A 72089-nucleotide genomic window follows, 5' to 3' on the forward strand; every position below is an offset into this window, starting at 1 on the left:
GAGAGGCACATTCTTCATGTTGACGCCGTAGTCCTTGAGAGTTCGCTTCATCCATAGCAATTGAGCACAACAAGAACCAGCGGCAATATACTCAGCTTCAGCAGTAGATAGTGATACGCAATTCTGTTTCTTCAAGGACCAACAGACCAAAGATCGTCCGAGGAAATGACATGTACCAGATGTTGACTTGCGGTCCACACGATCACCAGCATAGTCAGAGTCAGAATATCCAATGAGATTAAAAGCCAAGCCCTTGGGGTACCATAATCCAAGTGTTGGTGTGTGAGCTAGATATCGAAGAATATGCTTCACAGCCTTATGGTGTGATTCCTTCGGTGTAGCTTGAAATCGGGCACACATGCAAACACTAAGCATTATGTCTGGCCTAGATGCACATAAGTACAATAAAGAGCCAATCTTGGAGCGATATACCTTATGATCGAAGTCGATACCATTTTCATTAGTGCATAGATGGCCATTTGTGGGCATAGGAATTTTGACGCCTTTGCAATCTTGCATGCCAAATTTCCTCAGTACATCCTTGAGGTATTTCTCCTGAGATATGAATATGCCATTGCGTTGTTGACGAATTTGAAGACCTAAGAAGAATTTCAACTCTCCCATCATAGGCATTTTATATTCTTCACTCATCATATAGGCAAATTCATCACTATAACGTTGGTTAGTACAGCCAAATATAATATCATCAACATATATTTGGCACACAAACAATTCACCATCATAAGATTTAGTGAAAAGAGTAGGGTCGAGTGAACCGGGTTTGAAGCCTTTCTTCATGAAGAATTCCTTCAAGGTATCATACCACGCCCGTGGGGCCTGCTTGAGGCCATAGAGGGCCTTGTTGAGTCTGAAGACTTTGTCAGGATTCTTTGGATCTTCAAAACCTGGGGGTTGAGCAACATATACTTCTTCCTCAAGCTTACCATTGAGGAATGCACTTTTCACATCCATTTGATATAAAGTGATATCATGATGGTTAGCATAAGCAAGTAATATGCGAATAGCCTCAAGTCTAGCAACAGGTGCAAAAGTTTCATCAAAATCTATTCCTTCAACCTATGTGTAGCCTTGAGCTACGAGTCATGCCTTATTCCTCACCACAAGGCCATTTCCATCTTGCTTGTTGCGGTAGATCCACTTTGTGCCAATGATATTGTGCTTGCGAGGATCTGGACGTTTGACCAGTTCCCAGACATTGTTGAGCTCGAACTGATGTAATTCTTCTTGCATGGCCTGAATCCACTCAGGCTCCAGAAATGCTTCATCTACCTTAGTGGGCTCTGTGATAGAGACAAAAGCATAGTGCCCACAAAAGTTAGATAAATGTGAAGCTTTTGAGCGTGTGAGAGGACCTGGCGCTTTGATGTCATTGATGATCTTTTCAACTTGCACTTCTTTTGCAATGCGAGGATGAGCTGGTTGTCGTTGATGAATTTGATCAGCATTCTATTCAGCACCATTTTCTTCAGTATTTTCTTCAGGTGCATTAGCTCGACGTTCTTCATGTTCTGGAATGAATTCTTTAGAAGATTCTTCAGTAGGAATGACATCCTCAGTAGCTTTGAACTTGATAGTTTCCTCAGGTGCTGGTTCATCTATCACAGTAGGTAGGTGCTCTCTTTGCGAGCCATTAGTTTCATCGAACCGCACATCTACAGTTTCAACAACCTTGTGAAGAACGTTGTTGAAGACTCTCTGTGCGAGTCCTTTCCGTAACCAAGCATAAAACCTTCATGTGCTTTCGGTGCAAATTTTGAGTTGTGATGAGGATCTCTAATCCAACATTTAGCACCGAAGACTTTGAAATAACTTACATTGGGTTTCTTATCAGTGAGGAGTTCATAGGCAGTCTTCTTGAAGAATTTGTGAATATATACTCTGTTGATGATGTGGCATGCAGTATCAATTGCCTCAGTCCAGAAACGACGATGCGTTTTGTATTCATCAAGCATTGTGCAAGCCATCTCAGCAAGAGTCCTGTTCTTGCGCTCCACTACGTCGTTCTGTTGGGGAGTATAAGGAGCAGATAACTCATGAGTAATACCAAGTTCATCAAGATAGTCATCGAGACTAGAATTCTTGAACTCAGTGCCATTGTCACTTCTCATGTGCTTGATCTTCACACCAAAGTTGGTTGAAGCCCTCGAGGAAAATAGTTTGAAGACTTCCTGCACTTCATGTTTGTAAGGAACAAGGTGTACCCATGTGTAACGAGAGTAATCATCAACAATAACAAAGCCATATTGAGATGCTTCATTTGAAACAGCAGAATAATGATTAGGACCGAAGAGATCCATGTGAAGAAATTCAAATGGGCGAGTAGGGGTCATGATAGTCTTCGCTGGATGCTTGGCCTCTGTCATCTTCCCAGCTTCATAGGCTCCGCATAGGTGATCCTTGAGGAATTTGACATTCTCGATGCCAATGACATGCTTCTTCTTCGCAAGCATGTGCAAATTCCTCATGCCTGCATGACCAAGTCGTCGATGCCAGAGCCAGCCTTCTGAAGCTTTTGCAAGTAGACACACGACTCGTTGTGGTCCTGTAGAGAAATCAACAATATAAAGGTCTCCTCTCCTAAAGCATTCGAAGACTTTGGAATTGTCAGCTTCCATAACCACAGCACAACGGTACTTGCCAAAGACAACAACCATATCAAGATCACAAAGCATTGAGACAGACATAAGGTTGTATCCTAAGCACTCAACAAGCATGACTTTGTCCATGTGTCGATCCTTTGTGATCGCAACCTTACCTAGACCCAATACCTGACTTTTGCCTTTGTCAGCAAAGATGATATGCTTCAGATGCGATGGAGATAATGGAGTATCCATCAATAGATTCTTGTCACCAGTCATGTGATTTGTACATCCACTACTGAGGAACCACTCAGTGGCTTTGGGTTCATCATCCTGCAGATGAATTAGTGCAACTTACAAACTCATATACTTCATCAGTGAAGAATATGACATCCATTCATCAGATCAATTTCATCAAGCAACAGAACAGATAAAGCAGTATGAGGACGTGAGAAATGAAAGTTCATTTCTTCATGATTAGCCCGTGTCCTTTCAGGCATGCTCAGGTCTCCAGCAAATTCTTTAGACGATTTCGTACGTCTGGAGACCTGACCCTGCAGAAGAGATTAGTTATTTTTCTTCACCACCCACATCTGAAGGGGCGGCAAAGAGTTCATCATTCTGCGAGCTCCATACGAGAAGGATGGCATAGAAGCCAGTCCATTTCGTTTCACATAAGAGGGGTTAGAGTAAGCATAAGAGTAAGCAAAGAAATTCTTCGAGGACTTATGGACATAATGATTTGAAGAATAATGCACATATCCATAATCCTTAGATCTTCCCTGCGAAACAGACAGGTTAGCACGATGATGTTCATATGAGGACTTTGATCCTTTTGAGGAATATGATCCATGTGAAGGGTTTGGTCCGTATGAGGACTTGGATCCATATGAAGAATTTGGTCCATATGAAGAATTTGATCTGGGGTTCCTATTCTTCACAGGTGGCGTCATGATGACATTCACCTGAAGATTTTCAAGGCATCTTTTGGGAACCCAGATTTTCTTCATTGGGGAACCATTCCTGCAGTTAGTGCCAACATATCTAGCAAATACTTCACCATTCTGATTTTTGAACAGTTTATAGTTGGAGTCAAATGACTCATCATCAGAATGAGGAGATTCACAGGCAAATCCAGATAAGTTAGATGGATCAACTGGAGGTCCCTTTACCGCAACCCATGTAGTTTTGGGGTACTGCTCAGGCTTCCAATATGTACCATCAGCATTGAGTTTCCTCTCAAAAGCAATACCCTCTTTCCTAGGGTTCATGTTGAGGATCTGCTTTTTAAGCACATCACAAAGAGTCTGATGCCCTTTGAGGCTTTTGTACAAGCCTGTCATGTACAATTCCTTCAGCCCTGCATTGTCAGTGATACTAGCCATGTCCTCAGATGAGGAATTAATGATAGCAGAGGCATGTGAAGAATTTGAAACATTAGCATCATTTGAACATTCAGGTGAAGAATTAGCAGATTCACGCTCAATGCATTTCAAACAAGGAGGAACAAATTCTTCCTGAGAAGCGCTAATTTGTTGAGCAAGTAATGAATCACGCTCCTTCTGAAGATCTTCATAACTCACTCTTAGCTTCTCAAGATCTTGCTTTCTTTGAAGAAATTCATAAGAAAGCTTCTCACGATCGGATAAAAGAGTGTTACATTGATCTTGAAGGGTGTCATACTTAGTATGAAGTCTCTGAAGACTTTCAGCCAAAGCTTTTGACTGATCCATTTCTTCACCCAACATATCATCGCTCTTATTTAGCATGTAGTGAACTTTTTCCAAAGCTCTTTGTTGTTTAGTGGCAAGAGAAGCAAGTTTGACATAGCTGTGTCCAAATTCATCACCGGATTCATCATCACTAGACTCGGATAGGTAGCATTCAGTTACCTCGGCATCTTTTGCCATAAGGCATGATGCAGAAGATGATGATTCTAGTTCGAATGTCATCGCTTTGAGAGATTCCTTGAAGTCCTCAAACCAAGGATCATGATAGGTTCGATGACCTTCATAGACCTCAGAGAGACGGTCCCACATGAGCTTCGCATGATCGAGATGCATGATATTCCTGAACTGATTTTGTGACAGACTGGAGCAGATGACATCCTTCTCCATGAGGTTGAGAAGAGTGTACTTGCAAATGCCATCAGCTTCCGCCATCTTGCACAGATCGGTCAGACCAATCTCAGTGACGGTCCACAGCTCGCTGTTCATCGTCATGAGGCATTTCTTCATCATGGCCTTCCACTTGGGATACTCATGACCGTCAAAGATGGGGTATGTCACTTTCTTCATACCTGCGGTCCACATAACTAAACTCCAGGCGGTTAAACCAAAATCACACAAAACAAGGGAGTACCTTGCTCTGATACCAATTGAAAGTGTGTTATATTGACTAGAGGGGGTGAATAAGCGATTTTTATGAATTCTTCACTGTGGAATTTGCCGGTGAGGAAATTCCTTAATGAAGAACTACTAGCGGCGGAATAAGTACTCGGAAGTAAACATAACTGAAGACAAGCATGGTCATCATGATGAAATGAAGACACGCACAGAGTACTGAAAGCGTAATCACAGGATAACATGGGATGAAGACAAACAGACTGAAGAAATTGAACTGAGGAAATTGAGAAAGTCATTAGTCAAAGTCTTCAAACACAGATATGAACAAGCACACAACACAGTTATGAGGAAATGAAAGAGTTGAGGAAATAGAACCAGTAAGCTTGGTGAAGACAATGATTTGGTAGACCAGTTCCAACTGATGTCTCAGTTGTACGTCTGGTTGGAGCGGCTGAGTATTTAAACTCGAGGACAACAGCCTCGGACACCCAGTCCTGAACATGCAGCTCAGGACACCAAGTCCTCACCGTATTCTCCTTGAGCTAAGGTCACACAGACCTCACCCAATCACTCATGGTAAGTCTTCATGCGACTTCCAAACCTTCACAAACTCGGTCACTCGGCAATCCACAATTCCTCTTGGATGCTCTAGACCATGACGCCTAACCGTCTGGAAGAAGCACAGTCTTCAAAGGTAACAAGCATCGGATCCACGCAGGATCAATCTCTTCAGTGATGCTCAATCACTTGGGGTTTGTAGGTGTTTGGGTTTGGGTTTTTCCTCACTTGATGATTTTCGCTCAAAGTCCTCGGAGGATGGGTTGCTCTCAAATGACAAGTGTCAGTTTCTCTCGGAGCAGCCAACTAGCTAGTGGTCGTAGGGGGCAGCTATTTATAGCCTAGGGAGCAGCCCGACATGATAAGACATAAATGCCCTTCAATGATATGACCATTAGGTGGATAGATATTTGGGGACTGCTGGCGCATAGCACAGCAATGGTCGGAATTTTGAGTAGCAAAATCCTCAAGGCTATCATGTTCCTCACTGTGTAGGCAATCCGCACTGGCGAATTCCTAACTCCTCTGTCAGAACAAATTCCTCAGAGACCAGAAGAACTTCGTCTCTGTCGCTGAAGAATATGACTAGACTGTATGAGATTTCCAATGGCTTCACTCGAAGGGATTGGTAGGTATAGGATTTTGAGTTGAGCATCACATGGAAATTTTTCCTTAGTATTTCCTCGACCCCCTTTAACAGTACGATGTTTCCTATGACTCAAGAAAGAGAAAAATGAAACTACGAAAACAAAAGTCTTCACGCTTCATGTTCCTCAAATGAATACCAAGTCTTCAAGGTCACACCAATTTCTTCACTTTCAAAGTCTTTAGAAAGTCTTCAGAGATCCAAAGTCTTCAGTCAAAGAACTTCATTTTTAGGGGTCGACTTTCTCTATAAATATCAAACTCCTCATAGACTTATAGACCTTTGTACACTCACAAACGCATTTGTCCCTTAACCTATAAGTCTTCAATACACCAAAATCACTAAGGGGCACTAGATGCACTTACATTCATAAAAAAGCATATATGCTTTTCCTGTAATATCTAGTAGAAGAACTAATTTGTATGTCTAACAGATGGATAGGACTTGGATAACTTCTGCTCAAAGATTCTCCGCTGCATATGTCGAGGGGGTTGAAAACTTCATGAACTTTATCAGAGCAGAGTACGGTGGTCCGAAATTAGATGTGCTCTGCCCGTGTAGCAGTTGTATGAATTCAGTTACAAGACCACAGTCAACTTTGCAAAATCAGCAACACTTGTATGGGATGTCGGTCACATATACTAGGTGGGTTCATCATGGTGAAGCTTTGAACGTCAATGTTATTGACTACGTGGAAGTAGCAGATCACCATCTTGATCTGCTTGATGCTCACGTGGAAGAGGAGGAGGAGGAGGTGGTGGTGGCGGAGCCAGTGAGTTTGACCAACATTGAAACAATGCTACGAAATGCTCGTGCATTCCGTGAACTTTCACCTGCATAAGAAAAACAGTGGGCCCGCATGTTGGAACAATGCAACGTGGTTGTCACCCCAGGAAATAAGCTGTCAGTATTCTTAGCTATCGTCACCTTTCTTCAGGTGAAGACATCTGAGCGGATGACCAACAAATCATTCGATGCGATGTTGGCTGCTTTCCGCAAAGCTTTCCCAGATGCGTCTGAGGCTCTGAGCTGCCACACACCTATAGTAAAATGAAGAATTTCCTTCATGCAGTTGGAATTGGATATGATATGATCCATGTTTGTAAGAACAATTGTGTCATGTTCCAGCAGGATTATGCCAACTTACGTGAATGCCCGAAATGCAAATCATCACGGTGGAAAGATGGTGATGTTGTGAAGAGGATTCCTCATAATGTTCTGAGACATTTTCCAATTACACCAAGATTGCATAGGTTGTTTCATGATGCTGAAACAAGAGAGGATGTACTGTGGCATTCTAGGAACCAGCAGTACAGATATCAGAATGTAATGAGCCATCCATCACATGGTAGTGAGTGGAAAAGCTTCAATCCGAAACACAAAAAGTTTGTTGTTGACCCAAGAAACATTAGACTTGGCTTAGCTTCAGATGGATTTAACCCATTTGGCCACCAGAGCGCCACATATAGCATTTGGCCAGTGCTTGTTATCCCTTACAACATGCCTCCAAATGTCTGCACCAAAGAATCAAACTACATGATGGCCTTGCTCATCCCAGGTCCAAAAATTCCTGGAAAGGATTTTGATTTGTTCATGGAGCCTCTTGTGGAGGAACTTCAATAGCTATGGAGAGGTGTTCTCACTCAAGACCTATATAGCAGCCCACCAGCTGATTTCTTTCTACGTGCTGTTATAATTTGGTGCATGCATGATTATTCGGATTTGGGCACTATGTCAGGGCGAAAGACACATGGTTACAATGCATGTGTTCGCTATGATAGGAATCCGCTGTCATATGCAATACTTAGCAATATCTGTTACATTGGACACCGCCGTTTCCTTGCCAAGGACAAGCCGCATACTAGAAGATATTGAAGACATGTGTTCAATGCAAAGCATGAAAACCGTGATGCGCCAAAGAGGCTCACCGCTGATGAGTTGCAAGTGGAATTAGAGAAGGTCAGGCATATTACACCAGGAAACCATCCTGGTAATGGTAGCGGGAAAAGGAAGCGTGGCAGGGCAGAAGAGAGATTATTGTTTACCCGCAGGTCCACTTTGTGGGACTTGGAGTATTGGAAAGATTTGGATCTGTGGCATAATCTTGATGTGATGCACATCGAGAAAAATATATGTGTCAGCATTATCAGCACACTTCTTAATATTGAAGGCAAGAGAAAAGATACCTTAAAATCTAGGATTGATTTGACACACCTGGGTATCAGACGGGATTTGCAGGTGCAAGATGAAGGTAAACCACGGGATATGGCACCATCTATGTACGTCTTGGACAAGGTAAAAAGAAAAGAATTATGTGAGGTCCTGTCACGTGTGAGATTCCCACATGGATTTGCTTCCAACCCTGAAAGGAGAGTCGGTGCAGATGGAAACAAGGTACAAGGGTTGAAAACTCATGACTACCACGTCCTACTTCAAAGGGTTTTACCTGTTATTCTTAGAGGATTGGGCCGCCCTGACTTATACAGAGCAGTTGCAAAGTTGGGACAATTCTTCAGGGAACTCTGCAGTAGAAATAGATAGATGCTTTGGAGTGTCTTAGAGACAAGATACCAACTATCCTATGCGACCTTGAGAAGATATATCCTCCAGCCTTCTTTGATTTGATGGTGCATTTGGCTGTTCATCTACCTGATGAGGCACTACTTAGAGGTCCAGTACAGTATGGCTGGATGTACCCTATTGAAATGCGGCTAGGTACTTTCAAGGGCTATGTTAGGAACAGAGCTAGACCCGAGGGTTCCATTGCAGAGGCCTACATTGCTACAGAAGCATTGACATTCTGCTCAAAATACATTGAAACAGCTGATCAGCTTAGCAAAGAGGTGGGTGAAGACAATCCCGGGCTCAACGTTTTCGATTATTCTGTTCGAGTTACAGGGAAGAGTCGACAAGAGGACAAACCTAAAGATTTGGACAAAATGGTTTGGTATGTGTTGAATAACTATCCTGAGATACTACCTTATATCAAATAAGCGCTAAGGACTGCAGCTTATACATCATAATCTACTAAACTTGCAGCACATTCTTATATATTTAGATGTTTGACGCGATCACTATGTTGTGCAACGTCTACAAAAAGGAGTTACTGTCGCAAAATCCAAGAAACATTGTCAAACTGGTTATGGCAGGATTTGCGAAATGGTTCAAGAGCCAATAATGCTTTTGAATTGCACTGTCAGTTTTTTTAATATATTGAGTACATAAGATAATCAGCCTGTCTATTTTCTAACCATAGGTTAAGAAATTGCGGGAGGACGGGCAGGCAGTTGATGATGCCCTTTACTCACTAGCAATGGGTCCTGATACTCGGGTAAGACAATATGAATCTTGCATTGTTGGAGATGTGCGCTACAACACCCTTGCACGAGATGAAGGCAGGAAGACACAAAACAGTGTCATCATGAGCACGGATACGTATGACAAAGAGACAACTGAAATGTATGCTAACATAACAGACATTGTTTAGTTTCAGTATATCTCCAGTTTCGAGGATCATCGGTGTGTGGTTCTGTTGTGTTGTCGTTGGTATAACCTGTTTTCTAGGATCACAAAACCCAAAGCTGATGATTATTTCAAATCCATCAATGTCAAGGCGGCGTACCAGACCAACGAGCCTTTTATTTTGGCAAATCAAGCAACACAAATATTTTTCTTGGAAGACACATTTGCACGTAGCGATGACTGGACAGTATTGCAAAGGTTTGAGCAGAGAATTCGTTTAATGAAGTTGCACAATAAGATGATGCTTACACTACTCCTGATGTACAAGATAACACAGATGTTCCTAATATCTTTGAGAACCATCACGTCAATGACGCCGGAGAAAATATTGCCTATTGTGTTGTGGACATACAAGAGTTGATCAAGAAGAAGCCAACGTTCGAGGACGTTGAGGACGAAGAATAAGATGACACCGTGGGGAATTAAGATTCAGACTGATATACATGGCGAAGATGTTGACGCTGCTGCTGCAGATGATGATTACATTGCTTTTGTCGTATTTTCTTGTCAGAAGATGTTTTTTATCTACTATGTGAAATTGTGTTTGCTATGACAACTGAAACCTGATGAACATGTTGTTTAGTATTTTCATGTGAGAACATCACTTGTTATGTATGTTGATTTGTGTTTGGTGATTGTATGAAGACTAAAACATGATGACATTGTTGTTTAGTTATACTCATATTTGGCTATGAAACTTGAATTTGATGACATAGTTTGCCGTTGGACTGCAATTTGCTCGACGTCTTCGAATGAGAACAAAGCTGACCCGACAGGGCCTCTGCTAATTTATTTATTTATTACCAAAAGGGCCTCTGCTATTTATTTGTTTATGAGCAAAAGGGTATACCCCCTGATTTCCGTTAATAGAAATCATTAGATGTTCACAACACTATGCCAAGCCTGCTACACAGGTTTCATTTATTACTAGTTTCATCAAAGTGCTCATGTCATAGCCACTAAATACATCACGAGTGCTACATACACTGCAAATAAAGAGACAATCATCCTACAGAGCACATCGATTTTGCCCATTATCTTCACAAGCTCTTTCATCTCCTCATTGTTGTCAAGGCCGTTCAGCAGCTGTTGCTTGGCCATGATCAGAGGAACTTCATCTTTAACCTTCTGCTCTGCATCTTCCTCTTCTGTGGTTCCTTCAGTTACTTGTCCAACACCCCAACCTGCTGGTATTGGGATTCCTTGGCTAACCAAATAATCAGCGTAGTTGCACTCCCCCACATCAGCAACTTCCCAGAAATACAAATCACATGAATCTTCCCTTTTCTGCACGAATCAAATTGGAAGATCATCAACCAAACTATTAAAAAAATTAGTAACTGAAAGCAGCAGAACAACACTTAAACATATTATTACCCTATGATTCGGGCATTTGTAGAAGACTTGGTCAGGGTTGAGGATTGTAGTTGAGACACGACGGATGACTCTGCGTGATTTGCAGCAGTGGCACCACACCAATGGCAGCGGGTTGCGATGAGCAACCGGCTGCGGTGCGCATGCCGACGGGGGTGTGATGAGACCCACGGGCGATGGTACGGGTGGCGACTTGCCGCATATCTGGTTGTTGCCTGCTGAAGAGCAGGTGGACGAGCAGCCAGCGGACATGGTTGCTGTGGCCAGAGCTTCTGATGCTAGGCAGAGTAAGTAGAGAAGAGGAGAAGCGAATGTTGGATATGTCAGTTTCATTACTTGTAGAGTAGCATAGCACCATATATAATCATAGTCTAGGTTTGGATTCGAACCAGCTATAGGAGCACGTCTCTCTTTTTTCTAAAACTCAGCAATGTCTCTTTACTGGTACACTAGCTTGTTCTGTACGCCTTCTCAAGTCTTTGATTCCTCCAGCTGACATCTGGGACCCACCGGAAGGGCCTCTGTATTTCGCGAAAAAAATGTGCCCCACGCTGACAGGTCAGACCCACCAGCTATCTCCGCACCCAAGGAAGTGCCTCCTTATTACGCACAAAAAAATGAATACTCCCCCTGCCAGCTGGAACCCAGCATAGTGGGAGGATGACTTGTGGGCCTACCAAGTTGACGGGGATGGAGGGCTTTGTCAACTTAGTCAATATGAACGATTCTAGCTCCAGTTACCGTAAGATGTTCATCCAACGGTCGTAGTGCTTCTTCAACCTCTAGTCTTCTTGCTCCAGCTGCCTAAACTAGCGTCGGTCGTGCCTCGTGCTCCTGCCTCCCGTGGCCGGCTGCGATGCCGCGGAGGCCTCAACGCCCCCTACTACTCCCACCGCTGGCCAAGCCATCCATCTACTCACCCACACCCCCTCTTATTTTGCGGCGACGGCAGCCTCACACTGCAGCCGAACCAGTGAACCCTCTCCTCTCTGCGTGGGCATCCACTGCCGGTGTCTTCCCTGGCTCCGCGTCGTCCCCTTCCTAGGCCTCGTCGTCGTCCATCACCTTGGTGCTCTCGGCGCGGCATGGTCAATGTGGTCAACGACTAACTTCCATCGAAAGAGTACTATATGTGGAGAGGCTGACAGGTGGGTCCACGGCCACAGCTGGGTCCATGGCCACAGCCCAGTTTTTTTGTCATTTGCCAAGTAAGTCGCTTTGTTAGGTCTGTTGGGCTGCAAATCTTTCAAGACGAGGAGAGCTTCATTCGGCTGGCCAAGAAAATGGCCTGTCAGTAATGAGAAATGGTATGTACATTTTTAAAACACATCAAACCGGCAATTAGTTTCAAATTTCTTTTTTTTCATTTCGAGATTTTAAATTGCATTGATTTTTATGCATGGACAATTTGTTGGATTTTATATTGATATACATTTAATTTTTAAATCAGTTTGAATGTGACTCGAAATTTTGGGATTAAAAACAGTTGGGACCGCACCGAAATATGCAAATTTTCGTATAATTTTTTAACCGTGGCCACAATATGGGCTGTAATGCTAACAAAAAGAATATGTGCTCCAAAAAAACCTTAAGAATTAGCAAATGGGCTGTAAATTATTAGAAATAATGGCAGATGGGTTGTATGCAGTTTTCCACGAATTTGAGGCTTTCCTAAAAAAATGGTTGACGCACAAGTAGTGACTGTTGGATGTCCATCCAACGGCCGTCGTGCTTCTTCAATCTCTGCTCTTCCTGCTCCAGCTGCTCAAACAAGCGCCGGCGGGACTGCTTGCTCCCTCCTCCCCGCGGCCGGCTATGCTGCCGCGCAGGCCTCACCGCCCCACCGTACTCCCATCGCTGACCTAGCCATCCCTCTACTCACCCAGACCTGCTGTTATTCTCCGACGATGGCAGACGAACTAGTAAACCCTCGTACAGTCATACTCCCCTCCATGTGGGAAACAACTGCCGAGTCTTCCCTGGCTCTGTGTCGTTCCCTTCCTAGGCCTCGCCGTCGTCCACCGCCCTGGAGCTCTCGGCGCGGCCTGGTCAATGTGGTAAACGAGCGACATGCATCTGAAGTGGACTGTATGTGGAGAGGCTGACAGCTGGGTCGACGGCCGCACGCAAGGAAATGCCTCCTTATTACATGCAAAATAATGATTCCTCCACCTGACATCTGGGACCCACCGAAAGGGCCTCTGTATTTCGTGAAAAAATGTTACCGCCGCTGAGAGCTCAGACCCACCAGCTATATTTTCGAACGCAAGTGCCTCCTTATTACGCACAAAAAATGAATACTCCCCCTGCTAGCTGGGACCTAGTATAGTGGGAGGCTGGCTTGTGGGCCTACTAAGTTGATGGGGACGGAGGGCTTTGTCAACTTAGTCAATATGCACGATTCTAGCTCCAGTGACCGTACGATGTCCATCCAACGGCCGTAGTGTGATACGTCTCCGTCGTATCTATAATTTTTGATTGTTCCATGCCAATATTATTCAACTTTCATATACTTTTTGGCAACTTTTTATATTATTTTTGGGACTAACATATTGATCCAGTGCCTAGTGCCAGTTCCTGTCTGTTGCATGTTTTTGGTTTCACAGATTATCCATATCAAACGGAGTCCAAGCGGGATAAAACGGACAAAGCTTATTTTTGGAAAATATGGAAAATTTGGAAGGAAAATCAATGCGAACCAGTGCCCGAGGTGGTCACGAGGCAGGGGGGCGCCCCTACCCTCGTGAGCCCACCATAAGGTGGTTTACGCTCTTCTTTTGCCGCAAGAAAGCTAATATTCGGAAAAAACTCACGGCGAAGGTTTCAGGCCAATCAGAGTTACGGATCTCCATATATATACGAAACGGTGAAACAGAGCCAGAATAGAACGCAGAAACAGAGAGAGACAGAGAGACAGATCCAATCTCGGAGGGGCTCTCGCCCCTCCCACGCCATGGAGACCATGGACCAGAGGGGAAACCCTTCCCCCATCTAGGGAGGAGATCAAGGAAGAAGAAGAAGAAGCAGGGGGGCTCTCTCCCCCTCGCTTCCGGTGGCACCAGAGTGCCACCGGGGACCATCATCATCACCGCGATCTACACCAACACCTCCGCCATCTTCACCAACATCTCCATCACCTTCCCCCTTCTATCTACAGCGGTCCACTCTCCCGCAACCCGTTGTACCCTCTACTTGAACATGGTGCTTTATGCTTCATATTATTATCCAATGATGTGTTGCCATCCTATGATGTCTGAGTAGATTTTCGTTGTCCTATCGGTGGTTGATGAATTGCTATGATTGATTTAGTTTGCTTGTGGTTATGTTGTTGTCCTTTGGTGCCCATCATATGAGCGCGCACATGCATCACACCATAGGGTTAGTTGTATGTTGATAGGACTATGTATTGGAGGGCAAGAGTGACAGAAGCTTCAACCTGGCATAGAAATTGATGCATACGGGATTGAAGGGGGACCAATATATCTTAATGCTATGGTTGGGTTTTACCTTAATGAACATTAGTAGTTGCGGATGCTTGCTAATAGTTCCAATCATAAGTGCATAGAATTCCAAGTAAGGGATGACATGCTAGCAGTGGCCTCTCCCACATAATACTTGTTATCGGTCTAGTAAAGTAGTCAATTGCTTAGGGGCAATTTCACAACTCCTACCACCACTTTTCCACACTCGCTATATTTACTTTATTGTTTCTTTATCTAAAGAGCCCCTACTTTTTATTTACGTACTTTTTATTATCTTGCAAACCTATCCAACAACACCTACAAAGTACTTCTAGTTTCATACTTGTTCTAGGTAAAGTGAACATCAAGCATCCGTAGAGTTGTATCGGTGGTCGATAGAACTTGATGGAATATTTGTTCTACCTTTAGCTCCTCGTTGGGTTCGACACTCTTACTTATCGAAAACTATTGCGATCCCCTATACTTGTGGGTTATCAAGACCTTTTTCTGGCGCCGTTGCCGGGGAGCAATAGCGTGGGGTGAATATTATCGTGTGTGCTTGTTTGCTTTATCACTAAGTAATTGTTATTTACTGTTCTTAGTTGTTCTCTATCTTTAGTTATGGATATGGAACACGAAATACCAAAAAAATTAGGTGCACTTGCTACTCATGGAGATGGGGAACCTCCTAAAACCCTCGATGCTGGTTATGTGAAAAATATTATGTACTACTTTAATAATCCTGAGAAAACCCCATTCAATTATGTAATGGGAGTAACGTTGTATCAACGTGAATACTTTAGGGATTACCGCTTGACACAAAAAGGGAAACTATTATGGGATCAAATTCATATATTGAAGTGGTGTGCTAGGCAACTATGCTTGAGATATGATTATACTTGTTGCTCTAGGATGAAGGCTCCACACCTCCCCTTTTCATGCAAATTTAATGATAATAAGACCTTAGCTTCTTATGCTAATGGTATATATGATTACTATGATGTGGAACAAATAGAAGAATTTGTTGCTTTTATGGGTGCTTATGAAATTGAATCTATGTTTAAAGAGTTTGAAGATTTTGATGATGCTGTTAATAGACCTGAAAATTTAGCTATCCTGAAATATTGTTATGAGAATTATGAATACAATTACGAAATTAATGTGCTTATTGAGAAAGTCTCCGCTGTCCAAGAAGAGACTAATATTTTACAGGAATCTATGGAAGAAGAAGTTGATGAAACTGTGAGCTCATTGGATGAAAAAGATGAGGAGGAGAGCGAAGAACAAAAGGAGGAAGAGAGGATTAGCTACCAGTGCCCACCTTCTAATGAGAGTAACTCTTCAACTCATACATTGTTTAATTTCCCTTCGTGCTTACCGAAGGATGAATGCTATCATAATTGCTATGATCCCGTCGATTCTTTTGAAATATCCCTTTTTGATGATGGTTGCTATGCTTGTGGCCAAGATGCCAATATGAATTATGCTTATGCAGATGAACTTGCTATAGTTCCTTATGTTAAACATGAAATTGTTGCTACTGCACCCACGCATGATAGTCCTATTATCTTTTTGAATTCTCCCGACTACACTATATCGGAGAAGTTTGCACTTATTAAGGATTATATTGATGGGTTGCCTTTTACCGTTGCACATGATGATTTTGATGAATATAATATGCATGTGCTTTCTGCTCCTACTTGCAATTATTATGAGAGAGGAACTATATCTCCACCTCTCTATGTTTCCAATACGATAAAATTGCAAGAAACTGTTTATACTATGCATTGGCCTTTACTTTGTGTGCCTGAATTGTTCTTTTATGACATGCCAATGCATAGGAAGAGAGTTAGACTTTGTTGTTATATGATATATGTTACCTTGTGCTCACCACTAAATTACAAATCATTGTTAATTAAAATTGGCTTTGATATACCTTGGGATCCGGGTGGATCCATTACTTGAGCACTATATGCCTAGCTTAATGGCTTTAAAGAAAGCGCTGCCTGGGAGACAACCCAGAAGTTTTAGGGAGTCAATTATTTCTGTTGAGTGCTTTCATATAGTTTAAAAACAACAAAAATAAAGAGGGGAACCTAAAACTTTTTCAAAAAGGAAAGTGAAAGTGAGAGAGACGAGCATTGTTGATGTGGGAGCTAGCCTTGAACTTTGTTCATGCTCACGGAAACTTTGTGAATCTTGATTACAGAAACTTTTCAATAAAAATAATTATCCCCTTGTACAATTCCATTGTATTATAAGAATAATGTGCCAAGGTTTGCCTTTAGGATGTTTACATCTGCTTGATGGTTTGTACGGTGCAGGACAGAAACTTTGGATGTAGTGTGCGATTTTACATTTTTAGCTGGAACGTCAAATGGTTCTGATTCTTTCTGCACTGTCTTTCTATTCAAATTGTTTATTTTTCCTAATTTTGGTATAATTTTTCAAGTATCATAAGTATGGTGAATGTTCAGATTATTACAGACTGTTCTGTTTTAGACAGATTCTGTTTTTGATGCATAGTTTGCTTATTTTGATGAAACTATCAATTTATATTAGTGGATTATGTCGGCGTTCTGGGAACGGGGGTCCCCAGACTTGCCTGCATGCGGCCTGTGGAGTGGCTCAAAAGGGGGCCCAGCGCGGCCCGTCTTCATCAACACAGACCCAAGACCCTCGCGAGGGGCCAACCCTCGCGGGGCGGACGACACGGAGCTTCCTTAGGCACGGCCTCATCAGGCTGACTCGCGAGGAGGCGGAGAGATCAAGGCGGGGTACCTCACGAGGTGCTCGTGACGCAAGCCATGACGACCAAGGGTGCCAAGCGGGCACCAGCCCGCGCAGTGTCCTCCTTTCCTCTTTGGTGCAAAGGGAGCAAGCGCAGGCGAGAGCATCAAGCAAAGGCACCCGTTTCGGTGCAACGAGACCAAGACCGGCCCAACGGCAGAAAGGAAGTCATTGTGGAGCCCAAGCCAGCGTCACCACCAGAGCCTTTGGCAGGCGAGGACCAACTTTAGTCAGGATAAGTGTACCAGATGTTCCCCTTCAAAATGGCCAATTGTTGGCGCCCTTCCCGCTCAATATTTGGGAAGAGGCCCAGGGCCTTTGCCTATAAATAGGACTAGCCACCCACAGGTTAGGGGGGATTGCAATCAAGAAGGGAGAATCGGCCAACCCAGAAACAAGCTGGGATCGGATCGAGTAGCATCACAAAGAGAGAGAGAGAAGGGTGATTGAACTCCTCCCAGCAGTTCATTGACCCAGCCAAGAACAGACCCTCGCGAGGTTGTTCTTCCTTGTATTGCTCATCATCATCAGCCCAAGAGGCAATCCACCACACCACACACTGGAGTAGGGTATTACACCACAACGGTGGCCCGAACCAGTATAAACCCTGTGTCTCTTGTGCTGTTCTTTCTATAGCCTAGATCTTAGCGAGGCGGAGGGGTGCAGGTAGGTAGAAGGCGAAATCTCCGTGCGCACCCCAGTGTTCGAACCTCAAGGGTCTGCCAGAACCCGAAATCCGACATTTGGCGCGCCTGGTAGGGGTGCGCCGGAATCCACCTTCTACCGCTTCGTGTCCCGTCGCGTCGTCATCACCATGTCCGGCGACCAGGCGGGCAACCCAGATTCTTGGGCGGCATGGCCCGCCGACGCGGAGCCGCTCGCCTCGGGCGACCCCACGCCCCAGGAAGCTCATGGTCCGCAGGGCGCTGTGGGCCGCAGGCGACGCGGACAGGCTTCGACGGCTCTCACACCACGGCAGGCGCGGTCGGCAGCAAGGGCCTCCAATCACGCCGCGACCACGACACCGTACACCCGCCGGGAGCAGGCGAACTCGAGGGCCGCACTCACGGTGGCCCGAGAGCTGCTGCAGTGCAGGCTGCTGGAGGGCGGTCGCGACGTGCTGCTGGAGCGGGTGACAGAGCTCCTGGGCTTCGCCGCCTCGGGGGCTCACCCCTTCTGCACCCAGCTCCCATCTCAAGCCCAGGGCGGCCTGCGCGGGGGCTCCGCGCGCGCCCGCGGGCTCCAAGGCTACTCCAACGCCAGCGAAGCTGTCGGCACCGGACCGGCGGCGATGCTGCCCCCGCTCCCGGTCCGCAAAGAAGGACTCGATGCGACCCATGGCCCCAGTGGACGGCCGCGCTACCACCCCATGGTGGGCGCGTCAAGCAGAGCTGCGTGGCACGCGGAGCACTACGGCATGGCCTTCAAGATGACGGTGCCAGAAGAATGCGTGCCCCCCATGATGGACCAAGGACACCCTCACGAGGGCGAACAAGGCTCGCTCCTCAGCCCAAGCTGGGGGGACGAGGCGCCAGAAGCTGAGCCCTTCCAGGAGCCCCGGGACGGTCCCACTGGCCACGCTGGAGGCAACGATTATCGGGTACTGCTAATTCCTCAGGAGCAGGCATACGCTAACCATGGATCGTAGGAGGTGCAGGTCGCCACAGCAAGCAGCTGCCCCACTCCCTCAGTCTCCTACCCCTCGGGAGGAGGGCCCAGGGGGCTGCAGGAGAGGGGCCGAGATTCGAAATCACCACCGCGGCATTCAGAGCAAGGTGTTCTCAGGAGGTAGGCCCTCTGCTGGGGAGGTGCCTCAGGGCCTGCCCCTGGCGGAGGACCCGTGGTCGTCGGGGGAACCGCTGGCGACCGCTCTACCCCATCGGCGGCGTCCTGGTTTCCGGTCGTCGTTGATGGCACTAGAGTGTGGCGCAAGGCGGGGCCCTCGTCTGGCGATATGAAGCAAGGCCGGTACCTATGAAAAAAGCCCAGTGCCTATGAAGCTCGCCGCCCCGTGACACTCTCACGTAATAATGAGTGGGGCTGTACATGCCCCGGAGTCTCGGGGGTGCCGGCCTTGGGCCCTGGGGCTCCCTCCCACGCCCAGTGGCAGCACTTAGCTCCGCGCTGGTGAGAAGACATCCAAGACTAGATTAGGTGTCGGACACGGCCTTTTGTCTGCTTTCATTGCTTTTCCCTTTGGTTGTCACTTTCCCCCGCTGGATTTAAGTTGGATTCGAATTTGAGATTTGCGTGTGTTCGGGGAAGGGGTGCTTAGTTTCGTTCGAGCAATTTCTCGCGTTTTGATTACAACTTCGCCTCAGCTGCCTCCCCTCCTGAGCCCCTCGCGAGCCGGGTGAGGCCCAGCTTGCGCGCAGCCTAGACTGCCGCCGCCACGTCCTCTCAGGAGGGTTTTTTACCGCATATCCTACGGATTCAATCAGGGAACACTCGGGACACCACAACCTCCCACAGGCTGCCTTAGGGCCCGCACGGGACAAAGGTAAATTAGCCGACCAGCGCGTCGCTTAAGCCAACCACTTGGCGCGGGCACATGGGCAATGTAACGTCTACTAATACGATGAACACAAGTTTTACATGAGGGGCTCCCCCTCCAAAATGCTCTCACAGCCATCAGGCCAAAACCTGAATCTATTCATGCAGGGTAAGGAAGCAGGAACGATGCACAATCAGTCGGATAAATCCCCCAATGCGTCCTCAGGAGCACCACCCGAACCGTTGCTGGCGTCACGGGACTCGCCATCGCTGTTTGCGTCGCCGCCAGCGGCGGCAGGGCCGTTCACCACACCGCCCTCGTCGGCAGCCACGATAATGCCGTCATTGTCTGAAGCGAAGGCCCTGACAAGAGCATCCACATTGTCTTCCACCTAGTGCGCCAAGTCGTCTCGAACGGCCTGGGGGACTGGGGCGATGGCGGCGTCGAAATCGAAGTGGGGATCCATGTTCCGGAGATGGCTGAAGACGCGAGAAAAGGCGCGCCCGAGCAGGGCGCGGCTCCTCTCTTCCACCAACCTGTTAGCCCTGACCGATCGCGCCTCCAGCTGCGTCACCACATCGGTGAAGAACTGAAGGTTGTCGGCGTAGTTGACTGCGTGCGGCTCGCCAATAGCGGCCTCGCAGATGTTGCCCAAGGCTGTGTTGGCTCTCTCCCGGAGCGTGGTGAGCATGGGGTCGTGCTCATGCTCCAGGATCCGCCGCTGACGTATCTCGTCCGCATTCTGGCGTGCGACGACCTCAGCCTCCTCCACCCGCTGGCGAAGAAGGAGCACCTCGGCCTGGGAGGTGGTTGACTCCCCTTGCGCTACCTCAAGGGCGACCCGAAAAGCATCGGCCCGCCGCGTCGCTTCCTCCAGCTTGGCCCTCAAGGCAGCAGTCCTACCTTCAGCCTCGGCCCGAATCAACCCCAGCCTCTCCTCGAACTCGTGCTCGAGGTTCAAGCACGCCATCCCCACCCGACATCCGACCTCCTCCAGGACACGGGCTTCCCGTGCAGCGACATCATCCTCCGCCTGCGTCACCAAGCTCTCCCTTGTCTCCAGACGCTCGTACTCGCGGGTACGTTCGGCGGCTTCCAGCGTCAGCGCCTCCTCATGCTTCTGGAGCTCTGCTGGGTCGCCAGAGGCCACCTTCATCGACGCAAGGGCTGCCTCGCGCAGCTCCACTTGCTCCTCCAGTGAGTGGCACTAGGCCAGGAGCTCCCGAGCCCGCTCCTCCACCGCCTCTCGCCGCCGGTCAGCTTCCCGGGCCTCCTCAGTGGCCCAAGATCGGGCCTCCCGAGAGGCCACCAGCGACGCCTTGGCCTCTGCGTCATCAAGATCGCGCTGACGGCGCGCAAGGGTGATGGCGCCCTCCAGCTCGCGCCTCTCTGCAGCCAGGCGCAGGCCCTCGGCCTCAAGGCGCGCGTCTTCATCAGCAAGCTCCTCACCAAGCAGGCTCACCGTGTCAGCCGCCCTTCGAAGGAATCCTTGGCGAAGAGCGCGACGCTCCCAGGCGCGCTCGGGCACGTCTTCCACACCATCATCTGCCCCAAGCAAGCGCCGGGGGCCACGAATCAGCACTCCCCCTCCGGGCAGGGGGCTGGGGGTTGGCACCCTCGCGACGGCCGGGCACGCCACGCCAGAAGCCCGGCCTGGAGCTAGCCCGTCCTCAGATGAAGAGCGCAGGGAGCGCCTCAGCCAATCGCAGTCCACGACCAGGAAAGAAGCCCACAACAGGCTGGCTATGCCATGAGAAGGCCCGCGAAGGAGGATCGCGAGGTGCGCGGGGCCACGATGCACCTCGGGAAGGTTCGCCTCGCCGATCGCCCTCACCAAAAGGGCTCTGCTACTCGGAGCGCTTGAGGACGATGGAGGGGGCGAAGCCAAGGGGGACGGCACCTCAGCCATCTCCACGAGCTCAGTTGGAAGGGGCTTGCGGAACAAGGATCAGTAAAAGCAACATAAGGATCGGGAGCTGGGAAAGGAGAAGGCTTACTCATCAGTGGCGAAGTACTTCCTACGCTTCAGCAGGCGACAAGGGTAATCGTCGCCCAGGGCCTCCCTTCTCTTCCAGAGGGCCTCAAAGTCCACGCGGAAGCGGCCCAAGAGTTGAGCGCAGGGATCAACCTGCGACGAAGACGGAGCGTCAAGGTGATCCGCGTCAGGTGCGCCTGCCTGATGCGCGCTGCCAATCGCCTTGCCAAGAGAAGCAGCTGGAGCCTTAGGGGCCTCAGTCGCAGGCGCTGAGGGCAGCAGCTTGCCACCCTCAGCCTCAGCGGCATGGGCCCCAAGAGCTGCTCCCTCATGAGCATCGCCCGGCACTGTCACCCCGCTGGGAGCCCCCTCGGCCTCTGGCACCTCATGCCTCCCTGCTCCGCCACTTGAGGAAGAGTCGTCTTGGCCGACTGGAAGGGCAGTCACCATCACTGGGTTCTCGCGACGCCCCTGGAGACCGGCGGGGCGCGGCCCCCACTCATCAAAGATAGGCATCTGATTCACAAAATCGCCCCTGTTCTGGCAGAGGTACAGCAAGGCCCCTCCCTGCTAGATGCAGCCAGGGTTGGGGTCCCCAGTCAGGATCAAGAGCACTGTCCTCAGCACTTCAGGCGTCAGGTCCTCTTCCTGGAGCCTCATACGATCATCACGCCCGCTGAAGGCCCACATCCGGCGGGAGTGGCGTTGGAGAGGAGCAATGCGGCGAAGCAGGAACTCCTTCACCACCTTGGGCGCTGTCATGCCAAGCGACCTCAAGAACACGAAGCGGTGCCAGATGAAGGCGAGCCGGGGGCTCTCAAGCGTCTCCTGGCCCCAGCCCGAATTGGGGACAGCAGGCGAAGTCGGCTCCGATAGATGGGGGCTGGGCACCCCTACATCCACATACAGCCACCGCTCGCGGAACCCAGCCGCAGGCGGAGGGAGCCTGAAGTCAATCCCTAAGGCCGCTATCTCAGATGCGACAGTGAAGCTCACGCACGCCGAGCATTGGGTAGGGTCGACAAGACGCAGAGAGAAGAAGTGGCGCAGCAAGGCAACCGAAGGAAGGATGCCCATCATTGCCTCCCAAACAAAGGCGAAGACCGAAAGAAGGGTGATGGATTCAGGACCCAGATGCATCATGTGGATCTGATAGTGGGAAAGCACGGCATTGAAGAAATCAGAAAAGGGGGGAACCAGACCCGCCCACAGGGCGTCGGCAAAATACTGGACCTCGGTGACTATCCTGTCGATGGAGAAGTGGGACACGGGCCAGGCTGTCGTCCTCCCGCATTCGTTGAAGATAGTGGCCAGAGCCGAGCTGACCTTGCCCAAGCCCTCGGCGGGGGCCGCCAACGGCGGCGAGCAAGGAGGAGGCATGGGTTTCTTCCCTCTTCCCTTCTTCATCAGAGCCATGGCGATAGGAAGGGGGGAAGGTTCAAGATTGGGTTGAAAACAGAAGCTGGAGTTCGAGCGGAGGAAGGACAGAGGGCGCTCGAGCAACAGAAAGGGGAGCGGCTGTGTACGACTACGAGTCCGCCTAGCATGGCGCAAAATAAGGGGGCGTGGGGGAACAGTGCCACCCACGCCCAATCAACTGCCACGCGGCGCCCAAGGCCGCAGGCTGTTAGGGCCCGCGGCGCTTCGCCCTTGCCCTTTTGCCTCCCTGCACGGCCAAGTCCGGGCGCGCCTTGGGCCCGGGGGCTACTGTCGGCGTTCTGGGAACAGGGGTCCCCAGACTTGCCTGCCTGTGGCCTGCGGCGTGGCTCAAAAGGGGGCCCAGCACGGCCCGTCTTCATCAACACAGACCCAAGACCCTCGCGAGGGGCCGAGCCTCACGGGGCGGACGACACGGAGCTTCCTCAGGCACGGCCTCATCAGGCTAGCTCGCGAGGAGGCGGAGAGATCAAGGTGGGGTACCTCACGAGGTGCCCGTGACGCAAGCCATGACGACCAATGGTGCCAGGCGGGCGCCAGCCCGCGCAGTGTCCTCCTTTCCTCTTTGGTGCAAAGGGAGCAAGCACAGGCGAGAGCATCAAGCAAAGGCACCCATTTCGGTGCAACGAGACCAAGACCGGCCCAACGGCAGGAAGGAAGTCATTGTGGAGCCCAAGCCAGTGTCACCACCAGAGCCTTTGGCAGGCGAGGACCAACTTTAGTCAGGATAAGTGTACCAGATGTTCCCCTTCAAAATGGCCAATTGTTGGCGCCCTTCCCGCTCAATATTTGGGAAGAGTCCCAGGGCCTTTGCCTATAAATAGGACTAGCCACCCACAGGGTAGGGGGATCGCAATCAAGAAGGGAGAATCGGCCAAGCCAGAAACAAGCTGGGATCGGATCGAGTAGCATCACAGAGAGAGAGAGAGAAGGGTGATTGAACTCCTCCTAGCAGTTCATCGCCCCAGCCAAGAACAGACCCTCGCGAGGCTGTTCTTCCTTGTATTGCTCATCATCATCAGCCCAAGAGGCAATCCACCACACCACACACTGGAGTAGGGTATTACACCACAACGGTGGCCCGAACCAGTATAAACCCTGTGTCTCTTGTGATGTTCTTTCTATAGCTTAGATCTTAGCGAGGCGGAGGGGTGCAGGTAGGTAGAAGGGGAAATCTCCGCGCGCACCCCAGTGTTCGAACCTCAAGGGTCTGCCGGAACCCGAAATCCGACAGATTAAGCCATGAAAATGTTATTTTACAGTAGAAACAATGCAAAAACAAAATATGAATTGGTTTGCAACAGTACTTAGAGTAGTGATTTGCTTTATTATACTAACGGATCTTACCAAGTTTTCTGTTGAAGTTTTGTGTGGATGAAGTGTTCGATGATTGAGAAGGTCTCGATGTGAGAAGAAGGAAGAGAGGCAAGAGCTCAAGCTTGGGGATCCCCGAGGCACCCCAAGTAAATATTCAAGGAGACTCAAGCGTCTAAGCTTGGGGATGCTGGGGAGGCATCCCCTCTTTCTTCAACAAATATCGGTATGTTTTCGGATTCGTTTCGTTCATGCGATATGTGCAAGTCTTGGAGCGTCTTTTGCATTTAGGTTTTTATTTTTCCTTTTATGCACCATGCTAGTATGAGATAGTCATTGGTTGGTTTATAGAATGCTCTTTGCACTTCACTTATATTTTTTGAGTATGGCTTTATAGAATGCTTCATGTGCTTCACTTATATCATTTGAAGTTTGGATCGCATGTTTCTCTTTACTTAGACAACCGCCATGTGCAGAATGCTCTTTTGCTTCACTTATATTTGTTAGAGCACGGGCATATCTTTTGTAGAAAGAATTAAACTCTCTTGCTTCACTTATATCTATTTAGAGAGATGACAGGAACTGGTCATTCACATGGTTAGTCATAAAATCCTACATAAACTTGTAGATCACTGAATATGATATGCTTGATTCCTTGCAATAGTTTTGCGATATAAAGATGGTAATATTAGAGTCATGCTAGTGGGTAGTTGTGTATTGTAGAAATACTTGTGTTGAGGTTTGTGATTCCCGTAGCATGCACGTATGGTGAACCGTTATGTAATGAAGTCGGAGCATGATTTATTTATTGATTGTCTTCCTTATGAGTGGCGGTCGGGGACGAGCGATGGTCTTTTCCTACCAATCTATCCCCCTAGGAGCATGCATGTAGTACTTTGTTCGATGACTAATAGATTTTTGCAATAAGTATGTGATTCTTTATGACTAATGTTGAGTCCATGGATTATATGCACTCTCACCCTTCCATCATTGCTAGCCTCTCTAGTACCGCGCAACTTTCGCCGGTACCATAAACCCACCATATACCTTCCTCAAAACAGCCACCATACCTACCTATTATGGCATTTCCATAGCCATTCCGAGATATATTGCCATGCAACTTTCATCATCATCATATACATGACTTGAGCATTCATTGTCATATTGCTTTGCATGATCGTAAGATAGCTAGCATGATGTTTTCATGGCTTGTCCGTTTTTTGATGTCATTGCTACGCTAGATCATTGCACATCCCGGTACACCACCGGAGGCATTCATATAGAGTCATATTTTTGTTCTATATATCGAGTTGTAAGTAAATAAAAGTGTGATGATCATCATTATTAGAGCATTGCCCCAGTGAGGAAAGGATGATGGAGACTATGATTCCCCCACAAGTCGGGATGAGACTCCGGACGAAAAAAAAAGAGAAAGGCAAAAAAAGAGAAGGCCCAAAAAAAGAGAAAAAAACAAAAAACAAAAAAATGAGAGAAAAAGAGAGAAGGGGCAGTGCTACTATCCTTTTTCCACACTTGTGCTTCAAAGTAGCACCATGTTCTTCATATAGAGAGTCTCTTGAGTTATCACTTCTCATATACTAGTGGGAATTTTCATTATAGAACTTGGCTTGTATATTCCGATGATGGGCTTCCTCAAATGCCCGAGGTCTTCATGAGCAAGCAAGTTGGATGCATACCCACTTAGTTTCAGTTAGAGCTTTCATACACTTATAGCTCTAGTGCATCCATTGATGGCAATCCCTACTCACTCACATTGATATCTATTGATGGGCATCTCCATAGCCCGTTGATACGCCTAGTTGATGAGACTATCTTCTCCTTTTTGTCTCCTCCACCATCATATTATATTCCACCTATAGTGCTATGTCCATGGCTCACGCTCATGTATTGCGTGAAAGTTGAAAAGGTTTGAGAACGTCAAAAGTATGAAACAATTGCTTGGCTTGTCATCAGGGTTGTGCATGATTTGAATATTGCATGTGGTGAAGATGGAGCATAGCCAGACTATATGATTTTGTAGGGATAACTTTGTTTGGCCATGTTATTTTGAAAATACATGATTGTTTTATTAGTATGCTTGAAGTATTATTGTCTTTATGTCAAATGATAGATTATTGCTTTGAATCACTCGTGTCTTAATATTCATGCCATGATTAGACATATGATCAAGATTATGCTAGGTAGCATTCCACATCAAAAATTATCTTTTTTATCATTTACCAACTAGAGGACGAGCAGGAATTAAGATTGGGGATGGTGGTACGTCTCCGTCGTATCTATAATTTTTGATTGTTCCATGCCAATATTATTCAACTTTCATATACTTTTTGGCAACTTTTTATATTATTTTTGGGACTAACATATTGATCCAGTGCCCAGTGCCAGTTCCTGTCTGTTGCATGTTTTGGTTTCACAGAATATCCACATCAAACAGAGTCCAAACGGGATAAAAACGGACGGAGCTTATTTTTGGAAAATATGGAAAATTTGGAAGGAAAATCAACGCGAACTAGTGCCCGAGGTGGTCACGAGGCAGGGGGCGCCCCCCCCTAGGGCGCGCCCCTACCCTCGTGAGCCCACCGTAAGGCGGTTGACGCTCTTCTTTTGCCGCAAGAAAGCTAATATTCGGGGAAAAACACGGCGAAGGTTTCAGGCCAATCGGAGTTACGGATCTCCATATATATACAAAATGGTGAAACAGAGCCAGAATAGAATGCAGAGATAGAGAGAGACAGAGAGACAGATCCAGTCTCGAAGGGGCTCTCGCCACTCCCACGCCATGGAGACCATGGACCGGAGGGGAAACCCTTCTCCCATCTAGGGAGGAGATCAAGGAAGAAGAAGAATGAGGGGGGCTCTCTCCCCCTCGCTTCCGGTGGCACCGGAGTGCCACCGGGGACCATCATCATCACCGCGATCTACACCAACACCTCCGCCATCTTCGCCAACATCTCCATCACCTTCCCCCTTATATCTACAGTGGTCCACTCTCACGCAACCCGTTGTACCCTCTGCTTGAACATGGTGCTTTATGCTCCATATTATTATCCAATGATGTGTTGCCATCGTATGATGTCTGAGTAGATTTTCGTTGTCCTATCGGTGGTTGATGAATTGCTATGATTAATTTAATTTGCTTGTGGTTATGTTGTTGTCCTTTGGTGCCCATCATATGAGCGCGCGCGTGGATCACACCATAGGGTTATTTCTATGTTGATAGGACTATGTATTGGAGGGCAAGAGTGACAGAAGCTTCAACCTAGCATAGAAATTGATGCATACGGGATTGAAGGGGGACCAATATATCTTAATGCTATGGTTGGGTTTTACCTTAATGAACATTAGTAGTTGTGGATGCTTGCTAATAGTTCCAATCATAAGTGCATAGAATTCCATGTAAGGGATGACATCCTAGCAGTGGCCTCTCCCACATAATACTTGCTATCGGTCTAGTAAAGTAGTCAATTGCTTAGGGGAAATTTCGCAACTCCTACCACCACTTTTCCACACTCGCTATATTTACTTTACTGTTTCTTTATCTAAACAGCCCCTACTTTTTATTTATGTACTTTTTATTATCTTGCAAACCTATCCAACAACACCTACAAAGTACTTCTAGTTTCATACTTGTTCTAGGTAAAGTGAACGTCAAGCGTGCGTAGAGTTGTACCGGTGGTCGATAGAACTTGAGGGAATATTTGTTCTACCTTTAGCTCCTCATTGGGTTCGACACTCTTACTTATCGAAAACTATTGCAATCCCCTATACTTGTGGGTTATCATAGTGCTTCTTCAACCTCTGGTATTCTTGCTCCAGCCGCCCAAACCAGCGCCGGTCGTGCCTCGTGCTCCTGCCTCCCGTGGCCGGCTGCGATGACGCGGAGGCCTCACCGCCCCCTACTACTTCCACCGCTGGCCAGGTCATCCATCTACTCACCCACACCCCCTGTTATTCTGCGCTGACGGCGGCCTCACACCGCAGCGAACCAGTGAACCCTCGTACTCCTCTCCGCGTGGGCTTCCACTGCCGTGTCTTCCCCGGCTCCGTGTCGTCCCCTTCCTAGGCCTCGCCGTCGTCCCCTTCCTAGGCCTCACCGTCGTCCACCGCCCTGGTGCTCTCGGTGCGGCGTGGTCAACGTGATCAAGGAATGACTTCCATCGGAAGAGTACTGTATGTGGAGAGGTTGTTAGTTGGGTCCATGGTGGCCGCAAGGAAGTGCCTCCTTATTATGCGCAAAATAATTATTCCTCCACCTGACAGCAGGGAACCACCGGATGGGCCACCGTATTTCGTGAAAAAAATGTTTCCCCCTGACTGCTGGGACCCACCAGCTACATCTTCGCACGCGAGGAAGTGCCTCCTTATTACGCACAAAAAAATGAATACTCCCCCTGCTAGCTGGGACCCAGTATAGTGGCAGGCTGACTTGTGGGCCTACTAAGTTGACGGGGACGGAGGGCTTTGTCAACTTAGTCAATATGCACGATTCTAGCTCTAGTGACCATACGATGTCCATCCAACGGTCGTAGTGCTTCTTCAACCTCTGGTCTTCCTGCTCCAACCGCCCAAACCAGTGCCAGTCGTGCCTCGTGCTCCTGCCTCCCGTGGCCGGCTGCGATGCGTCGGAGGCCTCACTGCCCCCTACTACTCCCACCGCTGGCCAGGCCATCCCTCTTTTCACCCACACCCCCTATTATTCTGCGGTGACGGCAGCCTCACACCGCAGTGAACCAGTGAACCCTCATACTCCTCTACAAGTGGGCATCCACTGACGCGTCTTCCCCGGCTCCGCGTCGTCCCCTTCCTAGGCCTTGCCGTCGTCCACCGCCCTGGTGCTCTCAGCGCGGCGTGGTCAACATGGTCAAGGAACGGCTTCCATTGGACATGGACTGTACGTGGAGAAGCTGACAGCTGGGTCCACGACCGCAGCAAGGAAGTGCCTCCTTATTACGCGGAAAATAATGATTCCTCCACCTGACAGTAGGGACCCACCGGACAGGCAACCGTATTTCACGAGAAAAAAAGTTTCCCCCTGACTGCTGGGACCTACCAGCTACATCTTCGCACGCAAGGAAGTGCATCTGGGCAAAAAAACGATTCACCCCTGACTGCTGGGACCCACCAGCTACATCTTCGCACGCAAGCAAGTGCCTGATAGTCGGGACCCACCTGGTCGAAGCATACGTAGCGTTGTCATTCTGGTCACGAACGTGTACGTACATACTGGTCGATGTAGAGGTGCGCACGTGTCATAGTAGAGGCGCGCACATAGCATGTACACGTACGTACAGCAGCCAGTGTGCAAGAAAGAAAATATGGCCACGTACGTACATACGAGCAGGGTCTCGAACGCCTAATCGCGCATATGTATGGCCAGGGCTTGTGTACATGGCTGGGTCAGAACGGAGAAACTGCATCGTCGTCGTGTTCATGGGGAGCCAACCAGCTGGGTCGGAACGGAATGCGTCGTCATGTTCATCGGGAGGGCTTGGACGGAACAGTCGATGGAAATGAGGCCTGGCATACCGCAGAACGGAGGAAACGGCCTTGTGTTTGACCGGCCACGTTCAAAACAGAATCCTGTTCATCGGGAGGGGTCTGGCGTACCGCAAAACAGAGGAAACGGACCTCCTACGGTCGAAATGGGGGTCCTGCTGATCGGGAGGGGTGTGGCGTACCACAAAACAGAGGAAACAGACTTGTGTTGGAGCGTTACGGTCGAAACGGGGGTCCTGTTCATCGGGAGGGGTGTGGCGTGCCGCAAAACGGGACTCCACGGGATATTGTTCATCTCCACCGTCGACCCCCTCCAGCCTCCACGAGCTATTGTTCATCCACCATCGACCTCCTCCAGCCTCCACCTGCGACTGTTCATCTACGGGCTCCTGTTCATCCAGCCTCCACTGCGCGCTACTCCACCGGCTACTGTTCAACCAGCCCTCTCCACGGGCTCCTGTTCAACCACCCCTCCACGGGCTACTATTCATCCAGCCCTCCATCGTCTACTATTCATCCAGCCCTCCACGGGGTGGTCCTGTTCATCCATCCCTCCACGGGGTCCTGTTCATCCAGCCCCAACCGGCTCGATCGATCGGGGTCCTGTTCATCCAGAGGCAACACCACGGGGTCCTGTTCATCCACCCCCATCGGGAACTGTTCATCCAACACCCCCCCCCAGCAATGCTCACTATTCATCCAAAGGCAGCATCGATCGGCTTCAGTTAGCAGCAGTAGCGAAGGAATCGCTCGATCGGGTTCAATTAACAGCCATGGATCGATCGCTCGGGTTCAGTAACGCGTAGCCTACAGTGCAATCGCTCGGGTTCAGTAGGCGAATGCATCACTCGGGTTCAGTTAGAGCCCAACGCCTCGCACCCACGCGCGTGCGTGTACGAGAGAAATGCGCAAACCTCCAAGCATCGCTCGGCCCCGACCACCCACCGTAACCGGGAACACCCCGATATTTTCCTCGCCCTTGTTTCTACCACGGTTTTTTCCGTCATGGACGGCCCAAAGAATGTCATGCAGCTGCGTCTCCGGCCCGCCCAGGACGAAAAGCCCATTTTCTATCATGATTTTTTTTTCATAGAAGTAGGAGCCCACCACATATATGATGTTACCGGGTTTTGTCACAATTATTGTCATAGAAGTGTCATAAGTATGACAGAAAAAATTCGTTCGGCCCAAAATGTCACGGATGTGTCTTTTTTTGTAGTGTATGTCATAGCCTGCCAGGCCACACGCTCTGCGTCTTCCTCCTTCTCCGGCAGTGTCCCATGCACTAGATACGCCTTGAATTCCTCGGTCCAGCACCCCTCCTGAGGCTCGAGCGCCAGGAGCAGGCGCGCTCCTAAGGCCAGGTCGCAAGCTGGGGCTCCCGAGGTTGGTGGTTGAGGGAGCTCTTCTCGAGGTGATGTAGTCTCCGCAGCCGCAGGGGTTGCCGAAGGCTTGAACAGTCGTTCTTCGAAGACAAAAGGTTCTTGGGGTAACCGCCTTGACGCCCTCTTGGCGATTTCATCAGCCTCCTTGTTGGTGCCGCGTGTGATGTGCTGCAGTTCTAGGCCCAAGAATTACTTCTCCATCTTACGCACCTCCGCGAGGTATGCTTCCATATGCTCGTCCCTTGGTTCGTACACCTTGTTGGAGAAGTTGACAAGGAGCTGGGAATCGCCCTTGATGGTGAGACACTTCACTCCTAAGGCCGCCGCTGCCTTGAGACCGACGATTAACCCCTCATACTCTGCAATGTTGTTGTAGACCTTCTCGCCCTGCTGGAAGCAGAGCTGCAAGGCGTAGTAGAGCTTATCTTGGGTGGGCGAGATGAGTACGGCTCCAGCCCCCGCGCCTTGGTGCGCGAAGGCGCCGTCGAAGTACATGACCCAACCATCTGGTGCTTCACTTCCTGGCAAGAGAGACGGGCTCCTGCCATTGATAACCCACAAGTATAGGGGATCGCAACAGTTTTCGAGGGTATAGTATTCAACCCAAATTTACTGATTCGACACAAGGGGAGCCAAAGAATATTCTCAAGTATTAGCAGCTGAGTTGTCAATTCAACCACACCTGGAAACTTAATATCTGCAGCAAGGTATTTAGTAGCAAAGTAATATGATAGTAGTGGTAACGGTAGCAAAAGTAATATTTTTTGTTTTATAGTGATTGTAATAGTAGCAACGGAAAAGTGAATAAGCGAAGAACAATATATGAAAAGCTCGTAGGCATTGGATCGGTGATGGAGAATTATGTCGGATGCAATCGATCATGCAACAGTTATAACATAGGGTGACACAGAACTAGCTCCAGTTCATCAATATAATGTAGGCATGTATTCCGAATATAGTCATCCGTGCTTATGGAAAAGAACTTGCATGACATCTTTTGTCCTACCTTCCGTGGTAGCGGGGTCCTATTGGAAACTAAGGGATATTAAGGCCTCCTTTTAATAGAGTACCGGATCAAAGCATTAACACATAGTGAATACATGAACTCCTCAAACTACGGTCATCACCGGTAATGGTCCCGATTATTGTCACTTCGGGGTTAACGGATCATAAGACATAATAGGTGACTATAGACTTGCAAGATAGGATCAAGAACTCACATATATTCATGAAAACATAATAGGTTCAGATCTGAAATCATGGCACTCGGGCCCTAGTGACAAGCATTAAGCATAGCAAAGTCATAGCAACATCAATCTCAGAGCATAGTGGATACTAGGGATCAAACCCTAACAAAACTAACTCGATTACATTATAAATCTCATCCAACCCATCACCGTACAACAAGCCTACAAAGGAATTACTCACGCACGGCGGTGAGCATCATGAAATTGGTGATGGATGAAGGTTGATGATGACGATGGTGACGGATTCCCCTCTCTGGAGCCCCGAACGGACTCCAGATCAGCCCTCCGAGAGAGTTTAGGGCTTGGCGGCGGCTCCGTATCGTAAAATGCGATGAATCCTTCTCTCTAATTTTTTTCTCCCCGAAAGTGAATATATGGAGTTGGAGTTGAGGTCGGTGGAGTGTCAGGGGGCCCACGAGGTAGGGGGCGCACCCAGGGGGTAGGCGCGCCCCCACCCTCGTGGACAGGGTGTGGGCCCCATGACATGGATTTTCTTCCAGTATTTTTTATATATTCCAAAAATAATCTCTGTTGATTTTCAGGTCATTCCAAGAACTTTTAATTCTGCACAAAAATAACACCATGGCAAACAATGTCAGCCCGGGTTAGTTCCATTCAGATCATGCAAGTTAGAGTCCAAAACAAGGGCAAAAGTGTTTGGAAAAGTAGATACGACTGAGACGTATCAACTCCCCCAAGCTTAAACCTTTGCTTGTCCTCAAGCAATTCAGTTGACAAACTGAAAGTGATAAAGAAAAACTTTTACAAACTCTGTTTGCTCTTGTTGTTGTAAATATGTAAAGCCAGCATTCAAGTTTTCGGCAAAGATTATGAACTAACCATATTCACAATAACATTTAGGTCTCATGTTTACTCATATCAATGGCATAATCAACTAGTGAGCAATAATAACAAATCTCGGATGACAACACTTTCTCAAAACAATCATGATATGATATAACAAGATGATATCTCGCTAGCCCTTTCTGAGACCGCAAAACATAAATGCAAAGCACCTTTAAAGATCAAGGACTGACTAGACATTGTAATTCATGGTAAAAGAGATCCAGTCAAGTCATTCTCAATGTAAACTAATAATAATACATGCAAATGACAGCGGTGGTCTCCAACTGGTGCGTTTTAATAAGAGGATGATGACTCAACATAAAAATAAATGGATAAGCCCTTCATAGAGGGAAGCAGGGATTTGTAGAGCTTCGAGAGCTTGGTTTTGAAATAGAGATGAATAATATTTTGAGCGATATACTTTCATTATCAACATAACAACCCAGAGATCTCGATATCTTCCATGCTACACACATTATAGGCGGTTCCCAAGTAGAATGGTAAAGTTTATACTCCCCCACCACCAACAAGCATCAATCCATGGCTTACCCGAAACAACGGGTGCCTCCAACTAACAACAATCCTGGGGGAGTTTTGTTTGCAATTATTTTGATTTGATTTGAGCATGGGACTGGGCATCCCGGTGACCAGCCATTTTCTCGTGAGTGAGGAGCGGAGTCCACTCCTCTTGAGAATAACCCGCCTAGCATGGAAGATACAGACAGCCGTAGTTGATACATGAGCTATTCGAGCATACAAAATAGAATGTTTATTTGAAGGTTTAGAGTTTGGCACATACAAATTTACTTGGAATGGCAGGTAGATACCGTATATAGGTAGGTATGGTGGACTCGTATGGAATAACATTGGGGTTTATGGAATTGCATGCACAAGCAGTATTCCCGCTTAGTACAAGTGAAGGCTAGAAAAAGACTGGGAAGCGACCAGCTAGAGAGCGACAACAATCATGAACATGCATTAAAATTAATCAACACCGAATGCAAGCATGAATAGGATATAATTCACCATGAACATAAATATCGTAGAGGCTATGTTAATTTCGTTTCAACTACATGCGTGAACATGTGCCAAGTCAAGCCACTCGAATCGTTCAAAGGAGGATACCACCCCATCATACCACATCACAACCATTTTAATAGCATGTTGGCACGCAAGGTAAACCATTATAAACTCCTAGCTAATTAAGCATGGCATAAGCAACTATAATCTCTAATTTTCATTGCAAACATGTTTCTTTCATAATAGGCTGAATCAGGAACGATGAACTAATCATATTCACAAAAACAAGAGAGTCGAGTTCATACCAGCTTTTCTCATCTCAATCAGTCCATCATATAATCATCATTATTGCCTTTCACTTGCACGACCGAATAGTGTGGAAAATAATAATAGTGCACGAGCATTGGACTAAGCTGGAATCTGCAAGCATTCAATTCAAGAGAGAAGACAAGGTAATATGGGCTCTTTTATAGATCAACAGTAATGCATATGAGAGCCAATTAACATTTTCATTAAGGTCTTCTCCTCTCGACCCCCAAAGGAAAGAAAAGAAATAAAACTATCTACACGAAAAAGCTCCCAACAATCAAAAGAAGAACAAGAAATCTTTTTGGGTTTTATTTTAATTACTACCACTACAGGCATGGAAAGTAAACTAGCTAAAAGCTACAACTAAATTTTTGTTGGTTTTTCTTAAGGTTTTTCAAACACACAAGAATAAAGCTTAAAAAGAAAATTAAACTAGCATGGATGATACAATGAAAAATTATGAGCACCGACAACTGACATGAGTGTGTGAACATGAATGTAATGTCGGTGAGAGATACGTACTCCCCCAAGCTTAGGCTTTTGGCCTAAGTTGGTCTATGCCCATGGATCAAAACTGTAGTTGGGGTCATACTAAGAAGGGTCCTTAGATTGCCACTAGCTAGCGATCTCCTCCGGATTCCACTGATAAACGGACTGACGGTGAGGGTCAGATAGTGGCTCGGGCTCTGCAGCTGACATCTGGCTCCGATAGGCATGAATGGCCTCCGGCGGAACAAGGTATATGCCTGAAAATATGTTAAACAAAGAGTGCACAGGCAAGGTAATGAACTCACAATATTTTTTGTTAAATATCAATTTATATTTGAGTGTCTTATTATTATCCTTAATAATAAACTCATGTGCTACCATACTCTTATAACCTAGAGCAATAGGAGGCAGCAAATTTTCCTCTTTCTCATAATGCCTGATAGGTATGTTAAAGTGTGCAGCAAGGCATGAGGAAAAGATGCCTCCGAGGACAGGGCCCTTTGTACGGTTTAGATTTAACCGTTTAGCAACAATAGCGCCTAAACTGAAAGTAGTATCCTGAAACAAGGCATGGCGCAAAATAACAATATCAGGGGCACTAAGGTTTCCACAGTTCCCGCGACCAATTAAGCATCTACTAGCAAATATTGCGAAGTAATGTAGAACAGGAAAATGTATGCTAGTGATTCTCGCATCGGAAACTTTCCTCGTTTCCACTATAGCAGTCATATCAATAAATCCCTCCACATCATTACGATGTGGTTCCTCTATGCTGCCCTCAAACGGTATCAAACAGACCCGGCAAAAATCATAAAGTGAAATCTCCTTATTCACATCATATAAATAAAATTCCACTGAAGGTGGTGATCTCCTAGCATGGAAATGAAAATTTTGCACAAAGATATTGGTGAGTAAGAGATACTGTTCACGCTGGTCGTGGAGGAAGGTGGTGAGGCCTGCATTCTCAGCCAAATAATAAAAATATTCACGAATCCCGGCTTCTCTCAAGAACTCATCACAAGGCCATTCACACGGCCGAGCCTCCGCAGTAGGAGGGAGATTATACTTGGGCTTCTTGTTCTCTTCATCTTGCTTGTCCTTCGAGCTTCGGCTCGATGAGCCCCTCAAAAATCTCTTCATCTTTTTCTGAAAATTTCTGAAATTTTTAGTAACTTAAAATAAAAGTGCAACAAACTCAACAAAATTGATAGAACCACTCCTACAAGTGCCTAGAGGCTAAATCATGCATTAAAACTACTTTTGACCACATAAATTTGACATGCAAGCTCAAGAACAGGGTCACCTAAGTAGCAAAAATTTGCAATAAATAAAGCACTAGAACAAAACCTAATTGGACCATTGGAGGAGTCACATACCAAGAACAATCCCCCAAAGCAGTTTTGTGAGAGGAGCCTTGAGCAAGGAGATCGAACATGGCAGCAAGATGAGCAAGAACTCGGGTTTGAGCTGGCTAGTGATTTTTTCTACAGCAAGACGAAGTGTGTGGGTGCAAGGATAGGTGGAGGGGACCCACGTGGGGTCCACGAGGCAGGGGGGCGCGCCCAGGGGGGTGGGCGCGCCCTCCACCCTTGTGGGCACATGGCTGCTCCCCTGCTGTGTTCTCAGTGCCAAATATTCTCAAATATTCTAGAAAAAATCAAATTTAATTTTCAGGGCATTTGGAGAACTTTTATTTTCGGGGTATTTTTTATTGCATGGATAATTCAGAAAACAAACAGAAAATACTATTTTTTTTTCTTTATTTAATATAAATAATAGAAAGTAAAAGGAGGGTACAGAGAGTTGTGCTTTCTAAATTCATCCATCTCATGCTCATCAAAAGGAATCCACTAACAAGGTTGATCAAGTCTTGTTAACAAACTCATTCTGAATCGCATGAAACCAGAGAAATTTTGAATAACACTAGGTTACCTCAACGGGGATATGTACGTCCCCAACAATAAGAATATCGTATTTCTTCTTGATAGTAGAAGAGGGAATTCAAAACCTCCAATGGTAATTGTAGAAATTTTTCCAATAGAATTGATATTGTGGACTTGAGGTTGTTTCCTCGGAAAGTGTACCGTATGCTCATTACCATTAACATGAAAAGTGACATTGCCTTTGTTGCAATCAATAACAGCCCCTGCAGTATTCAAAAAGGGTCTTCCAAGAATAATGGACATACTATCGTCCTCGGGAATATCAAGAATAACAAAGTCCGTTAAAATCGTAACGTTTGCAACCACAACAGGCACATCCTCACAAATATCGACAGGTATAGCAGTTGATTTATCATCCATTTGCAAAGATATTTTAGTAGGTGTCAACTTATTCAAATCAAGTCTACGATATAAAGAGAGAGGCATAACACTAACACTGGCTCCAAGATCACATAAAGCAGTTTTAACATAGTTTCTTTTAATAGACCATGGTATAGTTGGTACTCCTGGATCTCCTAGTTTCTTTAGTATTCCACCCTTGAAAGTGTAATTAGCAAGCATGGAAATTTCAGCTTCCGGTATCTTTCTTTTATTAGTAACAATATCCTTCATGTATTTAGCATAAGGGTTCATTTTAAGCATGTTAATCAAACGCATACGCAAAAAGATAGGCCTAATCATTTCAGCAAAGCGCTCAAAATCCTCATCATCCTTTTTCTTGGATGGTTTAGGAGGAAAAGGCATGGGTTTCTGAACCCATGGTTCTCTTTCTTTACCGTGCTTCCTATCAACAAAGTCTCTCTTATCATAACGTTGATTCTTTGATTGTGGGTTATCAAGATCAACAGCAGGTTCAATCTCTACAACATTGCCATTGCTAGGTTGAGCATCAACATGAACATCATCATTAACATTATCACTAGGTTCATGTTCATTACCAGATTGTGTTTCAGCATCAGAAATAGAAATATCATTGGGATTCTCAGGTGTGTCAACAACAGGTTCACTAGAAGCATGCAAAGTCCTATCATTTTTCTTTCTCTTCCTTTTAGAAGGTCTAGGTGCATCAACATTAGTTCTCTGAGAATCTTGCTCAATTCTCTAAGGGTGGCCCTCAGGATACAAAGGTTCCTGAGTCATTTTACCCCCTCTAGTCATAACTCTAACAGCATTATCATATTTCTTATTATTTAATTCATTGAGCAAATCATTTTGAGCTTTAAGCACTTGTTCTATTTGAGTGGTAACCATAGAAGCATGTTTACTGATAAGTTTAAGTTCACCTTTAACACTATCCATATAATCCCTCAAGTGTTCAAGCATATCAGCATTGTGTTTCAATTGTCTACCAACATAAGCATTGAAGTTTTCTTGTTTAACCATAAAGTCATCAAACTCATCCAAGCATTGGCTAGCAAACTTAGTAAATGGGATTTCACATTTATCAAATCTATAGAGAGAATTTACCTTTACTACCTGTGTCAGGTTATCAAGACCATGTATTTCTTCAACGGACGGCAAATTAAGACCATGTATTTCTTCAATAGGTGGTAAATTCTTAACATCTTCAGCTTTAATACCTTTTTCTTTCATAGATTTCTTTGCCTCTTGCATATCTTCGGGACTGAGAAATAGAATACCCCTTTTCTTTGGAGTTGGCTTAGGAGTTGGTTCAGGAAGTGTCCAATTATTTTCATTACTCAACATATTATTCAATAGCAATTCGGCTTGATCAACAATTCTTTCCCTGAAAACACAACCATCACAACTATCCAGGTAGTCTCTGGAAGCATCGGTTAGTCCATTATAAAAGATATCAAGTATTTCATTTTTCTTGAGAGGGTGATCAGGCAAAGCATTAAGTAATCGAAGAAGCCTCCCCCAAGCTTGTGGGAGACTCTCTTCTTCAATTTGAACAAAATTATATATTTCCCTTAAAGCAGCTTGTTTCTTATGAGCGGGGAAATATTTAGCAAAGAAGTAATAAACCATATCCTGGAGACTACACACACAACCAGGATCAAGAGAATTAAACCATGTTTTAGCATCACCCTTTAGTGAGAACGGAAATAACCTAAGGATAAAGTAATAGTGAGTTTTCTCATCATGAGTAAACAGGGTGGTTATATCATTTAATTTAGTAAGATGTGCCACAACAGTTTTAGATTCATAGCCATAAAAAGGATCAGATTCAACCAAAGTAATTAACTGAGGATCGACAGAGAAATCATAATCCTTATCAGTAATAAAGATAGGTGAAGTAGAAAAAGCAGGGTCATATTTCATTCTAGCATTCAAAGACTTTTCTTTAAGCTTAGCTAATAGTTTCTTAAGATCAGATCTATCATTGCAAACTAAGAAGTCACTAGCAGTTTCTTCATCCATAACATAACCCTCAGGCACAACAGGTAATTCATATCTAGGGGGAGAATCTTCATCATCACTTCCATCAATATTATCAGTTTCAATAATTTCATTCTCTCTAGCCCTAGCAAGTTGTTCATCAAGAAATTCACCTAGTGGCACAGTAGTATCAAGCATAGAAGTAGTTTCATCATAAGTATCATGCAAAGCAGAAGTGGCATCATCAATAACATGCAACATATCAGAATGAATAGCAGGTGTAGGCATTGCAAGTTTACTCAAAACAAAAGGTGAATCAAGTGCATAGCTAGATGGTAGTTCCTTACCTTCCCTCGTAGTTGAGGGGAAAATCTTGGTTCTTTGATCTTTCAAGTTCTTCATAGTGATAAGCAGATATAAATCCCAAGTGACTCAAAGAATAGAGCTATGCTCTCCGGCAACGGTGCCAGAAAATAGTCCTGATAACCCACAAGTATAGGGGATCGCAACAGTTTTTGAGGGTAGATTATTCAACCCAAATTTATTGATTCGACACAAGGGGATCCAAAGAATATTCTCAAGTATTAGCAGCTGAGTTGTCAATTCAACCACACCTGGAAACTTAATATCTACAGCAAGGTATTTAGTAGCAAAGTAATATGATACTAGTGGTAACGGTAGCAAAAGTAATATTTTTGGTTTTATAGTGATTGTAACAGTAGCAACGGAAAAGTAAATAAGCGAAGAACAATATATGAAAAGCTCGTAGGCATTGGATTGGTGATGGAGAATTATGTCGGATGCAATTGATACGTCTCCAACGTATCTATAATTTTTGATTGCTCCATGCTATATTATCTACTGTTTTGGGCAATATTGGGCTTTATTATCCACTTTTATATTACTTTTGGGACTAACCTATTAACCGGAGGCCCAGCCCAGATTTGCTGTTTTATGCCTATTTCAGTGTTTCGAAGAAAAGGAATATCAGACGGAGTCGAAACGGAACGAAATCAACTGGAGAAGTTATTTTGGGAAGGAAACACACCTGATGGACTTGGACCCCACGTCAGGGGAGACACGAGGTGCTCACGAGGGTGGGGGCGCCCCCCCTAGGGCGTGCCCCCCTGTCTCGTGGGACCCTCGTGGCTCCTCCGACGTCCTCCCTGCACCCATATATACCCACGTGACCTAAAACTTCCAGAACGCAAGATAGATCAGGACTTCCGCCGCCAGAAGCCTCCGTAGCCACCAAAAGTCAATCGGGACCCTGTTTCGGCACCCTTCCGGAGGGGGCAATCCCTCTCCGGTGGCCATCTTCACCATCCCGGTGCTCTCCATGACGAGGAGGGAGTAGTTCTCCCTCGGGGCTGAGGGTATGTACCAGTAGCTATGTGTTTGATCTCTTTATCTCGTGTTCTTGAGATGATACGATCTTGATGTATAGCGAGCTTTGCTATTATATTTGGATCCTATGATGTTTCTTCCCCCCTCTTCTCTCTTGTAATGAATCGAGTTTCCCCTTTGAAGTAATCTTATCGGATTGAGTCTTTAAAGACTTGAGAACACTTGATGTATGTCTTGTTGTGGATATCTGTGGTGACAATGGGATACCACGTGCCACTTGATGTACGTTAAGCTGACCAACTTGCGGGTTTTGTGACATTGGGAACCTATGCATAGGGGTTGGCACCCGTTTTCGTTGTGATTCTCCGGTAGAAACTTTGGAGCACTCTTTGAGGTCCTTTGTGTTGGTTGAATAGATGAATCTGAGATTGTGTGATGCATATCGTATAATCATACCCACGGATACTTGAGGTGACATTGGAGTATCTAGGTGACATTAGGGTTTTGGTTGATTTGTGTCTTAAGGTGTTATTCTAGTACGAACTCTAGGGCTGTTTGTGACACTTATAGGAATAGCCCAACGGATTGATTGGAAAGAATAACTTTGAGGTGGTTTCGTACCCTACCATAATCTCTTCGTTCGTTCTCCGCTATTAGTGACTTTGGAGTGACTCTTTGTTGCATGTTGAGGGATAGTTTTATGATCCAATTATGTTAGTATTGTTGAGAGGACTTACACTAGTGAAAGTATGAACCCTAGGCCTTATTTCCACGCATTGCAATACCGTTTATGCTCACTTTTATCATTCGTTACCTTGCTGTTTTTATATTTTCAGATTACAAAAACTATTGTCTACTATCCATATACCACTTGTATCACCATCTCTTCGCCGAACTAGTGCACCTATAGAATTTACCATTGTATTCGGTGTGTTGGGGACACAAGAGACTCTTTGTTATTTGGTTGCAGGGTTGCTTGAGAGAGACCATCTTCATCCTACGCCTCCTACGGATTGATAAACCTTAGGTCATCCACTTGAGGGAAATTTGCTACTGTCCTACAAACCTCTGCACTTGGAGGCCCAACAACGTCTACAAGAAGAAGGTTCTGTAGTAGACATCAAGCTCTTTTCTGGCGCCGTTGCCGGGGTGGTTAGCGCTTGAAGGTATATCTTTAGATCTTGCAATTGAGTCTTTTAGTTTCTTGTTTTATCACTAGTTTAGTTTATAAAAGAAAACTATAAAAAATGGAATTGAGTTTGTCTCATACGCTTCACCTTTTTAATATATTTCGTGAGTATGATGGAAAGGATAATTGTGCTCAAGTGCTAGAAGAAGAAATCTATAAAATGTTTGCCACTAAATATTTGAATGATGAGCATGATTGCAATGTTGTTAGTATGAATTCCTTGAATATCCATGATGCTAATGATATGCAAAGCCACAAGCTTGGGGAAGCTATGTTTGATGAAGATGATATCTTTTGTCCCCCAAGTTTTGATGAGCAAATTTACTATGATGAAAGCATGCCTCCTATCTATGATGATTATTGTGATGACACATATGCTTTAAAGAAGAATAATAACCATGAAACTTGTCATCTTGATCTTAATTTTCAATCACATGATAGTTATTTGGTTGAGTTTGCTCCCACTATTATTCATGAGAAGAATTTTGCTTGTGCGGAGAGTAGTAAATTTTCTATGCAAGTAGATCATGAAAAGAATTATTTAGGTGCTGGTTATATTGTTTAATTCATTCATGATTCTACTGAAAATTATCATGAGGGAGGAATATATGCTTGTAGGAATTGCGATAATATCAAGTTTCCTCTCTATGTGCTTAAATTTTTAAAGTTATGCTTGTTTTACCTTCCTATGCAAGTTGATTATTGTTCCCATAAGTTGTTTGCTCACAAAATCCCTATGCATAGGAAGTGGGTTAGACTTAAATGTGCTAGTCATATTCTTCATGATGCCCTCTTTATGTTTCAATTCTTATCTTTTATGTGAGCATCATTGAAATCATCATGCCTAGCTAGGGGCGTTAAACGATAGCGCTTGTTGGGAGGCAACCCAATTTTATTTTAGTTCATTACTTTTTGTTCCTGTTTATTAATAAATAATTCATCTATCCTCTGTTTATATGTGGTTTTATTCCTTTAATTAGTGTTTGTGCCAAGTAGAACCTTTGGGAAGACTTGGGGAAAGTCTTGTTGATCATGCTGTAAAAAACAGAAACTTTAGCGCTCACGAGAACTGCTGCCATTTTTATTTGGAGAGTGATATTTGGTTAATTATTTTTTAATATGATTAATAGATAAATTCCTCAGGTACAGCAATTTATTTGAGAATTTTATGAGTTCCAGAAGTATACGTTTGATTCAGATTACTACAGACTGTTCTGTTTTTGACAGATTCTGTTTTTCATGTGTTGTTTACATATTTTGATGAATCTATGGCTAGTAAAATAGTTTATAAACCATAGAGAAGTTGGAATACAGTAGGTTTAACACCAATATAAATAAAGAATGAGTTCATTACAGTACCTTGAACTGGTGTTTTGTTTTCTTTCGCTAACGGAGCTTACGAGTTTTCTGTTAAGTTCTGTGTTGTGAAGTTTTCAAGTTTTGGGTAAGGATTCGATGGACTATGGAATAAGGAGTAGCAAGAGCCTAATCTTGGGGATTCCCAAGGCACCCCAAGGTAATATTCAAGGACAACTAAGAGCCTAAGCTTGGGGATGCCCCGGAAGGCATCCCCTCTTTCGTCTTCGTTCATCGGTAACTTTACTTGGAGCTATATTTTTATTCACCACATGATATGTGTTTTGCTTGGAGCGTCAATTTTTTTTAGGATTTGCTTTCTGTTATTTAGAACAATGTTTTTCATCTTTTATTCCAATAAAAGTGGCCTTGATAGCCTTTACTATGCCTATATTACAAGTATACATGTTGCTGTTTGAAAACAGAAAGTTTACCGCTGTTGCAATAATTCCCTAGAAAAGTCAGAATGTGATAAAATGTTGAAACCTTTTGAATATTAATATCTGATAAATTTACTAAAGTGGGAATTTTCTTTCATAATTTTTGGAGCTAGGGAAGTATGGATGTTGCAGCATTCTTTACAGACTATCCTGTTTAGGCAGATTGCTGTTATGATTGCATTGTTTGCATATGTTTGCTTCTTTGATGATTTTATTTGAGGGTAGGACTATTAAATATGCAGAGGCATTTAGTATGCAATTTTGAATAATAATTTTAGTGATTTGCTACAGTAGAGTATGATACGGTTTTTGCAATGGTTTATACTAACTTATCTCACGAGTCCTTGTTGAGTTTTGTGTGGATGAAGCTTTTGAGATTTAGGGAGACCGTGATATGAGCGGAATTAAGGAGACACAAAAGCTCAAGCTTGGGGAAGCCCAAGTCACCCCAAGATAATATTTCAAGAAGTCTCAAGCGTCTAAGCTTGGGGATGCCCCGGTTGGCATCCCACCTTTCTTCTTCAACAATTATCGGTTAGTATCGGTTGATCCTAAGTTTTTGCTTCTTCACATGATGTTTGCTATTCTTAGATGTCATTTTATTTTGCTTTGCTTGCTGTTTGAATAGAGTACCAAGATCTGAAATTATTAAATGTTAGAGAGTCTTCACATAGTTGCATAATTATTCGACTACTCATTGATCTTCACTTATATCTTTCGGGGTAGTTTGTCATTTGCTCTAGTGCTTCACTTATATCTTTTAGAGCATGGTCGTAGTTTTATTTTGAAGAAATAGATGAACTCTCATGCTTCACTTAGATTATTTTGAGAGTCTTAAATAGCATGGTAATTTGCTTAAAATCCTAATATGCTAGGTATACAAGATTAATAATAAAATTCTCTTATGAGTGTGTTGAATACTAAGAGAAGTTTGATACTTGATGATTGTTTTGAGATATGAGGATGGTAATATTAGAGTCATGCTAGTTGAGTAGTTCTGAATTTGAGAAATACTTGTGTTGAAGTTTGTGATTCCCATAGCATGCACGTATGGTGAACCGTTATGTGATGAAGTCGGAGCATGATTTATTTATTGATTGTCTTCCTTATGAGTGGCGGTCGGGGACGAGCAATGGTCTTTTCCTACCAATCTATCCCCCTAGGAGCATGCGCGTAGTACTTTGTTTCGATAACTAATAGATTTTTGCAATAAGTATGTGAGTTCTTTATGACTAATGTTGAGTCCATGGATTATACGCACTCTCACCCTTCCACCATTGCTAGCCTCTCTAGTACCGCGCAACTTTCGCCAGTACCATATACCTTCCTCAAAACAGCCACCATACCTACCTATTATGGCATTTCCATAGCCATTCCGAGATATATTGCCCTGCAACTTTCCACCATTCCGTTTATGACACACTCCATCATTGTCATATTGCTTAGCATGATCATGTAGTTGACATCGTATTTGTGCCAAAGCCACCATTCATAATTCTTTCATACATGTCACTCATGAGTCATTGCATATCCTAGTACACCGTCGGAGGCATTCATATAGAGTCATATCTTGTTCTAAGTATCAAGTTGTAATTCTTGAGTTGTAAGTAAATAAAAGTGTGATGATCATCATTATTAGAGCATTATCCCAGTGAGGAAAGGATGATGGAGACTATGATTCCCCCACAAGTCAGGATGAGACTCCGGACGAAAAATAAATAAAAGAGGCCAAAGAAGCCCAAAAAAGAGAAAGAAAAGAGGCCATAAAAAGAGAAAAGGCCCAAATAAAAATAAAAAATGAGAGAAAAAGAGAGAAGGGACAATGGTACTATCCTTTTACCACACTTGTGCTTCAAAGTAGCACCGTGATCTTCATGATAGAGAGTCTCCTATGTTGTCACTTTCATATACTAGTGGGAATCTTTCATTATAGAACTTGGCTTGTATATTCCAATGATGGGCTTCCTCAAAATGCCCTAGGTCTTCGTGAGCAAGCGAGTTGGATGCACACCCACTAGTTTCTTTTGTTGAGCTTTCATACACTTATAGCTCTAGTGCATCCGTTGCATGGCAATCCCTACTCACTCACATTAATATCTATTGATGGGCATCTCCATAGCCCGTTGATACGCCTAGTTGATGTGAGACTATCTTCTCCCTTTTGTCTTCTCCGCAACCACCATTCTATTCCACCTATAGTGCTATGTCCATGGCTCACGCTCATGTATTGCATGAAGATTGAAAAAGTTTGAGAACATCAAAAGTATGAAACAATTGCTTGGCTTGTCATCGGGGTTGTGCATGATTTAAATACTTTGTGTGGTGAAGATAGAGCATAGCCAGACTATATGATTTTGTAGGGGTAACTTTCTTTGGCCATGTTATTTTGAGAAGACATGATTGCTTAGTTAGTATGCTTGAAGTATTATTATTTTTATGTCAATATGAACTTTTGTCTTGAATCTTTCAGAGCTTAATATTCATACCACAATTAAGAAGAATTACATTGAAATTATGCCAAGTAGCACTCCGCATCAAAAATTCTGTTTTTATCATTTACCTACTCGAGGACGAGCAGGAATTAAGCTTGGGGATGCTTGATACGTCTCCAACGTATCTATAATTTTTGATTGCTCCATGCTATATTATCTACTGTTTTGGGAAATATTGGGCTTTATTATCCACTTTTATATTACTTTTGGGACTAACCTATTAACCGAAGGCCCAGCCCAGATTTGCTGTTTTATGCCTATTGCAGTGTTTCGAAGAAAAGGAATATCAGACGGAGTCGAAACGGAACGAAATCAACTGGAGAAGTTATTTTTGGAAGGAACCACACATAGTGGACTTGGACCCCACGTCAAGGGAGACACGAGGTGCTCACGAGGGTGGGGGCGCCCCCCCCCCTAGGGCGCGCCCCCCTATCTCGTGGGACCCCTGTGTCTCCTCTGACGTCCTCCCTGCACCCATATATACCCCCGTGACCTAAAACTTCCAGAACGCAAGATAGATCGGGAGTTCCGCCGCCAGAAGCCTCCGTAGCCACCAAAGGTCAATCGGGGCCCTGTTCCGGCACCCTGCCGGAGGGGGCAATCCCTCTCTGGTGGCCATCTTCATCATCCCGGTGCTCTCCATGACGAGGAGGGAGTAGTTCTCCCTCGGGGCTGAGGGTATGTACCAGTAGCTATGTGTTTGATCCCTCTCTCTCGTGTTCTTGAGATGATACGATCTTGATGTATCGCGAGCTTTGCTATTATATTTGGTTCCTATGATGTTTCTTCCCCCCCTCTTCTCTCTTGTAATGAATCGAGTTTCCCCTTTGAAGTAATCTTATCGGATTGAGTCTTTAAAGACTTGAGAACACTTGATGTATGTCTTGCCGTGGATATCTGTGGTGACAATGGGATACCACGTGCCACTTGATGTACGTTAAGGTGACCAACTTGCGGGTTTCGTGACATTGGGAACCTATGCATAGGGGTTGGCACACGTTTTCGTCGTGATTCTCTGGTAGAAACTTTGGGGCACTCTTTGAGGTCCTTTGTGTTGGTTGAATAGATGAATCTGAGATTGTGTGATGCATATCGTATAATCATACCCACGGATACTTGAGGTGACATTGGAGTATCTAGGTGACATTAGGGTTTTGGTTGATTTGTGTCTTAAGGTGTTATTCTAGTACGAACTCTAGGGCTGTTTGTGACACTTATAGGAATAGCCCAATGGATTGATTGGAAAGAATAACTTTGAGGTGGTTTCGTACCCTACCATAATCTCTTTGTTTGTTCTCCGCTATTAGTGACTTTGGAGTGACTCTTTGTTGCATGTTGAGGGATAGTTTTATGATCCAATTATGTTAGTATTGTTGAGAGGACTTACGCTAGTGAAAGTATGAACCCTAGGCCTTATTTCCACGCACTGCAATACCGTTTACGCTCACTTTTATCATTTGTTACCTTGCTGTTTTTATATTTTCAGATTACAAAAACTATTATCTACTATCCATATACCACTTGTATCACCATCTCTTCGCCGAACTAGTGCACCTATACAATTTACCATTGTATTGGGTGTGTTGGGGACACAAGAGACTCTTTGTTATTTGGTTGCAGGGTTGCTTGAGAGAGACCATCTTCATCCTGCGCCTCCTACGGATTGATAAACCTTAGGTCATCCACTTGAGGGAAATTTGCTACTGTCCTACAAACCGCTGCACTTGGAGGCCCAACAACGTCTACAAGAAGAAGGTTGTGTAGTAGACATCAGCAACCGATCATGCAACAGTTATAACATAGGGTGACACAGAACTAGCTCCAGTTCATCAATATAATGTAGGCATGTATTCTGAATATAGTCATACGTGCTTATGGAAAAGAACTTGCATGACACCTTTTGTCCTGGGTCCTAGTGGAAACTAAGGGTTATTAAGGCCTCCTTTTAATAGAGTACCGGATCAAAGCATTAACACATAGTGAATACATGAACTCCTCAAACTACGATCGTCACCGGTAATGGTCCCGATTATTGTCACTTCGGGGTTAGCGGATCCTAACACATAATAGGTGACTATAGACTTGCAAGATAGGATCGAGGACTCGCATATATTCATGAAAACATAATAGTTTCAGATCTGAAATCATGGCACTCGGGCCCTAGTGACAAGCATTAAGCATAGCAAAGTCATAGCAACATCAATCTCAGAACATAGTAGATACTAGGGATCAAACCCTAACAAAACTAACTCGATTCCATTATAAATCACATCCAACCCATCACCGTCCAGCAAGCGTACGATGGAATTACTCATGCACGGCGGTGAGCATCATGAAATTGGTGATGGAGGAAGGTTGATGATGACAATGGCGACGGATTCCCCTCTCCGGAGCCCCGAACGGACTCCAGATCAGACCACCCGAGAGTGTTTAGGGCTTGGCGGCGGCTCCGTATTGTAAAACGCAATGAATCCTTCTCTCTTATTTTTTTCTCCCCGAAAGTGAATATATGGAGTTGGAGTTGAGGTCGGTGGAGCGTCAGGGGGCCCACGAGGCAGGGGGGCGCGTCCAGGGGGTAGGCGCGCCCCCCACCCTCGTGGACAAGGTGTGGGCCCTTGACGTGGATTCTTCTTCCAGTATTTTTTATATATTCCAAAAATAATCTCCGTTGATTTTCATGTCATTCTGAGAACTTTTAATTCTGCACAAAAATAACACCATGGCAATTCTGCTGAAAACAACATTAGTCCGGGTTAGTTCCATTCAAATCATGCAAGTTAGATTCCAAAACAAGGGCAAAAGTGTTTGGAAAAGTAGATACGACGGAGACGTATCAACCATCTTCAGGTTCCGGGACGTCGGTCCATTCGGCCACGAAGTCGGCCGGGGCGGCCCCCTTGATGACCCTGGTTGTGCTGAACTCGAGCTGAAATGCCTGAAGTTCGATATTCCACTAGGCGACCCTTTCCGTGGCATTAGGGCTTCGGAGCACCCTCTCCAGTGGGTAAGCCGAGATGACTTTGATCGGGTGGCCTTGGAAGTAATGGCGCATCTTACGTGAGGCCACCAGGAGCACGAGCAGAAGCTTCTACGGCATGGGGTATCGCGCCCTTGCATCCCGCAGCACCGTGCTGATGAAGTACACTGGGTGCTTGACGAGGGAGGAAGCATCGATGGAGCCTGCGCTTGCCGGAGGTCGGGGCATCTCCTGAGGTGATGGGACCTCAGGAGCCTGGTCTTTCATTAGGGCCTCTGCAGGCCCGAGGATGCCGCCATGACGGGCCTGGTCATTTGTTGACGTTGTCGCAGTCTTTGCGGTATCCTCCTGGTGCCGTACCGCCCCGGCTGGAGGTGCGGTATGGCGCGGCAGGCCCTTGGCCTGGCACTCTTCCTGGATCACCACCAGTGCCGCGCTGGCGGAGTAAGAAGTGGCGGCAAGGTAAAGCACCAGGGGCTTGAGGGGGCGGGGCGCCACCATCACCGGAGGGCTGGTCAGGTATCTCTTGAGGTCTTGAAACGCCAGCTCGGCCTCCGGGGTCCACTCGAACGGGCCCTTCTTCTTCATCAGCTTGAAGAACGACAAGGCGCGCTCCCCCAGCTTGGAGATGAAGCGCCCTAGCGAGGTCATGCAGCCCGCAAGCTTCTGCATTTCCTTGAGAGTTTGCGGTGGGATCATGTCCTCTATCGCCTTGACCTTCTCCGGGTTAGCCTCAATCCCCCTGTGGGACACGAGGAAGCCCAGCAGTTTCCCGAAGGGTACACCGAACACACACTTCTCCGGGTTGAGTCGCAGGTCCACCTGGCGCAGGCTTGTGAAGGTTTCCTCCAGATCCTAAATCAAAGTTCTTGCCTCTCGAGATTTTACCATGATGTCGTCGACGTAGGCTTCAGTGTTTCTCCTGAGTTGTTGACCTAGGGTGATGTGCATCAGCCGTTGGAAGGTCGCTCCTACGTTGCGCGGCCCGAACGGCATGCAAGTGTAGTAGTACACCCCGCACGGGGTCAGGAAGGCCGTCTTCTCCACATCCTCCACTGCCATCGTGATCTGGTGGTAGCCCGAGAACACGTCCAGGAAACACAGCAGGTCGCACTCGGCGGTGGAGTCGACAATCTGGTCGATGCGCGAAAGTGGGAGCGGGTCTTGGGGGCAGGCCTTGTTGAGGTTGGTGAAGTCAACACACATGCGCTCCTTTCCGCCTTTCTTTGGCACGACAACGGGGTTCGCCGGCCACTTCGGGTACCGGACCTCGCGAATGACGCATGCTGCTTCCAGCTTGCGCGTCTCCTAGATTATGAAGGACTGGTTCTCCGTGGACTGCCGCCATGCCTTCTGCTTCACAGGCGCACATTGGGGCACACCCTTAGGTCATGCTCGATCACCCCCCTCGGCACCCCTACTAGCTGCTTGGGTTCCCAGGCGAATACCTCCTTGCTCGCATGTAGGAACCTCACCAATGCCTCCTCTTGAGCTGGGTCGAGGTTGGCGCCTATGGTGAAGGTGGCTCCTGAGGGCCCACCTTCCTTGACTGGTACTTGCTTCATCTTGGCCCGATCTTGAGTGAATAGCTGCTTATTTTTTGCTGGTGTGGCCTCCTTGGCTCCGGGAGTGGCCTCGTTTGCCGGGCGTGCCGCCGCGACGGCCCTGAAGGCAAGCTTGAGTGTCGTCAGAGCCTCCTTGGTATCTCCAGCCATGATGAGGGCGCCATTGCTCCCTGGCATCTTCATGAGGTTATAAGCAGGATGGGTAGCTGCCATGAACCTGGCCAAGGCCGGGTACCCGAGGATGGCCTTGTACGGGAGGCTGATACGGGCGATGTCGAAGTCGATAAGCTCAGTGCGGTAGTTGTCGCGGGTGCCGAAGGTCACAGAAAGGCGGATCTGCCCCAGGGGGCTGGTGGAGCTGCCGCCAACCCCAGAGAAAGACTTGGTGGGGCAGAGCCGTTCATGTGGCACATGGAGCAAGCCGAAAGTTTCCACGGAGTACATTGAGGCCGGCCCCACCATCGATGAGGGTCTTGGTGACGGCTACGTTGTAGATGGTGGGCGTGCAGAGCATTGGGAGCACGCCCGAGCTAGTGGTGGCGATGGGGTGGTCCCCCGAGTCGAAGGTGAGGTCAGCCTTGGGCGCCGCCCAACCTGGGGGAGCTCCCTGCTGCATGGAGGCGGCACCGATCTGGCGGAAGAATTGCCTGGTGTGGCGGTCCGAGGGCGGTGCTTGTGAGCCGCCGAGGAGGGCTGTGGCGGCGATGGGTGCTGGTGCCGCAAAGCGTGCGATGAAGAGTCCGCGTAGCTCCTCCCAAGACGCCACTGATGATTCTGGGAGGGTGAGTAGCCAGGCGCGCGGCACGCCAGCGAGGGCCATGGGGTACCATTTGGCCATGACCTTGTCATTGCCTCCAGCTGCTAGGACAGCCTCCTCGTACGCCAGCAGGAAGGCGGACGGATCTGCCGCACCGTCGTAGCGAGGCGGCATCTCTGGCTTGAACTTGCGCGGCCACTACACCCGCCGCAGGGCGGGGGTGAAAGTTCTCGGCCCCCTAGCGCCGTCGTGGGTGCTCGTTGTCTCAGCTGGAAGGGCAACGTCTGCCATGGGGATAGGGTGTGGAGACGGCGGAGCGCGGGTCGACGGGAGGAAAGCTTCGGCGCACCCCTACCTAGCGCGCTAAATGTCGGATTTCGGGTTCCGGCAAAACCCTTGAGGTTCGAGCACTGGGGTGCACACGAAGATCTTTCCTTCCCCCTCACGCCCTCTCAACGATCTAAAAACCTAGCTCGCCAAACTCGAAGAACAAGGGACACAAGAGTTTATACTGGTTCGGGCCACCGATGCGGTGTAATACCCTACTCCAGTGTGGTGTGGTGGATTGCCTTGTAGGCTGAGGATGAACAAGTACAAGGGAAGAACAGCCTCCTGGGGAGAGGTGTTCTTGAGCTCGATGAGCTTGTGCGTATAAGGGTGGAATGGATCTCTCCCCCACCTATGGTGATGGCTAGTCCTATTTATAGAGGCACTAGCCCTCTTCCCAAATATTAGGCGGAAAGGGATCTCACAACGGCCAATTTGAAGGGGGACAGCTAGTACAAGCTATCCTGACAAAAGGTGGTCTTCGCCTGCCAAAGGCTCTAGTGGTGACACCGTCGTGGGCTCCACGATGACCTTCGTCCTGCCGTCCTGCTGGTCTTGGTCTTGTTGCACCGATATGGAAACCTTTTCCTGATGCCTCGGGACTCCTCGCCTGCGCCTGCTCCTTTAGCACCAAAGAGGCAACTGGTGCTCTACGCCCGCTGGCGCCTGCCTGGCCTTGGTCGTCATGGCTCACGTCATGGGAACCTCACGAGGTGCCCCTCTCCTTGATCTCTCCGCTCCTCGTGAGCTAGCCTAGCGAGGCTGCCCCTGAGGAGGTCTTGTGTCGTCCGCCTCGCGAGGCTTCGCCCCTCGCAAGGGTCTTGGGTGTTTTGCTAGTGAAGATGGGCCGTACCAGGCCACTGGAGGAGCCACGTTGTGGTCCGCAGGCAGACAAGTCTGGGGACCCCCATTCCCAGAACACCGACAATGGTCGTGCGCACGGTACACGGCCATGCGCACGGGGTGCTACAGCGTCAGCTCCCTGGGTAGCCCGTGCGCACGGGGTCTTGAGGCTCGTGGGCATGGGGTCGCCTGGGAGGTGCAGTCTTGCTCCTCTTGGCTTCCTTCTTCTTCCTCGATGCCTTGGGGTGCTTCTCCTCCTCCTTTGGGGCATCCCTCAGCTGCTTGGTGGCGGCGGTCTTCATACCTAATGACACATAGCATGTTTTGGTGAGGTAGCAACCAAGTCCCATTCATGTCCATATCTTTCTCAAGTAGGAGTGAGTTCACCTTGGTTTCCATTGCGCGTGCTCGAGCTCTTGTCATGGGCCCACATGGTGCTTGATGAGTTTGTGTAGCGTCCATGGGGATGATGGAAGGATGCTCCGCATCATCTCCCCTCCCCACTTGGGTGAGATCTGTCCTCGGATCGTGATCTTCCTCACCATGGTATGGGGTCAAGTCCTTGACGTTGAATGTGCCACTTACATTATACTAGTCACGTGGGATGTCGATCTTGTAGGAGTTGTCATTGTATCATGCTAGCACCTTGAAGGGTCCATCGTCTCATGGTAGTAGCTTGGTTTTGCGCTCGTTGGGGAAGCGGTCCTTGTGGAGATGAAGCCATATGAGGAACACCATTGGTGTCTTGTTGATGTTGAGCTTCATGGCGAGGCGTTGTACTTAATGCTCGATCGTGGCCCTTGTATCTTCATGCGCCTTCTTTTGATAACTTTCTCTTGCACTTGCGTCCATGTTTGCTTGTTCTTGAAGTGGAAGCAGTAGGATGTCCAATGGGGAGAATGAGTTGAAGTCATAGACGACCTGGAAGGGGGACTTGCCGGTGCTAGAGTGTCTTGCTCGATTGTAGGTGTACTCAGCGATGGGTAAGCACTCCTCCCACTCCTTGATGTTCTTTTTTGATCAACACGCGTAGGAGAGTAGATAGCTTCCGGTTGGTAACTTCCGTTTGTCCATCGGTTTGGGGATGATATGCCGTTGAGAAAAGAAGCTTGATTCCGAGCTTGGCGCATGGTGTCTTCCAAAAGTAGCTTAGGAACTTGACATCTCGGTCCGACACGATTGTCCTTGGCACGCCATGTAACCTCAAGATTTCCCTACAAAAAATATTTGCAACATGTGAAGCATCGTCTATCTTATTGCATGGGATGAAATTTTCCATTTTAGAGAATCGAACCACAACAACAAATACGGAATCCTTGCCATTTTGTAGGCAAACCAAGCATGAAATCCATACTAATATCTTCCCATGGTTGATATGGAATTGGAAGTGGCATATGTAAACCATGAGATTGAGCTTTGGACTTGGCTTTGCGGCATGTAGAGCATTGATTGGTGAAGCTTGCAACATCACGGAACTTGTTTGGCCAAAATTACCTGAAGGAGGGTGTGGCAAAGGTCTTGTCACGCCTGAAGTGCCACATTAGTCCTCCATCGTGAGCCTCTTGCAAAAGTAACAAACGAAGCGAAGACTCGGGTATACAAAGTTTGTTAGCGCGCATAAGGTAGCCATTCTTGAGATAATAGTTCTCTCAACAAGTGTTAGCAAGACATTTGGCATAAGAAATCGCAAATGAAGAATCATGTGCATAAAGATCTTTAACATGCTCAAAGCCAATGACATTCAACTCAAGTTGAGTAAGTAACATGCACTTGCGGGAAAGAGCATCTGCCACAACATTTTCTTTACCCTTAATGTACTTGATCACATAAGTAGAAGATTCAATAAATTCACTCCATTTAGCATGTCGTTTATTCAACTTGGTTTGACCTTTAAGGTATTTAAGTGTCGCATGATCGGTATGTATGACAAATTCATGTGAGTGAAGATAATGCTCCCAAACATGCAATCCTCGCACTAAAGCATACAATTCTTTGTCATAGATGGGATAGTTAAGTTGAGCTCCGGAAAGTTTTCCACTAAAGTATGCAATTGGACGCTTTTCTTGCATCAAAACTCCACCAATACCATTACCACTAGCATCACAATGGACCTCAAAAGTTCTGTTGAAGTTAGGCAATGCAAGAATTGGAGCATGTGTAAGCAAAGATTTGAGCTCATCAAATGTGGTAGATTGATAGGGTCCCCAAACAAAGGGTGCATTCTTCTTACTCAAGGCATGTAAGTATGTAACGGTGAGGCAATAGAGCTAAAGTCTTTCACAAAGCAACGACAAAAACCCGCTAGACCAAGGAAACTATGCACTTGTTGGAAATTGGTGGGTTGTGGCCAAGTTTTAATTGATTCAATTTTAGACTCAACAACATGAACACCCTTTGAAGACACAACAAAGCCCAAGAAAACAATCTTGTCAACACCAAAAGTGCATTTTTCCATATTGTCATAAAGTCGCTCTTTTGTAAGTTTGCAAAATGGACCTAAGATGAGTTACATGATCTTTGAGGGATTTTCTAAACACAAGCATATCATCAAATTAGACCACAACAAACACGCCGATGTATGGGCGAAGCACATAATGAATAACACGCATGAAAGTACAGGGTGCTTCCGATAAACCCATGGGCATAACTAACCACTCATGCAAGCCAAAAAAATTAAAATATGTCTTCCATTCATCACCTTCTTGTATGCGGATTTGATAATAGCCACTTTTAAGATCAATTTTTGAGAAAATGGTGGCGCTGCTAAGCTCATCTAGCATATCATCAAGGCGTGGAATGGGATGCCTATATCAAACGGTGATAGCATGTATTGGTCTAAAATCGGAACACATGTGAAAACTACCATCTTTATTAGGCACGAGAATGACTGGTACGGCACAAGGACTCAAACTTTCACGCACATGTCCATGGTCTATGAGATGTTGGACTTGCCTTTGAATTTCTTTAGATTCTTTGGGGTTGACGCGATATGGAGCCTTGTTTGGATGAGGTGTGCATCGGGAATGAGGTCGATGTGGTGTTGGATGCCACGTAGAGGAGGAAGACCGGGAGGTAGCTCCTCGGAGAATACATTCGCGAATTCCTACAACAATTGAGACAACACTAGAGGTAGATGGTTAGCATTGTTAGTCCTTGCCGTCTCATCTTTGCACACTAGGACATAGTGTAGGACACTCGAAGGCTTATCACACACTTCTCTCATCTCTCTTTTTGTGGCTAGGATGACTAAGTTCTTCTCTCTTGGTGTGGAGTCACTCATTTTGGGATTGAGGCTCTCACTCTCTTTGTGGTGGTTCACTCTCTCACTAGTCTCTCCACGGTGGGTGGATGCTTGCTTGTTGGCGATCACTTGGCTTGGTGACATAGGTCGTAGCATGTACTTCTTTCCCTTCATCTTGAAGCTATAGTGGTTTGTTCTTCCGTTGTGGGTGACGCCGCAGTCAAATTGTCAGGGTCTTTCCAAGAGAAGATGACACGCAAACATGGGAACCACATTGCACTCTAATGTGTCCTCGTAAGCTCCGATCTTGAACGAAACTTGCACGGTGTGTTCCACTTGAATGGTGTCGGAGCCTCTAAGCCATTGGACCTTGTAGGGGTGAGGATGCTTCTTCTTAACCAATTGTAGCTTGGAACATAGCTCTTCACTTGCCAAGTTGTGGCAACTTCGTCCATCGATGATGACTTTCACAGAACGCCCGTTGATGCCGGCCTTGGTGTGGAAGATGTGACATTATTGGTCTTCATCTTGTTGTTGTTGAAGTGTCAAGACCTTGGAGACCACTAGAGCGGGACTTGAATCATTGTCACAAAAGACTTGCTCATCTTGCTCTTCATTCACTCGATGATGCATGGCGACGTTCTCGAGGGCTTCTATCTCGTCTTCACTCATGGAGTCGTATGTGCCATCATCATTTGCAATCATGGTTCACCAGTTGATGCATTGGAAGGACTTGTATCCACGGCCACCACATCTGAAGCACTTGAGAGAACTTGTCTTAACGGGGTCATCCGGTGGCACGGATGATGAGGAAGTCTTGGACTTGTAGTTGCTTGTTGGAGGACGAGACAAGGAAGGTGTCACTTTCTTGGAACTTGACTTGTCTCCGGTATGTGGTGATGTTGTAATTGAGGTAGAAGGTGCTGAAGTCATGGAGGCTTGAGTGTTTGAGATGTAGGTCTTGGATGAGTACTTGGCGTATTTTAAGTCATCTTGTACTTGTCTCTCGGCCTTGGTAGCTTGATGAACTAGCTCGAGAAGGTTAGAGTAGGGTTGGAAGTCGACGATCTTCTTGATTGGATGATTGAGGCCATCCAAGAAGCGTGCCATAGTCTGCTCATCATATTCCTTGACATCGGCTCTTATCATGGCAATTTCCATCTCTTGATAGTATTCTTCCACCATCTTCGTGCCTTGCTTGAGGAGTTGCAACTTCTTGAAAAGATCTCGGGTGTAGTGTGTAGGCACGAAGCGAGCTCTCATGACATCCTTCATTTGTGCCCAAGTCATGATGGGTGGTTCGTCTCTCTCCCGTCGTCTTGCGAGCACTTGTTCCCACCAAATGAGGACACATTCTTGAAGCTCGAGGGATGCCATGGCAATCTTCTTTTCCTCATCATAGTTGAGAAGACAGAATATTTTGTTGACCTTCAATGCCCATGAGTGATATTCTTCAGGATCGGTGCTTCCGGAGAACTTGGGCATGGTGAACTTGAGCTTGTCATAGCATAGTTCTTCATCATGTGGACGAGGGTGGTGTCACGCTTGTCATGGAGGAAGGTCTTCAATCTCACGCTCCTCTTGAGGGACTCGCCGATGGGGTCAAGCCATATGTGTCCGGTTTCTTCTTCCTAGTTGCTCTTCAAGTCATGTGGCTTCTTCTTGTTGTGCTCGACGAAGGTCTTCCTCTTGCTCACAGACAAGGCGGCTGCATGCAGCAATGACTCTAGTGGACTCGTGAGGTGCTTGTTGAGCTGCTTGAGCTTGTTCTTCATGACTTTGGTGCTCTTGCCGGAGTGCATCGCTGTCTTGAGATGCTTGACGTTGACGATGTGGTGGTGGTTGCCCTTGATCCATGGTTTCTTGTTCTTGGCGTCGCCCTTTTCACGTGCTCGAACTCGGTCTTGTAAGACATTGCCATGGAATGGATTTTCTTGAGCTTGGCAATCTTGAGGGTCATCACGTCAATGAGAATGAGCTCAAGGGTGACTTGCATCCAAAGAAGAGTACGATGAGGAGTGGTGACTTGAGTGGCGTCGTCTTGGTGAAGAAGTTGTGGAAGACGCGCGGCTCACGATCATGTTGCGGAATTCTACCATTTGTGTGGTCAGCTTGGTGTCGAGGTAGTCTCGTTGTTGTTCTTCCGATTGGCGTAGGTCGGTGGCGAGTTCCTCGACGCAATCACCCAAAGCTTCACTTTCTTGATGTAGAGCTCATTGTGCGATGAAGAAGTGACTCTTGGTGACGAAGTCACGTTCGTCATCTTGCTCCTCGAAGAGTGGGTTAACCGAAGATGAAGGCCTATCTATCTTGTGTAAGTGGTGGTGAGTATGAAAGTGAGAGAACAATACCAAAGTTACCTTTTCCGAAGATTACGGATGTATCAAGTACAGTCCCATGTGATGCTATATGCTACTTCTTGAGCTTGCATTGGTTTTTCCCTTGAAGAGGAAAGGGTGATGCAACAAACTAGAGATACGTATTTCCTCAGTTAGAGAACCAAGGTATCAATCCAGTAGGAGACAACACACAAATCACCAATACTTGCACAAACAATCAAACAACTTGCACCCAACACGATAAAAGGGTTGTCAATCCCTTCATGGGTACTTGCAAAAGTGAGATCTGATAGAGATAGATGGAACTAAACAAACAATAAAGTAAATATTTTGGGGCTTTTTGGTTTATAGATCAGAAAGTAAAAGATTGCAAAATAGTAGATCGGAAACTTATATGATGGAAAATAGATCCGGGGGCCATAGGTTTCACTAGAGGCTTCTCTCAAGATAGCAAATAATACGGTGGATGAACAAATTACTGTCGAGCAATTGATAGAAAAGCACAAAGTTATGACGATATCTAAGGCAATGGTTATGAAATATAGGCATCACGTATGTGTCAAGTAGAATGAAACGATTATGCATCTACTACTATTACTCCACACATCGACCGACTCCTGCCTGCATCTAGAGTATTAAGTTCATGAAGAACAGAGTAACGCATTAAGTAAGATGACATGATGTAGAGGAATAAACTCAAGCAATATGATGTAAACCCCATCTTTTTATCCTCGATGGCAACAGTACAATACGTGCCTTGTTTCCCCTGCTGTCACTAGGAAAGGACACCACAAGATTGAACCCAAAGCTAAGAAGTTCTCCCATTGCAAGAAAAATCAATCTAGTTGGCCAAAGCAAACCGATAATTCGAAGAGAATTACAAAGATATCAAATCATGCATAAAAGACTTCAGAGAAGATTCAAATAATATCCATAGATAAGCTGATCATAAATCCACAATTCATCGGATCTCGACAAACACACCACAAAATAAGATTACATCGGATAGATCTCCAAGAACATCGAGGAGATCATGGTATTGAGAATCAAAGAGAGAGAAGAAGACATCTAGCTACTAGCTATGGACCCGTAGGTCTGAGGTAAACTACTCACGCTTCATCAGAAGGGCAACAGAGTTGATGTAGAAGCCCTCCGTGATCGAATTCCCCTCCAGCAGGATGCCAGAAAAGGCCCCAAGATGGGATCACACAGGAATAGAAGGTTGCGGCGCTTGAAAAGTGTTTTCGTGGATACTTCTGGTGGTTTGGGAATATATGTGAATATATAGGACGAAGAATTAGGTCAGGGGGTGTTGGAGTAGGCCACAAGGCAGGGGGAGCCCACCCCCTAGGGCGCGCCCCTATGGCTTGTCGTCTACTCCAAGGTCTCCTGACTTGGAGTCCAAGTCCAACAGGTGTCTTCTATAAAAATCATCGTGAAGGTTTTATTCCGTTTGTACTCCATTTGGTATTCCTTTTCTGCGAAACTCAAAAACAAGGAAAAAACAGAAACTGGCAGTGGACTCTGGGTTAATAGGTTAGTCCCAAAAATAATATAAAATAGCATATTAATGCATATAAAACATCCAAAATAGATAATATAATAGCATGGAACAATCAAAAATTATAGATACAATGGAGACGTATCAAGCATCCCCAAGCTTAATTCCTGCTCGTCCTCGAGTAAGTAAATGATACAAACAAAAAAAATGATCTGGAATACTACCTAACATATTTATCCAGGTAATTTTTCTTTATTGTGGCTTGAATGTTCAGATCCATAAGATTCAAAACAAAAGTTTAATATTGACATAAAAACAATAATACTTCAACCATACTAACAAGGCAATTATGTCTTCTCAAAATAACATGGCCAAAGAAACCTTATCCCTACAAAATCATATAGTCTGGCTATGCTCCATCTTCATCACACAAAATATTCAAATCATGCACAACCCTGATGACAAGCCAAGCAATTGTTTCATACTTTTGATGTTCTCAAACTTTTTCAACTTTCACACAATACATGAGCATGAGCCATGGACATAGCACTATAGGTGGAATATAATATGGTGGTTGTGGAGAAGACAAATAGGAGATAATATCACATCAAATAGGCGTATAAACGGGCTATGGAGATGCCCATCAATAGATATCAATGTGAGTGAGTAAGGATTGCCATGCAACGGATGCACTAGAGCTATAAGTTTATGAAATCTTAAAAAGAAACTAAGTGGGTGTGCATCCAACTCGCTTGCTCACGAAGACCTAGGGCAATTTGAGGAATCCCATCATTGGAATATACAAGCCAAGTTCTATAATAAAACATTCTCACTAGCATATGAAAGTGACAACATAGGACACTCTCTATCATGAAGATCATGGTGCTACTTTGAAGCACGAGTGTGGTAAAAGGATAATAACATTGCCCCTTCTCTCTTTTATCTCATTTTTTTGGGCCCTCTCTTTTTTTGGCCTCTTTTTTTGTCCGGGGTCTCATCCCGACTTGTGGGGGAATCATAGTCTCCATCATCCTTTCCTCACTTGGAACAATGCTCTAATAATGAAGAGCATCACACTTTTATTTACTTACTCCCTCCGTCTGCCAAAGAGTGAACGTCTGGCTCGAGTAATTTTCCCATAATAAGTGAACGTCTGGCTCCGCAACGATCCACCGAGGTAATTTTACGTTCACCCCCTCGGTGTACGCCTCAAGGCAACCACAGCGGCCACCACCCAATCCACTCGTTCTCACCCCCGATGACCCAATCCACTCGTCCTCTCCCCCAAAATTTCCCCAATCTTCCTCCTCTCCCCCAACGTTTCTCCACCCCGATCCAATCCCAGTTTGCTGGGAGTCAATCCTCCCATCCAAGCCAATCATTGGTCATCAAGAGAGTAATGGCGGCTAGTCCATATAAACTCCCAGTATGGTGTGCACCTCACTAGATCCATGGCGGGTAGCGGAGCGGGCAGAGGAGCAGAAGCCGGCGATGGCTAGCGAGTTGAGGCCGTCGCGACGGCCGGCGGCGCAACACGCGGCCGCGGAGGATCTGGTTCTAGAGGCCCTCACGGTGCTCGTGCAGTCAAGTTTCGACCGCGTTCGCCCTCGTACATCCTTTGGCGGCGGCGATTCGGTTGCGGCGCCAAGATCCTTGACCGGGACGAGGACATAGGGGCTGATGGTGAAGCGGGTGTAGGTCGTGGAGGCATTGTACCCAGCACTGCAGGCGGGCATGCGGCTAACCAGGTCGGCGCGGCACCTGGTGCTAGGCAAGACAACGCATCCATAGGTGTTGGGAAAGATGGCACGGCGGCATCAGTGCATCCTGGGGCTGACCATGACGCAGCGGCTGCAGGTGCTGGGAACGTTGAGGAGAAGATACGCAAGCCCTACTAGCTCCGTAAGTTGGCTAGATGTAGTCTTGAATTTGTTTGGCTTTCAGTTTGGCTGGATGTAGTAAGTATGGCTACATATTTTTATGTTCTGCAAGTATGAAAATCAACTCATACTATTGGAGTATGGCAGATATTATTACTATGGATGATCTATATTTATGGTGATTAGTGCTATGGTCTCTAAAAATAATTTTCGGTTATGGATGATCCATTGTTATGGTGATTAGTGTCCTGGTCTCTAAACATAATTTTCGGTTGTGTATGATATCTTGTTAAGACAGTGATTTTAGGTTGGATAAATGGTACTATGATGATGAATAAACAATCAAGTCCTGGTCTCTAAAATCATGCTATCAAACAGAGATTGTAGTGTTATTGTAACAACATTCATGATGATCTCTTGTACCAGATGATGATTTTGATCAACTGATTTCACATGAAAATTACTCTGGCCATGGATACTAGATGACGGATAATTTACATTCTTTATTTTATGATTTATATGATGCATGGCAAGAGTAATGCTGGAAGTGGCATGAAAATTACTTGATTCTAGATGATGCATTTTTTTAGATTTTCAATGTTGTTCCAATTGTAAGTTGGATAAATAATTGGATAAACAAATGATGAACTCAATAATAGTTGGATAAAAAATTTCAACCCAATGTCTAGCATTACAAAAGTTGCCGCATCTAATATTAGAACTTCTAGTTGGCTAAGGTCTGCAAGACGTTCTCATAGAGTTTGTGATCACAATCTAAAACATTAGGAAGATTTCCTGCACGTTCAAGGCCATCCTTGTACATGTGAGGGATCTTTTAGTCGTTGCCTCCACCTCTCTTCGTGACCTCAATTAAGCAGCTTTGTAGTGTAAGAAAAATCATGTTTATTTTATCAGCATCATAGGCATCATATTCCTGCTGTACATTGTTGATTAGCTCATCTAAATTGTTAGAGAACAATCTATCTAACATGGACTGTAGTGAGGAAAATAGGCCAAGGTCTAGGATATTCATATCCGGTGAGTTCGAAGGTTGTTGCATGAGGCGAATATCAAGCCCCGTTTGGGAAACATCATTAAGGAAACCTGGGTCATTAATTGGGACATGTGAGGGTGCATTATCTTGCTGGATCCATATCGTCTCACCTGCGAGCTCTTGAGGCCAAACTGCTTGAATAGCTGGTAGTACCTTTTGATTCAAAAACTCCCTCGATATATCTCTCTTAACTTAGATTGTTTTCGTGATTAGTGTCCCTCTTGGATGGTAATCACTTTTCCTTGGCGCTGGCTCCTAGAACCAGCAAAGCAACTCAAGTTAGATTAAGTACTAATGTGCATAATAAATAAAAGGATTAAAGGTTCAAATTAACCTTTTTGATAAAGGGCCAAATGCCTATCTTCCCATCAAAAATGCAAATACCTTCTACATTGTATCTAGGCCTGGCTATAGCAACCAAAAACATTATTTTGCTAATGGAGTTCTTATTTTGCACAGTCCTATGTGGGTATTCTTCCGATGGCAGCTTGTAGAATTTCATGGTCTTCTGAGTGATGTTAAACCACTTTTCATATATATGTATTATGTTACGCATATCCTTGAACGTGGGCCTATTTTGCAAACTTTGTTGGTCAAACGTAGAGAGACAAAACTACAGCCTAGCCTTTTTGTTTGCTTCCTTCAAATATGGTTTGAGTGAGCTTGAATGCCTATCAAGAAAGCCGTCCGTAAACATCCTATGTAGTGTGCTTTTCTTCACACCCAAAGCTCTTGCGAGACTGCATATAGTTCTCCTTTGGCTCCGAGGAATCTCAAGAACCATACTGAGGTCAACTACAATCCTTTTGCGCCCACAGTTTTTCGGCTTCCTTGATCTTACATCAACGGGTATGCCTTGTCGAAGGCAGTCCTTCACTCTCCTCCAAACACGTTTGACCTTCTACACTAAAACATGGAACATGTTTGCAACTTCTTTGGTTGTGGTCTTCTTTAATTTCCGATTGACACTTCTTGCTAGCAACTCTTCATAAATACCAGTCCTTTGCAAATCTGTTAAATTCTTGTATTTGTCTTCATGATGAACTTGCTCATTATCTTGTTGCTCTTGCTCCACATACATGTCTTCTTCTGGTGCTGAATCATACATGGCTTCATCTGCTAAATCATCAAGCTTTTCTTCCTCAAACTGAATCTCTATAACGCCTGCATACACACCATAGTCTTCCTCGACAACTTGAAGGTTATGTAGAGCTTCATCCATTGCTTGCACTTCCTCTTCCAGGCTCTGGAAAACACCGCCTTGGTTTTCAAGTTCATGGTCTACAAGGTGAGGTTATGTGAGTAGTTGAATAATATTATAATTAAACATTCATATCTGCTATAACTAAATTATTTTACTAACCTGATTCATGTAGGTTCTCTTCTCCATGGGCAACATTGGCCTCATGTTCCTCTTCTCCATGGGCAATGTCAGGCTCATGTTCATCTTCTACATGAAGACCGACATGGGTTTCTTCATGCAAGGCCACCTCAAGTTCGTCCTCTATGGCGAAGAAGAATAATCGGCATGTGCACATGAACAAGGAGAATAAAGGAGTAGACGATCAAGATGTACCTGGGCTCATGTTCAGATTGATTTGATGACCAACCTGGAGCAGTTCTTCATGCAAGGGAGGCTCATGTTGATCTTCTTCGGCGAATTGGTGGCCGTCCTGGAGTACTTCTTCATGCAAGTGAGGCTCAAAACCGACCTAGAGTTCTTCATGCAAGGCAGCCTCAAGTTCGTCCTCTATGGAGAAGAAGAATCATCAGCATGTGCACATGAACAAGGAGAACAAATGAAAAGATGATCAAGATGTACCTGGGTTCAGGTTCAGATCGATTCGATGACCAACCTGGAGCAATTCTTCATGCAAGGGAGGCACATGTTCAACTTCTCCCTCTCCTGGTGCTATGTTCAAGTCAATGGCCATGGCCTATCTATGTGTTGTTCTACTTGGTGCTAGTGTGCTGGTTGTTCTACTTGGTGCTAGTGTAATGGCTTTATAGCTGGGTATAATCCCTTGGACTCCTAAATTTTAAATCTGGCTCATAGCTCAATTCTGTAATTTGTCGCTTCTAATTCTGTAATCTGGCGCCATATATTGTACTAGTACTCAACTATCAATTGTAGATGGTAAGAAGTGCTGTGGCGGGAACAAATTTCTGTTGGCAAAGTTGTGTTTACTTCTCCCTTCTCATTTATTATCAACGGGTATCGAGGCATTGGTAAAGCTATTGGCACCTTAATTGAGTGGTGGGAGGACTTTTTTGCAAAATCCTTAATTTGTCTTAGAATACCGAGACGTTCACTCTTTGGCGGACGGAGGGAGTACAACTCAAGAATTGCAACTCGATACTTAGAACAAAATATGACTCTATATGAATGCCTCCGGCGGTGTACCGGGATGTGCAATGAATCAAGAGTGACATGTATGAAAGAATTATGAAAGGTGGCTTTGCCAAAAATACAATGTCAACTACATGATCATGCAAAGCAATATGACAATGATGAAACGTGTCATAATAGACGGAATGGTGGAAAGTTTCATGGAAATATATCTCGGAATGGCTATGGAAATGCCATAATAGGTAGGTATGGTGGATGTTTTGAGGAAGGTACATGGTGGGTGTATGGTACTGACGAAAGTTGCATGGTACTAGAGAGGCTAGCAATGGTGGAAGGGTGAGAGTGTGTATAATCCATGGACTCAACAATAGTCATAAAGAACTCACATACTTATTGCAAAAATCTATTAGTTATCAAAACGAAGTACTACGCGCATGCTCCTAGGGGGATAGATTGGTAGGAAAAGACAATCGCGCGTCCCCGACCGCCACTCATAAGGAAGGCAATCAATAAATAAAGCATGCTTTGACTTCATCACATAACGGTTCACCATACGTGCATGCTACGGGAATCACAAACTTTAACACAAGTATTCCTACAATCCACAATTACTCACTAGCATGACTCTAATATCACCATCTTCATATCTCAAAACAATCATAAGGAATCAAACTTCTCATAGTATTCAATGCACTTTATATGAAAGTTTTTATTATATCCCTCTTGGATGCCTATCATATTAGGACTAAATTTATAACCAAAGCAAATTAAAATGCTATTTAGAGACTCTCAAAATAATATAAGTGAAGCATGAGAGTTCAATAATTTCTATAAAATAAAGCCACCGCCGTGCTCTAAAAAGATATAAGTGAAGCACTAGAGCAAAATTGCCTAGCTCAAAAGATATAAGTGAAGCACACAGAGTATTCTAATAAATCAGATTCATGCATGTCCCTCTCAAAAGGTGTGTACAGCAAGGATGATCGTGGCAAACTAAAAAGTAAAGACTCATATCATACAAGACACTCCAAGCAAAACACGTATCACGTGGTGGATAAAAATATAGTCTCAAGTAAAGTTACCGATAAACGAAGACGAAAGAGGGGATGCCTTCCGGGGCATCCCCAAGCTTAGGCTCTTGGTTATCCTTGAATATTACCTTGGGGTGCCTTGGGCATCCCCAAGCTTAGGCTCTTGTCACTCCTTATTCTATAGTCCATCAAATCATTACCCAAAACATGAAAACTTCACAACACAAAACTCAACAGAAAATCTCATAAGCTCCATTAGTATAAGAAAATAAATCGCCACTTTTGGTACTATTGTGAACTCATTCTTTATTTATATTGTATTCCAACTTTTCCATGGTTCATACCCCCCCCCCCCCCAATACTACCCATAGATTCATCAAAATAAGCAAACAACACATAGAAAAAAGAATCTGTCAAAAACAGAACAGTCTGTAGTAATATGTAACTCTCGAATACTTCTGTAAATCCAAAAATTCTGAAAAATTAGGAAATCCTGGAAATTGTGTTTATTAATCTTATTAAAGAAGAATCAGTATTTTATCATGCATCTGTTAAAAATGAGAATTGTTTTCCTGGGTGCAAAAGTTCATGTTTTTCGGCAATATTAAATCAACTATCACCGTAAGCCATCCCAAAGTTCTTACTTGGTACAAACACTAACTAAAACACAAAAACATATCTAACCAGAGGATAGATGAATTATTTAATGAAAAATAGAACCAAAAAGAAAAGAACAAAAATAAAATTGGGTTGCCTCCCAACAAGCGCTATTGTTTAACGCCCTTATCTAGGCATAAAAACGCAAATAGATCTAGGTATTGTCATCTTTGGTATGAAATCCATAAGTAGCTCTCATAATATATTCATATGGCAACTTAATTTTCTTTCTAGGAAAGTGTTCCATGCCCTTCCTTAAAGTAAATTGAAATCTAATGTTTCCTTCTTTCATATCCATAATTGCACCAATCGTTCTAAGGAAATGTCTACCAAGAATAATAGGACATGTAGGATTGCAATCTATATCAAGAACAATGAAATCTATGGGCACATAGTTCCTATTTGCAACAATAATAACATCATTAATCCTTCCCATAGGTTTCTTAATAGTGGAATCCGCAAGATGCAAATTTAAAGAACAATCATCAAATTCAGGAAAACCTAGCACATCACATAATGTTTTTTGGAATCGTGGAAACGCTAGCACCCAAATCACACAAAGCATTGCACTCATAATCTTTAATATTAATCTTAATAATAGGTTCCCACTCATCATAAAGTTTTCTAGGGATAGAAACTTCCAATTCAAGATTTTCTTCAAAAGATTGCATCATAGCATCAACGATATGTTTAGTAAAAGCTTTGTTTTGATTATAAGCATGAGGAGAATTCAACATGGATTGCAACAAGGAAATACAATCTATTAAATAACAATTATCATAATTAAATTCCTTTAAATCCAAAAGAGTGGGTTCATTGCTACTTAAAGTTTTGACCTCTCCAATCCCACTTTTATCAATTTTTGCATCAAGATCTAAAAACTCCGAATCATTGGGACACCTTTTAACTAAAGTTGAATCATCTCCAGTCCCATATTTATCAAGATTTATATTGGAAAACAAATATTCAATAGGAGTCACATCAATCACTTTAGTATCTTCATCATTATTTTCACAGAAACTAGAAGAACACGCTTTTACAAACCAATCTCGTTTAGCACGCATCTTAGCGGTTCTTCCTTTGCACTCATCAATGGAGATTCTCATAGCCTTTAGAGATTCATTGATATAATTCTATAGTGGAATAGATCTAAGTTTCAAAGAATCAACATCAAGAGAAATTCTATCCACGTTCCTAGCCAAATCATCAATCTTAAGCAATTTTTCTTCAACCAAATCATTAAAATTCTTTTGCAAACTCATAAATTCTTTAACACTATTCTCAAAATCAAAGGGCATCTTATTATAATTTGCATAAGAATTTTTGTAGGAATTACCATAATTATTAGAGGAATTACTAGGAAACGGCCTAGGATTAAAATTGCCTCTATACGCGTTATTACCAAAATTGTTCCTACCAACAAAATTCACATCCATAGATTCATTATTATTTTCAATCAAAGTAGACAAAGGCATAACATTGGGATCAATAGAAGCACTCTTGCTAGCAAATAATTTCTCAAGTTCATCCATATTTCCACTCAAAATATTAATCTCTTCAATCGCATGCACTTTTTTACTAGTGAAAGATCTTTTGGTATGCCATTGAGAATAATTAACCATAATATTATCTAGGAGTTTAGTAGCTTACCCTAAAGTGATTTCCATAAAAGTATCAATCATCCACACATTCAAACCATGAGTAGGGCAATTTCATATCATCAATTTCATCCTCTCCCAAGATTGTGCAACATGTTCATGATCAAGTTGCTTAAAATTCATAATATTGTTCCTAAGGGAGATGATCTTAGCGGGAGGAAAATACTTGGAAATAAAAGCATCTTTACACTTATTCCATGAATCAATACTATTTTTAGGCAAAGATGAAAACAAAGTTTTAGCACGATCTCGAAGTGAGAACGAAAATAGCTTCAATTTAACAATATCATTATCCACATATTTTTTCTTTTGCATATCACACAACTCAACAAAATTGTTCAGATGGGATGCGGCATCTTCACTAGGAAGGCCGGAAAATTGGTCTTCCATAATAAGATTCAGCAAAGCGACATTAATGTCATAAGATTCCGCACTAGTGGCGGGAGCAATCGAAGTGATGCGGAGCATCCCAAGGCCATACCCATGGACCTACCTACATCTCCCACGACACCACTTGGACCCATGACAAGAGCCCGTGCGAGAGCCATCGAGAACGAGGTTAACTCTCTCCTTGTTGAACTTCCCTTTGACCCACGTGAGACATGGCTACTACCTCAATCGGAGTTGCTTTGTGTGCTTAGGTACCATGTAAGCAACCAAGGAGATGGAACGGTGCAAGATGGACATCAAGAGCATGGAGACATTCTGCCCAGCCCTAAAGGACCGGAACAACCGCCCGACCACCGCCCGGGCGGAACAACCGGCCGAACATCGCCCAACAACCGGTCTGCCTTCTGTGATCGAGCGGTGCAAGGCCGGCACTACACCGGATGTACCGGTAACTACCAAAAGACCGGTACTGCCGCCCCGACAACCAGTACAACCGCTGGCCCCTTCGACATCCATCTCCGCAAGCCAGCGCCAGACCTCCCAGCGGAACTACCACCTTCCAGGACCGGTACTTCCGCCATGCATGAGCTCCCAGCAGAACAACCGCCCCCTTGACCGGTACTACCAGCCCTGCCTGCGCGCAGTCACTTGGGCCAAGGCCCGTGTACCCTTTCGTTACCTAGACTATAAATACTCTATCCCGTACAACTTTCTAGGGTTAGCATTGGTTTAGCTCATTTGAGAGATAGAGCATTGCTCATCCATATTGGATTTACTCCACGAGAGAGACCGCGGCCCCTCTACGGAGAAGATCCACCTTGGATTCAAGACCCCTTTACGGGAAGATCCCCTTGTGGATTCAAGACCTCCTCACGGAGAAGAACCGGTTACTGTGTGTTGTCCCTAGTTGTCTGTGGTTTCGTGTATCGTCCTATGTACTCGAGGATCTAGCCCATGTGTGACTTATTCGTGTCGGTATAGTGTTTTCCTCTTGTGTTTTCCTTCCGTTCATCCCCGTGTTCTTCGTGTTTTCCCCGGGATCCGCTCCTTTCGTGAAAGATCGGGCGATTAGGGTCTCTACCCTACATCATCTTGGTATCATGAGCAAGGTTGATCACGATTTTGGAGCCTCCCCATTGTGTTTCTAGCCTAATTTTGTTGTTTTTCGTCCTAATCCGAAAATCCCCACCAAAAATAGCCCCAATTTTTTTGTGATTTGTTGGTGTGTTGATGTTTTGTTGGATCTGATTCGTGGATTTGCTTGGTTTCAAGTGGATCTAGCATCTCCCCATTTCTCTCCACATTCCATCCTTGAAATCGCTCGAATTTCGACAACGAAATCATCCCTTTCCGTCCCAAAAACCCATCCCCGATCCAGATCTTGCGATTTTCCCGACCCCAGCGGTACTACCGCCCCCACGAGCGGAACTACCGCTAAGGCACCAACCGGTACCACCGCCTTCACAAGCGGTACTACCGCCCCACCCAGTTTCAGTTGAAACCGACTGGCATCTTTGCCAACCACTTATACACCATCACCACTTTCGCATACTACCCCCCCCCCTTTTTGTGCCAGTTTCGCACTCCGACACATGTTGCCACTTCGAGGTTTGAGAATTTGAGTTGCGGTACCGTATCCTTTTGTGTTTCGGCTATTTAGGTACGGTTCGAGATCGACACCACCGCCGCTCATCTTCGCCACGGACGCGTCATCAACAACGACCACCTCGACTACATCATGGTATTCGTGCCACCATTTTGACACCATACCGGAAGCAAGACCGGTAACCTCATCTTGGTATTGGACACATCACTCTTGTCATTACATTGATAGCCATCATAGCCTTACTCATTTGCGTTGCTTACCCATCGAGACTAGCCATTGAGTATTGCCGGCAACGAGACTTGTGCACATTAGTGATCATACTTCCCATAGCATACATACGTCATTGTTGCCTATATTGGTATCATCTCTTGTGTCACCAAATTGTCATCGCATACTAACTTGCTATCTTGGTTCGTCAAGCATTGCATGAGAAAATAGCTCAAACATCAAAGAGCCAAGCAAGCTTTTAAGCAAAGAGGAAAGATAAGCAAAGAGCTTTTAAGCAAGAACCATAGCATCATACAACATTAAGATTGTCATACTCGATCATCTTGGATCGTATCATAGCCACACCTTGCATACAAAATATTTGGGATAGAAGTCGTTGCATTTTTGCTAAGTAGGTTGTGCACAAGTTTTTGTATCCGCCTATCGTGCAATCGTGCTAGCGTCTCTCTAGTGTTGTGCAACAAGAGCATTTTTGTGGATTCCACACTTTGGCTCACCCTTGGTTGCATAACCCCACTTATCTTTTTGCGCGTGTGTTTCTGTGTACCTTATATGCTTGGTCTACTTGTTACATTGCATCTTATGAATCTTTTCCAACATTATTGAAGCTCACTTACAAATTGCATCAAATTTTTGTGTCACCATCCTAACCAAGCTCCACCATAAGCTTTTACTTGTGTAGTTGTGAGAAACCGACGAGAATTCGTACCAATTGGGCTATTTCCTTGTCCTACATTGGAGTGATCATCGATTCACTTTCAACTTCGGTCAAGGTACATTTAGTATTCATTCTTCTCTTTCTACCACTCACATATGTCTTGGAATGATGGATAGGCCAAGTACTTCTACCAACCCACTCTTCATGGAGCAAGACGACGACATGACCTCCTTTGTCACCAAGAGTCACCTCTTTGGTGCACAACGTGCTTTACATCAAGAGCAACAAGCTATGACTGAACGCATCGACAACCTTGCCGCCGACTTATGACTCTCCGAGCAACGTACGAGGGACTACTTTGACAACAAGCTCGATGATCACAAGCAAGAGAATGACGCAAGGATGGACGAAATTCGCGCTTTGTTGCTCAACCGCTCTTCCTCCACTTCAAGAAGGAGCCGTTCAAGTCGCCATTCCGACTTTACCCTCTCCGACTCAAGTACACCGACATCGAACACTCTTCGTCGAGCCGCGTGCACCGACCGTCAAGCAAACCTCAATCCACTTCGAGACACCGACTCTCAAGAG

Source organism: Triticum aestivum, chromosome 6A (genome assembly GCF_018294505.1).
Source record: "Triticum aestivum cultivar Chinese Spring chromosome 6A, IWGSC CS RefSeq v2.1, whole genome shotgun sequence".
NCBI lineage: Eukaryota > Viridiplantae > Streptophyta > Magnoliopsida > Poales > Poaceae > Triticum > Triticum aestivum.